This window comes from Canis lupus, chromosome 15 (genome assembly GCF_003254725.2).
Source record: "Canis lupus dingo isolate Sandy chromosome 15, ASM325472v2, whole genome shotgun sequence".
NCBI lineage: Eukaryota > Metazoa > Chordata > Mammalia > Carnivora > Canidae > Canis > Canis lupus.
Genome location: NC_064257.1, coordinates 59,619,898 through 59,691,986, shown reverse-complemented (window position 1 = coordinate 59,691,986; position 72,089 = coordinate 59,619,898). Strand labels below are relative to the sequence as shown.

Below are 72,089 nucleotides of genomic sequence, written 5' to 3'. Positions count from 1 at the left end.
GACTAAAACATATTTACACGCTAAATGAGAACATTATGAACAAGCACAGAGAAAATAGAGCTATCACAACAATGTAAATGGAAACCAATCCTTATCTAATTTGACACTCATAGAATCCTTCACCCTTCACTATCCAGGGAAATGGAACTAAATTACAAATAGAGGTGTTCCATTTATCACTTAACATCTGTCAAGTGCCTTACATATATTATCTCCGCTAATTCTCACAAAATTTTATAAAATAACTAGTATCAAGCTCCCCATTCTACAGGCGAAAACACTGTGGTTTAGGGAAATGGGAGTATTTTGCACACAGCAAACCAGGGCTCATAAAAGAGTCAGAAGTCAATCCCAGGGGGACACTTGGGTGGCTCAGTGGTTGAGCTTCTGCCTTGGGCTCAGAGGGTGATCCTGGGGTCCCGGGTTCGAGTCCCGCATTGGGCTCCCTGCATGGAGCCTGCTTCTGCCTCTGCCTGAGTCTCTGCCTCTCTCTGTGTCTCTCATGAATAAATAAGTAAAATCTTAAAAAAAAAAAAGTCAATCCCAGGAGCCTAATTCCAGAGGCCACCCTCAAGCCATTGCATAACATAAAATCACATATTCTCCCCCAACAGTAAAGGACACCAAGAGACCCCATAGAACTTTCTGACACTTCTGGAAAGGCCTGGAATGTGCTTGCTTAACGGGAATCACTAGAATGGTGCCTGTATGGCATCCTTAACAGCCTAAAGAAATGCTGGCAGATTTTACAAGGGCATCATTTGCTCCCCGAAATCCTCCCCGGGGACACTCTGGCCTAACTGGGCAAGGCTCAAGCACCGCCTCTAGAAGTCCATGTCAGTGCGAAGCCATTCAGGGATAAAGCCATCTAAAAGCTGATGTCCTACCGGTGATACTGGCCTGGACCCCCCTCGCCTGTGCTCCTACTTCTCTGCGTCAGGGGGCTGTTCACGCGATCCTGCCCTTTGCTTTTATTTCTCTCCTCTCTACTAGATTTTGAGAACCAATAAAGGACAGAACTTCAAGTTCTTATATCCTCAGTACGATACACAGGACCTGGAATGCAGGAAATGCAATAACAATTTCTAGAATCCAGGTTTAAGCAATAATGCGGTAATGCTCATGAGTTAGGTGCTTTTTAAAAGATTTTTACAATTTATTTGAGAGACAGGGAGGGAGAGAGAGAGCGAGCGAGCGCCTGAGTGGGGAGGGCAGAGGGAGACAGAGCCCCATCCCAGGACTCCAGGATTATGACCTGAGCTGAAGGCAGAGGCTTAACCAACTGAGCCACCCAAGGTGCCCCCATGAGTTGGGTGCTATAGGAGGTGATTTTTTGAGTTTTATCTTACTATTCATCACAAGGATTTAATGAGGTGAAATATTCGTGTTAGCGTGATCTCTAAGCAGATAATTATTGGTTTAGATTTAACTACAAGTAACTTGCTCAGGATCATACTGGTAGGGACGGCGGGAGCTGGAATCCGAATTCGCAACTGCCTGATTCTGGAGCCTTTCCTCTCAACGCTGCTCTGTTCTCATGCCTCAAAATGAGCAAAGTTTTATTAGAAAGTCATATTTAACTAGTGGAATCTCTTTTTTTAAAAATCACTTTATGGTCCTCTTCACTGTTTAAGTTAATACGTATAAATATTCCTCTTAAAATATCTTTATATCCTAGATGAATGGTTCCTTAAGAGTTAGGCCTTTCAACTTCATTGTAACCCCCTCCTACGCCTGCATATGGGGAGAAATTAATAATGTTTGCTTTTTCTGGAGTGCAAAGTCTGAAGAGCTGAGTAGGAAAGCAAGTTTTAAAATATAATGGCAGTGTGCTTACAGAAAACACAAATTATTTTTCTGAAACAAAGTCCCATCATTTTTAATAGTTCTAGTTGGGCTCATATATAATCCCCATCTATTTAAGGAAACATAGAAGGATACAAAGAACACTCCAGTTTGAGGAAAGAAGAAAATTATTCCTGTTAACCATTTGGGAGGCTTTAATATGCAACAGCCATGGTGGCTCTGGTTCCATCTAAGATTGGACAGTTTTGTTAAGCTTGGTTTTTTTTTTTTTTTTAATGCAGTATGCTTTTGTACTTTGTTTTTAATGAGAAATTTAAGGTGCATTACCAGAGCTATGGGAACAATTTTGCACTTCAAGCAAGAGCTTGGGGAAAACATCAAACCATGTAGCTGAAATAGATATAAAAAAAGAAACCATCCTGGAATTTTTCCAAAACTTGGTCACAATAATGTAAAATTTTGAGACATATAAACTAGTTCTCTCAAAAGTGATAAAACTCAAAATCAGCCTAAAGGCAATGCTCACCAAAAATTGCTTATCCGTAGCAATTCACGGATTCTGAGGTTAAATTATTCCTGTGAATAAAACCAATGAATTTGCGATACTGTCAAAGGATTAAACCAGGGTTCAGCAAGAGCTGCTGTGGTTTTTCTTCTTCCATATTCCTTTTTACTTCCTGCTCCATACATTGTGTAAGAAAAATATATAAAAAAAAATTAAGGACAGTTCTTAATTAGGAAGGGCTGAATTAAGAAGGCAGAAAATTAAACTGTTTACTAACCCGGGAGAAGGTGAATTACTCACAGTTGGGGATATTGAAGCAGATGGTCAACTACCCCTGGGCCGGGTATAGTAGGTATCGAGGACTGGGTCATTAGTATTTTTTTTTTCCAAATCTGAAGGTCTATAATCCTAATCTTCGTTTGTGCTCATGGCTTATACTTACCTTTTGTGAGGTCATCCTACCTTCTCTTAAGTCTACTTTTTAAGAGCAGGATTTACTCACAGTCCTTTGACTTCTGCTTGGCTAGAAATCACACTTCTGGGCCCAGGAACATCTTTGCCAGAAGGCAGTTTGAAATGAAGTAGGGGATAAAACTATCTCTGTGCTTGTTCTTAGAATTCCGTCCAGATTTCACCCACCCTGGTCCTCCTTCAGTCCCGATCCACATATATAGCTATAAATATAGCTAGCAAGAGGTGGGTTGGGATTCAAACCAAGGACTGGCTCCAGATCTCCTGTTCTTATTGTATCACACATCATCTATTCTCCAAGATTTTTGGCAACCAAGCAGTAGAATTTCAATTTGTCGCTGCTCATGTCCTGGCACAGTTCACAGCCTGGCAAACGCTCCCTAGTTTAGGGTGCGCAGTGGTCAAGGCTGCGGCCAAGCCAGACTGTCATGGTGGAGAAGATTCATTGGCCCATCATCCAAGCTCTCATCGATGTCTCAAACATACCCGCCGTATCCTTTCAAAGAAATAAAACTACATTCCTGCTGATAACATTCTGCACTAGGGACTGCTGCCTACAGAATTGGATTTGCATGGCCTAGCTGAATTGGAGAAATCACAGAATTATTGAATTAAACATAAAGTGGTTATTAAGGGCACCTGGGTGGGCTCAGTCAATTAAGCCTCCAATTCTCGGTTTCAGTTCAGGTCAGGATCTCAGGGCTGTGGGATCAAAGCCAACGATCAGCTCCCCCCCTCCCCCCGTGGGTTTCTCCTTGCAACCACCTCTCCTGCTCCCGCACGCATGCTTGCTCTCTAAAACAAATCATCTTAAAAAGAAAAATAAGGTATCTCAGAAGTCCTTGAATTTATAACTTATATTGCAGAGATGGGAAACGGAGGCTCGGCAAAGTCTAAGTAAGCATAAGCTAGCTGATGCTACTTCTGGGGGTAGAGCTCAAATCTGCCCCTCCGGCAACAGGCCCTTCCACCTCACACAGTGGAGGAGGCCGAGGGTCAGCGACCCTCCCTGTGTGTTGGAGGGAACCCGGGCACTGCCGTTTCCACCAGACTCAAAGACCAGCAGTCATGAAAAATTGAGCGTATAATATACTTGTCAGAAGATCAGGGTATACAGAGAAAATGACTCCAAACAATCCTAAAACAGGTAAGACCCCAGGGCAGCTAGAGGACTGGAGGAAAAGAACATCGTAAATTTAGGATACATAGAACTCAAAACACCAACTCGGAGTTCAGGCAGAAACACTCGCAAGGACCAATTCCACCATTAAAAAAAAATGTTTTAACAGACTTTTCAAATACTGATTTTCTTTGCAGCAACTTTACCTATAAAGATAAGATAAAATCTGGCTTCTGGACAAATGAGGCTACCGTTTAGCTGATGCTTAGAGTATTTTAGGCCCCAGGTGAAAATTTCAGGCACAAGTATACTTGGAAAGGTATCTTAATTATGAGGAAATTAAGTATTTTTCCCCAAGGTTTAAAACAAACTCATGACATAGAACTGTGAGCACACTTTGCACCGATGTCAAATTTCTAATTTTGATGTAGTGTCATAATTATGCAGGATAGAACCATTGGAGAAAACTTGGTGAAAGGCAACTTGCAATGAGTCTATAATTATTTCCAACTAAAATGTTTTTAAAAACACTGACTCTTGAGGAAGTTAACTAATAAAAAATGCACACTCGTTGCTCATCATTTCCTGACCTAGTAATATCATAATCCATTGTCTTTTGCTTCTGCTGTTATAAGCTTATTTTTTATTTAGCCCGCCAGGCACTATCAAAAATTCAAGGTAGACTCATTTCCAATATCAGCACCACAAGCAATTCACTAAACTCCAAATGCATTTTTCCATTAATTCAGGCCATTATTTGTAAATTTAGATACCTAAACCTTCACATTGGCTCATCTTTTACTTTGCCTGATATTTTTTATTGAAAAAAAAAAAAACTACGTTTTAATCTCAAATTGCAGAAAAAAATCTCTGTATTGGTTCATTTAAAGACCGTCAGTGCTGACAGTATGCTTTTCACTGCTATATATTGTGACTAAATTTTGTTTCCATCGAGAAGGCAAAACGCCTGAGTTAAGAGATTTTTAATTTTCTTAAATCTAGGTCCAAATGGATCAGTTCTGGTGTCAAAGCCATCCTCCATTCTCATGGAATCTTGGAGTTAGAAAAAATCGTGAGACTCATCTGACCCACACACCACACTTTATAGATGATGAACTGCAGGCTCAATAAGAAAAAAAGATTTGCTTTCTAAGGCCACCAGTTATGACTTAAAAACCTGGGGCATTTTTATCACTGTAAACCATTTGTAGCCAGATTTTGTTTGCCCAAATTAAAAATCACCTCCACCACTTTGTGGCTATGTGACTTGGGGCAAGTGATTTACTCTCTGTGTGCCTTAGTTTCTCTACCTGTGACGCGAGGATAGTGACGGTGCAGCTCCTGAGGTCTTTCTGAAGGGGCTTAATATTTCTAGATATGCTGGTCTTGGCTGAGGGATCTTATGCTTGTCATTCTAGATATTCTTTTTAAAAAACCATTGGGGTGCCCAGGTGGCTCAGTCCATTAAGCATCTGTCTTTGGCTCGGGTCATGGTCCCGGGGTGCTGGGATTGAGCCCCGCCTCAGGCTCCCTGCTCCGCGGAGGGCCTGCTTCTCCTTCTCCCTCTGTCTGCCGCTCTCTCTACTTGTGCTCTCTCTCTGTCAAATGAGTAAATGAGATCCTCAGACAACAACAACAACAAAACCCACTATTTGGCGTATGGCACCTTATTAATCCAACCTGGAATATGTGTGTTGCAAGACTCATGGCTATAGCAGACATCGCTGTTTCTGTGCCCAACATCTGCTCCTCTCCGTCCAGAATCAAAGGTAAGGAGGCCTCTGGCCAACACTACTTCTCTCTGTTGAAGTCAGGTAGACCCGTGGATCTTCTCAGAAACACTCTTCCCCTTGTTTTGGAGTCAGTTATGGCTTTTCCAGAGCATTTTGATCTTCTCCAAGAACTTCTAATCTCAAGGTTCTTCCCCAACCCAGAAGGGACAGGCTCCACTGCCAGGAACTAGGATGTCCTGGACCTGGCTCTCACTCTGACCTGTAGTCGGGTCCCAGCTGCTTCCTTCAGGTTTCATGTTAGTATTTACACCAGAGTTGAGAAGGGGTCAGCAGAGTCGCCTTCAAGCCATCATCCTCCTAGAATCTTCTAGTGATTGTTGACCAAAGTCAGAAACTAAATTATTAATTGCTCAAATCTTTGCATTTCTCCTCAAGAAGACTGGAATTAATTGTTAACCATCCAGTTGCTTGGAGATCATCCTTAGTTCTCTTTCTCTCATCTCCATTTCAAATGCATTACTAAGGTCCGTTAATTTTACTTAATAAATCATCCCAGCATTATGCACCTTCTACATTGCTGGCACCATCTCTCTTTACTACTTCCTTGGGGAGTTAGCCTTCTAACTAGTTTTCCTGATTCTGTTATTCCTACACTTTCAGTTCATTCTCCACACAAGAGCCAACAGAGGCTTTTATATAGAAATTGAATTATGCCTCCCCTCTGCTCCCTACATGTAGCATAAAATTTAAGATTTTTATCATGGACTATATAGCCGTAAATAATCTGGTCCCGCTCTTCTCTAAAATCACATCTGGTGCATCTGGTTCCTCCTCTCACTCACTATGCTTCAGTCACATAGACCTTAATTCAGTTTCTAGAACATTCTAAAGGTTTTTCTTTTGCTCATCTTAGGGTCTTTGCTCATGCTTTTCCTTTGATCTGGAATATTCTTCCCTAGGATCTTCTCATAGCACCTTCCCTCTCAATCTGTAGCTCTCAGTTCAATGTCTTCTACTTGGGGAGGTCTTTCCTGATCATTGTCAGTGAGTTTCCTTTCTATTACTTTTTTAAAAAGATTTTATTTATTTATTCATAAGAGACACAGAAGGAGAGGCAGAGGCATAGGCAGAGGGAGAAGCAGGCTCCATGCAGGGAGCCGGATGCGGGACTCAATCCCCGGACCCCAGGATCATGATCTGAGCCAAACACAGACGCTCAACTGCTGAGCCACCCAGGTGTCCACCTTTCTGTTTCTTTTTGACTAAACTCTCTGTTTATTTCTTTCATACAATTTTACGTTTTATAACTGTTTATTTCTTTCATAGAATTTTACGTTTTATAATTATTTATTTCTTTGCCAATTTATTGTCTGTGTTTTGTCCACCTATCTATACATTCCATGATAGCAAGGACCATGTGTGCTTTGCTAATGATTTTATATCGGGTATCAAGCACAAGACTGATATCAATAAAAATTATCAATAAACTTATTAAATAAATTAAACTTATTAAATAGTAACTTACTAAATAAAAAACTTATTAAATATACCTTATTAAAAAGGTATATGAGACATGTCCCAGACCCAAAGCATTGACTATCTTAAAAGGAGATAAATTATGTATATAAATGATTGCAGTATAAACAAATATATACCAAACACCATATGAAAGACAAACTAAATGCCATGGGAAGACATAGGACCACATTAAAGACTATTTGATGTTTGAATTGAACCTTATGTTTAATAGGTAGAGACAAGAAAGAAGGCCTTAAAAGCAAAATAACTTGGGCGGGGATGGAAAAATTCTATTAGGTATATGCAAGAAATAAAGCAGGAAAGACAGTAGAATTTAAGGCAGAAAAGGTAAACTGTGATGAAATCATAGAGAGATCCGAATAGTGGTTTGGGAGGTTTGCACTTTGTTCAGTAGTAGAGGAAAAACTATTTCAAGTTTTAAACTGGCCAGTGACATTTAACGGGAAGTGTTAACTCAACAGGAGAGGTTGGGAGGGGATCACATAGAGCAGGAATGTTGCCTGCAATAGGATGGCGATACCAGGAATGGAAACCAATGGAAGACCAGAGTTTCCAATCTGGCCTTCTTGAAATGGTAGAGTCCATGGAAATATCTCCAGGGGTGCAGAAGCCCTCAGCACATTATAGGTAAATACTCTAGTGCAGGCGTATTTTTCAAGAGAGAGTCCTCAGAGAGAGAGAGAGAGAGAGTCCTTAGCTTTTATTAGAAATCTCAATGGAGTCTCTAATCTCAAAATTTTAAGGAAGCTGGCTTACTTGACCCTAGTTTTTTTTCCTGGGGCTACTTGGAAATGCTTATCCATGGCTTTAGTCTTTTCTGTGTTGTCTGAATCATTTGATAGAGTGAAACACTCAACTAAAATTCGTTAGAGTTAAAAAAAAAAAAAACCCTCATTGAAAGCACTTCTAGTGTATTTCAATTATATTCATTGTTTTCCCTTCAGAAGAGAGTATTTCTCTCCTCTCACTGAACTTAGCTTTTGAATCTAAGGCTAAGCATTCACATTTAATGGATTAAATATATCCACTCACCCTTTAACTAACCTCCTTCTGACCTTATTGGGATTTATAAATTTTGTTTCATAGCTCAAACACAAATTACCCCTTGTAGGGCATATACAAAAACTCCAGCCATACACCAAGGTGTTTTTTTTTTTTTAATTACCTAGATCAATGGATCCAAGTAGACTTATAAACAAAGAAGTGAAACACTTGGAGTGTCTATTCTGAAACTCTTAGCTCTTCTGTTAAAAAGGATCTTATTTATTTATTTGAGATACAGCGGGCACAAGTGGGTGCAAACTCCCTGCTGAGCAGGGAGCCTGACATGGGACTCAGTCCTAGGACCCCGGGATCATAACCTGAGCCAAAGGTAGATGCCTAACAAACTGAGCCAAACCAGGCACCTCTGAAATTCTTACCTCTTGCAGATTTTCAGGAATTATTTATTTTCCACAAGGGGGTTGAATTAGTAATGCTATCTTGCCGTGTTTTGCCTACGGGTGGATATTAGCCAGGAAACCTCTTTTCTCAGTGACTGAAGAGAGAGTTCAGAAGTGTCGGTTTTGATCTGATCTTGTAGTACATGCTCTGGAACGCCGGTCAGAGGATTTCTCCTGTAAGACCCAAGCACTCACTCCATTCAGCTGCTGGTAGCTGGTTGTTGACAGGTTTTGCCCCCACTAGTGAGAGCTCTTTCAGCCATGCCCTACCCATAGTGCAAGGAGTCCATGGGCCCAAGAACATGCCCACATGGAGTCCATGCTCCTCTTTCTATCCCATTCTCTGGGTACTCAGGACCCTGGAAATCCCTGCCCAAAAAGACTCAAGTTTGCTTCATCGGTAGAAAGTAGTATAATTACATAATTATTCCATCAGTTTCTGTACTTTTGATAGAAGAGGTAGGAAAGTCTCTAGCAGTAGAAGTATTTGGATTGTGATTAAGAATGCATACGATAAAAGCCATCAGTTTTTTGGAGAAACTCATTTATTATACCGAGACCAGTGAGAAATCTCTCTTAAGGTCCTCTTAAAAAGGACATTTCATATTACAAGACACCACAATTGCAACAGCATCCTTACAATAAGTTTACCAATGAGCTTCATAAGATTGCTGCTCACGGGGTTCCTCACTGGACAACACTGGTGTGATGCAAAAGCACGTGTAAATAAGGCTGGTTTCACAAATACTATTAATATTGTGATGCAGGCACATCTCTTTATTAGTCTGGTGCAAGGGCAACGATTACCTAGAGTAACAAATAAAATGTACATGCTTCAAGAATATTTCGCAAATGCTACTTTTAGGAATGATCTTCTAAAGGGCTGCCTATTTTAAACGTCCTTAAAATTAAGCCAAACGTCCCACGTAAGTACAATTTTATAAAAAGCAGGAGCAAACTGAGTCTGCAAACATCTTGAAAGAAGTGAAATGAAAGCTTTATTTCTATTTGAGTCTTAACCACAAAGAATGGATTTACAAATAGAATTGTTAAATTTCATTACCTCTAAATGTCTGTAAATTCCTAAAAACTTAAAAACAGAAACCCAGCTCCCATTATTTCTGTCTCCATTCTTCCCGTAGGACTACTGCAGAAGGATTTCTTTCATTCATCATCTAAGCTTCAGGCAGAGTGATCTATTCAAAATCCGTATCTAACAGTGTCAAAGCCCTGCCCAAAGCCTTCCAGCAGAATCACACCTGCTCTGGTGTAAATTCGTGCTTTCCGTATCCTCGCCCTTTGCCACCTCACTCCTGTCACTGTCATTCACACGGTTTCCTCAGTTTCTAATGCAGAATAATGAAATGAATGAATCTCTAGCTTGAAACTTGAAATCTCCATTTTCTTTTTCTTGATTCACCTTTGAACCAAGAAACTGGAAGATTTTAAAACAAGATCTCTCCCCCACCAGTCTAGAACAAAATACTTTTAATTAAGAAGTTTTTTTTCGGGACGTCTGGTGGCTCGGTGGTTGAGCTTCTGCCTTTGGCTCAGGGCATGATCCCGGTCTGGGGATCGGGTCCCACATCGGGCTCCCTTTGGGGGGCCTGCTTCTCCCGCTGTCTATGTCTCTGCTTCTCTCTCTGTGTCTCTCCTGAATAAATAAATTAAAAAATCATTTAAAAACAAGAAGAAGTTTTGGGAGATGCACCAACTTGGGAGATTTATAGTGAAATGTTTCAGGATTTAGAAGAACAAAAATCACAAACCCAGTTAGAACCCAGGCATGTGAAGTAGGCTCATTCATAAAGAAATAATTCTTTTTCTTTAAGGTTGTATTTGTTTATTTGAGAGAGAGAGAGAGAGAGAGAGAGAGAAGAACAGAGGGAGAGGGACATGCAGACTACACAGAGCATGGGACCCAACGAGGGGCTCTATCCCATGACCCTGAGATCATGACCTGAACTGAAATCAAGAGCAGTTGCTTAACCAACTGAGCCACCCAGGTGCCCCACGGAGAAATAATCCTATTGCCAACTCCCTTACCGAGTGTGAGGTTATGAAACTCTTACCCAGTGTCTGTCGGTCTGCAAAATATCTGACCGTTTATTGTGGAGAGAACAAGTTGGTAATGATGAGTGGTGGAAACATAGAATTCAGTGTTTGGTCAGGAAGATTACTGAATGAAAATAATACTTAAGTATCTCCAAAGATACAATTATCTTTTACTTTGGGTACCAGACCCCCAGTTTACAAATTTATAATTGAGTTTTGTGTAAATGTGTCTTTAGCCACATACATGCAAATTAGGCATTTCTGCGTTCTTCTGCTAGAACACTGCTATAGATGTCCCCCCTAAGGGAACAGGTTTTGTCTTTCATTTTTACATCTTTTGAGATAATTCAGATTTACATGCAACTATAAAAAAATAATACAGAGATGCCCCACATAACTTCTATTCAATATCCCCCATCATAATCTGTCCTAATTATTACATAGTATCATAACCAGAAAATTGGGACTGCCAGAATCAGATTTCAGCACTTTTACATGCATTTGTCTGTACGTGTGCATGTTTAGCTCTATATTTCATCTCATCACATGTATAGATTGGTGTGACCACCACCACAGTCAAGATTCAGATTTGTTCCCCTGGCAGCCACAATCTGTTTTCCGTTTCTATTTTTTTTTCCCATTTTCTAATTTCAAGAATATTACATAAATGGGAGCCTACCGTATGTAACCATTTGGGATTAGGTTTTTTTTTTTCACACAGTATAATTTCCTGGAGATTCATCCAGAGAGTTTTGTGTACTAATAGTTCATTCTTTTTTATTAATACGATAGTATTTGCTAGTATCATGTATCACAGTTTCTTTAACCATTCACCTGCTTTAGGATGAGTTACTTCCTATTTTTGGTTAGTATAAATAAAGCTCTTGAACATTTATGCAAAGGTTTCCCATGTAAATATAAAGTTCTGTATCTTGGGAGTAAGTGCCCAAGGGTGCAATCGGTAGGCTGCATGATAAATACACGTTTAGTCTCATAAGAAACTGCCACAGTGTTTTCCAGATGGGCTATGCTGCATAACCTATAACCTTCACACCAGCATTGTATGAATGATCTAGTCTCTCTGCATCCTTGCCAGCATTTGGTGTTACCATTATTTTTAATTTTAGCCATCCTGACAGGAACGTAGGTTTTAATTTTCACTTCCCTAATGGCTAAAGAGGTTGAACACCTTGTCACATGCTTATTTGACACTCGTGTATCCTTAACCATGAAATATCTTTTCATGTCTTTGCTCATTTTCTAATTGGAACATTTGCTTTTTATTGTTGATTTTTGAGAGTTCTTTATTTATTTTGGATATTAGCCCTTTGTCAGATAGGTTGTCTGCAAATATTTTTTTCCAGTCTGTAGTTTGTCTTTTCATCCTTTGACTTAAAAGTCAAAAGTTTGTCTTTTGCAGAGTAAATTTTTTAATTTTGCTGAGGTCCAAGTTTTCCTTTTATGGATTGTGCTTTTAATATAAAGTTTAAGAATGTTTCCCTAACATTGGAAGATATTCCCCTTTTATTGTCTAAAAAAATTGTAATTTTATGTTTTAAATTTCTGTCGGAGGTCTATTTTGAGTTAGTTTTTGTATAAAGTGTGAGGTTTCAGTCAATATCATTTTTTCTTTTGCTCTATAGGTATAATTGTTCCAGCACTATTTTTAAAAAGACTATTCTTCCTCCATCGAATTGCTTTGCACCTTTTACAAAAACAAGTTGGGCATAATAGTGTGGACCCATTTATGGATTCTGTATCCTATCCTGTTGATGTAGATGTCTATCTCTTCACCAGTACCACATAGTCTTGATTACTACTGCTTTATAGTAAGCCTTAACATAAGATATCAAGATTCCTCCTAATTTATTTCTCTTTTTCAAGATTGAATTGGCTATGCTAGGCACGTACCATTTAATATAAATTTGAGAATAAGCTTATTTATATTACTATAGATTTTCACTTGCGGAGAATATTTATTTGAAAGTAATGATTAGGGGCGCCTGGATGGCTCAGTTGGTTAAGTGTCTGCCTTTGGCTCAGGTCATGATCCTGGAGTCCTGGGATCCAGCCCCAGGACATCGGGCTCCCTGTTCCATAGAGAGTCTGCATCTCCCTCTCCTTCTGCCCCTCCCCCCACTCATGTGCACTCTCTCTCTCAAATAAATAAATAAATAAAATCTTAAAAAAATAAAAGTAATGGTTATTCATAAAATATTCCCTTTCTTCTTTTTTATAGTTTTTATTAAATAGAAGATTATTGCAACTAAGTGTACTAATCACCCTTAATAACAAAATTTGTGCTATTATTACAATAAATCTGCCATTAAGAATAAAACATTCAGGGACGTATAATATTTTGGTAGCACCATATACACACAGTGCCACTCATCTGACAAAAACTGGATACAGAGGAGACTTATCATGGAATCTCGGTTTGGCCACATGTGCGTACAACATTCTTAGATAAGCACAGAGAAATTTGGTAGAAGAACATGATTACCTGCAGCTGTCATTTTCTGTTTGAGTGGCCTTTGTGACAGGAATGGTGTCATCCGAGCTATCCTGCCTCTCTTTGACCTTGGATAAAGAGCAAGCCCTTCAGCCTGTAGCTGAGATAAGATACCTTTGGGTTTCCTGCGTTGTCATTGCCACAATGCTAGAGACACTGCTGATTCCTCCACCCTGGAGAACAACTTGACAACTATATTTTCTTCTTTTAAAGTCACACCCCAAGTATATCTCTTCCAAACAATTTCTTTCCCTGATTGCTTTTAATCCTGTTGACGAATAAAGCCTAGTTCGAGCCTGTGGGAGATAATTTTGTAGTAGATAATTTCCTGTCAGTCCACGGCCATGCTTCCCTGGAAGCTGCTTTGTTTCTATGTGACCCTAGTCTTCTCAAGACTGGCCCTAAGTGGATGGACCAGAGATGCATGTGTGACCTTAGCTCTTCCTAATCTTTCTTCCCCAGGAGTTTGGAGTCTGATTCAGAGCATGTTAGTCACCCCAAGGGCCTAACAACCTGGCAGCCAAGCCCGTCACTGTGTGGAAGTCCTCTTTAGCCAACACTCTTAGAATTCATTTAGACCAATTTTCTGTGAGGCTAAAGCTAATGCATACTAAGTTTCTATTTTACTGATGGAAAAATGCATTAGAACATAGGCTAAGCCGGGGGTCTATCTCTTAAGTATAAATTTGCCTCTAAAGTAGAGGGGAAAATAGAAAAAGATATCTGAACGTGTGAACATGGAAAAAGAATAAGTTATTTCTGGCAAAAATACCCTAAATATATATTTCTAAATCAGTAAGTTTGGGTGGTTTCCTGGAAGCAAAGTGAACTACACGGTTGGTTTTATCTTTGTTTTTATGCTGTTTCTCCTAAAAGATGCATCTAATCACTGTGCAATGTATAGGAAGCGATGTTAGATAGATTGAAACAGGCTTTAGTGTCCTCATGTTCTTAGCCTTCCACATCCTCCAAATTGTACCTTGTCATGTTTACCTTTCATATTTTTTTTTTTTAGTAAAACTTCAACCAGGGAGGACTCTATCAAACGCATACTAGAAAAGCAGGCAGAAAATAAACTGGTGTGAGGCTGCTGTGCTGCATTTGAATATACATAATTTTCAACACAGTGCTTATTTTGAGAAAACTGTAAGACATAAACAAAGCTTTAAAAAAGAACCGTTGACTATTCAGAGGAAGACATATAAATATCTAGAAAGTTAAGAGAAAGAATGAGGTCATTTTCATAATCCAGAAGCTGAATTGAGCGCCCCGTAGCAGAAGGTGATGCTGCTCCTACATTACCTCATCCGCAGCTCTTCTTACCCCCGGAAGGGGCCAGGGTTCTCTTGTTTTTTGACTTGACACTTTTGATTTGGCATCCTTTTTTTTTAAACCTCTCGTTTCCTGAAATTTCCCTTCCCTCTTTGATGCTGCAGGATTCCGACCACATCCTCTCGTCTACATGGGCAATTCACTCTCCAAGCTAATTTGCTCTACTTCCGAATGCATCACAGGAAAGCCCAAGAACAAATATTGCCCCCAGTTTTTAGCAATTAAGACTTATTCATTGCATTTGTTTCCATTTCCAGCTTTTACAAGCTCTCCCTTTTGTCCTTCACACAGTTGGTTTACTGAGACTTGGATTGCATCTTCATTATTAGGAAAACTGAAACTGTTAGCTGGTTGGTTACTGGAAGCAATGCCAAACAGCAAAATTTCTCCCAAACTAAATATACTTTTTTAAATATTGAATGTGCTTTTATTTTTCTTAGTGCTGGAAAAGATCTCCATTTCCCTCGAATTAAAATGCACGTATTCACCTTGTGTCAAACCCCTTCTGAAATGAGCACAGTTCCTATGCACGTCATGTACTGATAATGGGTTCACTTGATACAGATTTAAAGGAAATTTGAGACCACTCTTCCCCATTCGGGGTATACTTAAGTCAGAAGAAGAACAAAAACTACTGTTCATTGGAGATAGTAATAGATAATGGGTGTTGAACACTTTCTGTATGCCGGGCTCTCTTTAAATGCTTAACCTGTAATATCTCATTTAATTCTTCTGAGCATCCTGTGTAGTATGCTGTCCCTACGTTAGCCTCATGTCCCGGGAGATCACTGAAGTACAAACAGCTTAAGTGAGTTATTCAAGATCACACAACTCAGGGGAGGCATAACTGGGAGCAAAAACATGAAGCCAATCCAGAAAATATGCCCTTAAACTTTAGCATCCCAGCCTTTTGACAATATAAGAAATGCATAGAATAATTGCAAGTGTGTCTTTTAATGAAGGATTATGTTTAAATATGGCTTGTAGAGGATTCATTCTCAGCCACTGCCCTTGCATTTTTGACTTCTGAAGCTGACTCTTATTGTGATCCCATTTACTTGGGCCTTACTCATAAGAGGATAAGGTATTTCCTACTTACTGTTATTCAATGGGTAATAGGGAAATGTTACATTTTGGTAACAGATGATTAAAGATAGTGTGGAAGATGACCTGTGTGAGATGCGACAAGGTCAACTACAGTTGATCTTTAAACAACACAGGTTTGAACTGTGTGGGTTCATTTATACATGAATTTTTTTATAGTACGATTGTATAAATGTATTTTCTCTTCCTTATGATTTTCTTAATAAAATTTCCTTTTTTCTAGTTTATTTTAGTATAAGAATATAGTATATAATACATGTAACATACAAAATATGTGTTAATCCACTATATGTTATCAGCAAGGTTTCCCCTAGTAGTAGACTATTACCAGTTAAATTTTTGGAGAATTGGAAGTTACACTCAGATTTTCAACCTCACCACGGGGGATGGTTTAGCCCCCCTAACCCCTATGTTGTTCAAGGTTCAATTGTGTAAAGTCTGTCTCCATCCTAAACTTCGTTTCTTTAAATCTCCGTTTCCAAATGCCTCTTTGACATCTCCACGTGGATCTCTCACAAGCGCTGCAACTCTACCTTCTACAACTGCTAGCATGAGCCTCCACCTTGCTTAAAATCCAAATCTGCTCTTTTTCTTTTCGTTTTCCTTGTTTCAATTTCTTAAACAGCCACTTACAGGAAAAAAAAAATGAGAATCATCTTAATTTTCTTGCTCCTTTTCCCCAACATTACTTCTGAAATACTCTTTTTCTACCTCAGTGAGAAAGCCTTACTTGGAATCCTGTCGTCCCCCAATCAGTCTTCTCAAACAGTGCCTTAGTTATCCTTTCCTTTCTACTTTCCAAACAGCTGGCAGATGAATTTCCTACCATGCAAATCCTGTCGTGCTACTCATTTGCTTCATTTCTTAGCAGCTCCTCGTACCTTCAGGATTAAGTGGGTTTTTCTCACCCTTTCTGGCTTACTTCTCCAAATGTCCATACACACTTTTTAATTCAGTTACATTAAAGCATACTCAGTCTCTCACTAGGCCAGACGTTCCATGACTTTGTTAAATGTTGGATGACTTTGCATATATGGGTGGTTCCCAATCCCTACCTCATCGCCTGGCCAACCTCTATTCTTTCCCCAGGAAAGATCAGTCAGCCACTACCTCTTTTTAGAAATATTTTCTCATTGAGCCCCACATCCACCAACTAAATTAAGTGTTCTTCCCATGTGCTGCTACTTTACTGATACATTTCTATTTACTAGGTTTATATATTATGGAATTTAATCTTACTAATCTTTGTGTGTGTGTGTGTATTTTTTCAATGTGAAGCTTTTGAAGACAAAGACTATGTGTTCATCATCCTCTATATTTGAGCACCCTGAATTGTGCCTGATAGGTGGTGAGTGTCAAGACCTGTTTGTTGAATTGAAATGTTGATGCTCACCCTAAAATTGAGATTAACAAAAACCAGAAATATTGTTGGCTGCCCTGAATAATAACAAAAGTGAAATGACAGATCATTGAATATAACAGAAAATAACTTTGAAGGCATGTTATGGCACTCTGCACATGAAATCCAATCGCCTCCGTATTTTTTAGCTATCTGTGCTATTTTCTAATACAAGCGAGGCTCAAAGATTTCCGATAATGATACCTCAAGACTTTGAATCACCGAGATTCAGTTATTTGTAATATACTTGATCTTTTATCATGAAAAATAGCCAGACTGCATCAACCTAAAAGTAAAAAATAGAATCATAGTTATTATTATAAGCCATTTTCCTCTAGTCTCGAAACTGCTCTGTGGAAACTCTAGACTCCTCACATATTCCTTCTGAAGAGTTCTTGGAAGCCTAAGCAGGGCCCCAACCATGCTGGATAAATGAGTACCCATGAGAGCATGTGGGGCACCCACCATGCTTCTCTCCTGATCCATCTTGTTCTGGCTTTGCCTTCTGTCTCTCCTAACGCCTCTTGTGATGGGTGTCTTTGGGTTAAGTAAGATGGGATCTTTGCCCAGGGTACTAGGGGCTAGCCCTCTCCTCTGCAGGGCGATTGCTTTTAAGGCCAACCTATATTACTCAATAGACAAGTTGAATACACGCCTAGGGCACTAACAAAATATAGTACTAACACTGACACGAATGTCCCCTGCTGGCCGGACAGCAACTGCAGGTGCCCAGCGTGAAGGGTGCTTACGTCTGCGTTGCCAGCCCCATCTTGGATTTGAAACTCAAACATGTGCTTGACATTTCCCAGATTTTTTTTTTTTTTCCTTTTTGGCCTCTTTTTATTGCAATTCCCTTGCTCTAGGATTCGGTGGTGGGTTCATGGACACTAAACTAAAGGAAGCTCTCAGAACCGTATTCAGAAACAGTCTTCCTTTGAGACTCTGCCCTAAGCTGTTAATGATCTTTTCCTCTGGGAATATATTGCTTATGGTGAGGAGTCTTGGTGCTTTCTGTAAGCAGACTCTGGGGAGAGCCCTGCCCCCTGCCCCCTGCCCACCGCCAACACCCTGAGTAGGTTTAAAGCAAGGGTCACAGGAACTAGGTTCTGCACAGGAACCCTGATTCACTAAGATTTTAAGATAATTTATCTTATCAATTGAAAATAATGTGTTTTATTTCCTCAAACTGTAGTTGACGAGACTATCCTTTATCTACTCTGTCTGATTAATTGAGGTGTTACTATAACATTTTGAACTCAGAATTGTGCAATAAACATTGGAGGACTTTGAAAAGAATCAAGGAACACAGACCCCTCCAAAAAATAAACACAACTTGTATTAAAAATGTTTAAAGAAGTCAGTTCAGGTGATTCAAACGAACTTTATTTAATACTTCATGAAGCAGGCAGCCTCCATTCCCAAGGGTCCCAAGAATTGCAAAATGGAGCAGAGAGCAGAGAACCTTTCTTAGGATAAAGAAAAAAGAAAAGGGAAGAGAAAAGTAGGAAATGAATAAAGAACAAGGAATAAGCATAGAGCCCATAGTTGGCTTGGCATTTGGCTTGGGATTTGGGGATTGGCATTTGGGGCAGTTAGTGCTCATAACAGTGTGTTTGGGTCAGTGGAGCATCTACAGGGATGTGAAAGTTATCTAAGTTATTATTATTATTATTAAATGTTTTATTTATCTATTCATGAGAGACACAGAGAGAGGCAGAGACACAGGCAGAGGGAGAAGCAGGCTCCCCATGGGGACCCCGATGTGGGACTCAATCCCAGGACCCTGGGGTCAGGCCCTGAGCTGAAGGCAGACGCTCAACCACTGAGCCCCCCAGGCATCTGGAAAGTTATCTAAGTTTCTATTTGCTCACATGGCAGCCTGGGCAGGAGTGGCTCCATCTTGGGTCTAGAAGCTTAGCTCAACACTTGCTACATGTTGCCCCTGTCTGGATCACCCCTAAAGAGCTAAGGGTTGAGTAGGAGCTCAGGAAGTAGACTGGCGATTACCTAGTCCTCACCTAATCATTCTACGTGCAATATTCAGGCGGCCTCCCATCAGTTGCCTGGACCGGGAGTGGGCAAGGGGGAGAGGATCTCCTCCCAGTCCTGATCGCAGAACATCCCCAGATTTCACGGAGTCTGTCGGAAAGTTTCCCAAAATGAACTATAATGATTTTTTTTTTTTCATTTAAAAGCAAAAGCAGTGGCAATGACAGTAACGACGAGTGCCAAATTTGCTTTGATCCTCTTGCAGGCCATCTGCTCTTCTCTTCGTGATCTGTGTTGTAGCGTCTGTTGAGAGCATGGAGCAAGATAACTGGAAATAAGCAAAATAGACTCCACTCCCCTGACTCCTAAATTGCTAAAATGCATAGTTTTGTTGTTTGAGACGTCATCTTTAAATATAAAACTGAATTAAATACCAGAAATTCAAGTGGTTTTGTGGTATATGCTGTCTTAGTTTGACAGAAACAAACAAAAACTCCAGTGGATTAAAAAAAAAAAAAAAAAAGGGTATTTATTCCGTATCCTGTAACAGCCAGAGGTTGTTTGGCCAGAGCCGGGTGGGCCCTGCCTGGGCAAATGTTGGTTCCTGTCTGCCGTCCGCCAGGCCGGGAGCCGCCGGGGCCCGATCTGGGGGAGAAGATGGAGCACCGCCCAGACATCCTAACTTTGTGCTGCATGGAAAAACAGACGGGATTTTGAGTTGTCTTTTTTGGGGGAAGAGGAAGGGTTGTATTAATAGAAAAAAGGGAGCGTGTGGGATCTGGAGAAGGAGGGCAGCAGGAGGGGCCGACTGAGGCCCTGTGTCTCCCGTACCCCTTCTTCCCTTCTCCCAGTAGCAATTCCGTGACCTTTACCTGAGGACGTGCACCCCCTCACATCTGCAAGCTGCACACCATCCCCCCGAGCTCTCTGGCCAGTATCAGGCCACTGACTAAGTTCAGGCCCATGAGGTAGGAAAGGCGCCACTCCCAGGTCACCTCCTCATGGGTGCTTACTGTGCCCTCTTCCCTTTCCGTTGCCTAGAAAATGGTGACAGCTGGAGAAACCATGGAAACTGTAGGTTGAAAACAAGAGCCACCTCCAGCCCTGGAATGCTCACCTTTGAGGGGTCATTTATTTAAGCACCTGGTGAGATGCCTCCTCCCTTTGAAGGACTTGTGACTTCTGCAACCAATGGAATATGGCAAAAGTGACACCACGGGACTCCTCAGGCTGCCAGAGGAGGCCATGTGACTTCCCTGGGATTTCCTCAGAATCTCAGTTTCAGGGTGCCTGTTGGAACCCAGCTGCCTTACTGTGTCAGGCCCAAGCCCCATGGAGAGGTCATGTATGGGGGCCTGGTTGACAGCCACAGCTGAGCCCAGCCTTCAAGTCCCCCAGCCAAGGGACAGACAAGTCAGTAAAGAGGCCTCCAGACAAATCCTACCCCTGGTCATCTGGATCACCCCAAGATGTCCACACCTTCCCGGCTGGAGCCTCAGATGTGCTGAAACAAAGCAAGTCATCCCTGCTCTGTCCTATTCCAGTCCCTAACTCACAGTATCTGTGAGTGTAACAAAGTGCTCTAAGCGTCTATTTTTTTTTTCCCCTGGACCAAATATTTTTATTTATTTATTATTATTATTATTTTAAATAAATTTATTTTTTATTGGTGTTCAATTTGCCAACATACAGAATAACACCCAGTGCTCATCCCGTCAAGTGCCCACCTCAGTGCCCATCACCCAGTCACCCACACCCCCCGCCCACCTCCCCTTCCACCACCCCTAGTTCGTTTCCCAGAGTTAGGAGTCTTTATGTTCTGTCTCCCTTTCTGATATTTCCCACTCATTTTTTCTCCTTTCCCCTTTATTCCCTTTCACTATTTTTTATATTCCCCAAATGAATGAGACCATATAATATTTGTCCTTCTCCAATTGACTTACTTCACTCAGCATCATACCCTCCAGTTCCATCCACATCAAAGCAAATGGTGGGTATTTGTCATTAAGCGTCTATTAAAGCGTCTTAGCCTATACCCAAAATAATAAATGCCAGATCAAAAATTATTTAAATAGTGTGTTAAATCAAAACAAGACTATTTTAAGCACCCAATAAAATCTTGACTGCTAATTAGCTATGTCGGACAGAACCACTTACCTATATTTAAGCAACCATCAGATTAGGTCAATTCGGACAAAAGCTATTCAGATCTCTGAAGGAAAATAGAGGCCGCCCTGAAATTTGGTCCTCTCGTATTATATCCTGGGCATTTATGTGATTTGCTGAATTGATGTCATTTATACCTGTATCTTCTTTCCTTTTCCCTATGACTTGCTGCTCAGTGGTCTGAGGGTACATTAGGTTTGAGGTAAGTCTAGTTTACGATGTATTCCTACCTAATAAACTTCTTATTGAAAGCTTTCCTGTTAACCTTTATATCTGGGCTGGGCTGTATTTCTACTGTCATTAAATAATTAACCACTTGCCTCTGAATTTGTCTTTGAGTCTGAGGATACACACACACACACACACACACACACACACTCACTCACACATTTAGCCCTTGTTGTGACAAGGTCCGCCACAACTATGTGTTCCAATTTTATAATCTTAATAGTCTATTTTTATTTTTATTTTTATTTTTTTAAGATTTTATTTATTTATTCATGAGAGACACAGAGAGAGAGAGAGAGAGAGAGGCAGAGACACAGGCAGAGGGAGAAGCAGGCTCCATGCAGGGAGCCTGACATGGGAATCGATCCCAGGACTCCAGGATCACGCCCTGGGCCAAAGGCAGGCCCTAAACTGCTGAGCCACCCAGGGATCCCCAATAGTCTATTTTCAGAGGGAGTGACTCTCATCTCTATTTTTCTTCTACCTGTATCATTAATAGGATGAAAGCATACACTAGGGAAGTGATATACAGAGCCAGATAGAGACCTAAATTACAGCTCCTTCTTGGGCCACAGGCCACCACACTTGGGAGAAAGAAAAAGAGATTGACGAAACTAACCCCTAAGAGACCGTGAGCATCAAAAGGCCAAGGCTGGGACTTGGCACGTGTATCACTTACCTTTTCTGAGCCTCACTCTCCTCTTTGACAACAGGAGACAATTGAGTCTTGACTGCATTTCTCCCAGGATGGTTGGAGAAAGAAGTGGCCCAACGTGAATGGTACTGAGCGGCCAGTACGGGGCCCTAGCGTTACCACACCTCCCGTAGGAGCCCGGTTATAACTTAGGGAAAGTGAGCACATATGCCCCAAACTCACCTAGACAAAAAGAGTTTAAAAATGTGAAGGTTTCTGTACCCTTTGTTTGGTCGTCTTACATAGTTAAAATCCTTGTAAGTGATGGGTCAGGGATGAAAAATCCGACAGCCATACCTTCTCATATTTGGAGATACAGCAATGAATCAAAATCAGCTTTAATTCTGTTCATGTCCCTTTTCTCTAGTCCCTTCTGCTTTTTCAGCCCCCCCGCCCCCCTTTTCTTTTTCTGATGCTGCCGATGAAATGAAATTCCTGCAGGACAGGTTGGATGTATTTTAGCAGCTTACATAAACTATCTAAACCATATAAAAGACTTTTCTCAAAAATAAATATTCCTGGGTTTGCTTTCTTGAAAATATTCAGATAGCCCAAGGCAGAGTGGGTGCCAGGACAGGAGACCCGGCTCCCCCTGAATCCGACACTTGGCGACCCCAACCAAGTCTCTGCTCCGGAAGCCCAGGTTCCTCAAATGTAAATGATGGCTCGTATCAAACTCTTTGTAAAGTGTCTTCCATTTCCAAGATTTTGCAAACATATTGATTTAAAGAATAGTAGTTAAGAGTGTGGGTTCTCAAGCTCTTAGCCTGGGCTGGATTCCCAATTCTCCCACGTACCATCTGTGTCACCTTGAGCAACTGCCTTAACTTTTATGTATCTCAGCTCTGTCATCTGAAACATGTGCAAAGGATGGTCCTACCTCTGACGGTTACGTGAGGATTAAATGAGGCAACGTGTGTATAGTGAATAAGGTAGTGCCTGACACATGGAGGGCTCCACAGGTGTTTACTTCTCCTGCACATGAAAACCACCCGTTATTTCTTGTTTGTGAAGTGCTAGGAGAGCTCAGACACCCAAGGCCACCAGACTAGTATGCTGTGGATGGAGGAACACCTCAACCACGGCTATGGCTGACTGCAAATACCAAGAAAGCGTGGCTTACTGAAAGTTCTAGGAAATGGCTATGGATATCATCTCCAGATCATTAGAATCCTAGAATTATTTGGAGAGAGTAAGTAAGTTTGAACTCCTGGGTTTGCTATTACTAAGTTTGTCTACTTTTTCAGTGTCCCTTTTTGGCAAGCTTTATATTTTTCATTTTTCTTTGGCAGCCAAAGCCACTTGTTTTGTTTTTGGTTCCATTTCTGTGAAACAGTCTGAATGTCCTAGCCCAACACTTTCTTCCAGGATTTTCCCAGGGGCACACTCGAGAGAAATACATGAGCTGGGTCTTTGGATTAGCCAAGCAGCCAGACATTAGCAATTTCCGAGTTAACCTTTTCCTTACCAGCAGGGTAATTTCTTTACTCTTTCATTCATTCATCTTTACAACCTGGACAAAGGAGATACACACAGGAAGACAAGAAGGTAAGTGACCCTGAGTCAGCTGAAAGGGAGAGGAGGGAAAGCAGACTGAGGCAAAACCCGGGTAGCAAAGGTAAGTAAAACCTCATGGGCTCAAACAAGACTCATCACCTCCCATCGCTGGGCGCCAATTCCTGCGAGCAGGGTCTATGCTCCTTATTACTCAGAGCAGCACACACAAAAACAACCAAATCATGGTGGAAATTTTCAGCGCTCTTTTCCCGTCTCAGAAACAGAGAGAAATACTAAGAATGTTCATTGCCTTTGGTTATTATTTCAAATAATGGTGAAAGGATCCTCTGCTCTTAGCACTTTCATTTATTTAAGAAATAACGAATAGTGAATCCTGTGCCAAGGACGAAGCCTGACCCTGCTGGAGGGGGTGGCAAGAGTACTAGGACATAGAGAGTCCAGGTCGTGACAACTGACTCCTGGTCTGAGGAAGACGCTGGGCATGTAATAATAGTAATCACGGCAATAGGAATAGAAGGCAGTGACCCCCGGAGCGGAAGGAAAGACCTGAGTAAGAAAGTTCCTGACTGGTAGGCAGCTGTGGGGGGGTTGACACGAGGTGAGTGGGGGAGACAGCATTTGCTCAGTGTGGCCCTTCGGAATCAGCCAATGTCACAAAGGCCAGCAAGGCCTCAGAGCAGGCGCGGGGCTTTAAAGCCACCCTCAGAGGTTCATCAGAGGCTAAAGGGCTTTTGATTAATAAACATAAAACCAAGTTGCGCTTCTTGAACATCCACAGGCTGGGAGACGGGACAAGTCTGCTCAGACTAGGAATGAAGCCTGATAATTTGAACGTGACTTATAAGAACTTTGCCAAGAATCATGAGAGTAAATGAAGCAGGCTAGCGGGACAGGCCTCATTCCCAAAGCCAAATGGAAGCTGGAGCAGCCAGCTCGACCCTTGCTGAAATGGCGCAAGTAGGCACCATCTGCCTTTGAAACCCTATGGTTTGCTTCCAGCTCTTTCTCTTCCTAGCCTGGCAACCAAGGTACCCTCTAGACCCCTTGTCTCTCACCGACCAGCCTTTTATCCTGTCAAGGCCAGTTGCACAGAAACCCCCCTGCAAGACATGAGCCGGCAAGAGCTTGTGCCTCCCTCCTTGGTGACCCCGAAGGGCCCAGAAGGGTGGGAGTCACTGGGGCTTTAAGACACGGATACCTCCAGGGGATTTCAGCCAGTGGTGGAGGTGCCCTGCCGAGACCTCGGGATGCTCGCCCGTTAGTGCCCGGCACGCAGGAGCCGCTGGGGGGACGGGGCCTGCCAGCTGGAATCTCTGCGGCCTTCAACGGCGGTTCCTCAGATAAGCACTTCCCAGATCTTCCTAAAACGATGACAACCAAATCCTCTCCTGTTTTAGATGAAAAGACTGAGAAATAAATGGCAGGCACGAAATACCCGCACTGGGCCACATCGCAGCGAGAGCAGTGTCTTTTCACACCGGCCAAGCCGCCGAGCAACAACATAGCTCATGGTTGCTGTTGACCTTAGCCTCACCCTCTCTCCACTCAGTTTCATCTTAGAAAGCCAAAGTAATCTGAAGATGCTCTTCAAAGTGGACCTTTTAAATATTTATTGAAAGCATTGTCTCAGTCCTCTCAGAAGATAGGTGAAATTAGTAGCTTTCCATGGTTCTTTTCTCCCCTCCCTCCACCAGGATGTATATTTAAAGTAACTTTTATTTACAAAACCGTCTCTTAGCAACAGGGGCACAGCACAAGAGTGTGTTATCTAAAGCAAACCAATTCTGGCCATAAACTATATAAGCGAAGCAGCTAAATGTGATTGGTATAGCCCTCCCGAGATACCAGGAGCCAGAGGTGTTAGCGTGAGATTAAAGACATATTTTTCAGAGACCTGGGATGGTCTATTATTCATGTATAACTTGAGGGATGGGCAACACTTTTATTCCTAATTATAGAGTCGCAAAATTTGGGAGCTGAAAGGGATATTGGAGGCTTCTTAGTCCAGTCCTGTGATGTTACAATGGGGTGGGGGTCGTGGGGTGAACAAGGCAAAGAAAGAGAATTTGCTTTCTTCGGAGCACACAGGTGGTTAGTGGCAGCGCTGGCCTAAGAAATCAGGTTTCTTGACTTCTAGTCCTGTAGTTCCAGTAACTTGGGTGGGAACGGTGGTCTTGTCTTTATTCCACATGGATCCATTTAAATATCCACTTTTAAAATGAACTTCTGAATGAATCGTTCCAACATGTATGAATATAGATTTGAAGAAGCTTCTGCTTTTTGTACAGAAAATAAAGAGATGGTATTTTCATTCTACATAATTCACAGCCCACTGTTATTACCTTGGCAGAGATCACGGAAACTGAGAACATCACGTGTTGGCAAAAATTTAAGTGATTGCTTGTGACCGATGACAAAATCTGTTTGTTTGCGTGTGTCCAAATCGAGAGAGACTCATCCAGCCTAATGAGATGTTGTTACAGGGGCTGGTTCTGGAGTCAGACTCCTTCGGTATGAATCCCAGCTCCACTGTCTAGCCACTGGTGTTACCTTGGGAAAGATGCCCGACATCTCTGTGCATCAGTGCCCCCAATCTAAAAATTGGAGGCATATTCATATTTGTAGAGGTTTTGAGATAATTAAATGAGATCATTTATTCAAAATGCTTATAACAACTCCTGGCAATTATTGCATAAAGTATCTTTTAGCTATTTGAAGTTCTAATGGTAAGGAAATTATTAGGAGGATACCAATGGGGAGTTCTGACCATGTCTTTCTTCTTTTGTTCTGAGAACCCATATTTATTTATTTATTTATTTATTATTTATTTATTTATTTATTTATTTATTTATTTATAGATTTTATTTATTAATCAGAAACACAGAGAAAGAGAGAGGCAGAAACACAGGCAGAGGGAGAAGCAGGCTCCATTCTGGGAGCCTGACATGGGACTTGATCCTGGCGACCCCAGGATCAGGCCCTGGGCCTAAGGCAGCGCTAAACCGCTGAGCCACCTGGGCTGCCCCATATTTAAATTCTAAGCAATTAGCCTTATGATTAAGGATACTCTCAGTGGCTGTTCCAAAACAAAGAGCAAAGTGTTTTCATTCATTTCCCAGTGTTTTGGTTTACTATTTTTTGAGTCTTCTGGTAAATAATAGATGTATTTGCAAGATGGCTAACCGCTTGTGATCTGTAGCCTTGAAACAAAGAGGAAAAAAAAAATGCCTGTCATGTGATTTAAGAACTTGTGACTTCAATCCCACTGACGTGATGTTCAAATAAATACGTTGGCAGGTTTAAAAAATGTCCAGACGTTTACTTATTTGAAAATAAGTGTAGAAGAAACTGAGGCCCCGAGAGGTTAAATCACTTATTCTAAATTAAACAAACTCAGTCATTGATTTTGCTCTACCAGTGTATTAAGAGGAATGCTAACTGAAAAGTCTGAATTTTTAGCTTCTTACTCAGGCGTGAAAGAAGCAGTCCTTGAAATTTTCATAGGTATTCACAAAGCCAGAAATCAAACTTTGTTCTACAAACTACTAGGCAACCTATAAAATGAAACAAAGGTTCAGAAAAGCTAAGCCATATAGATAATGGCATGAAGACATTCTTAGCATATCAGTGCATTACAGATAAATCATTAAAAGCTGTTGCACTAAAACTATTGGAGCATTTAAAAAATATCATAAATAATTAAAATGGATATCTTTTCCAGTTCTAAATGTGGCAGATAATAAAATTAATGAGGAGAAAAGCTTACCTTGATTTTTAACTAGAACAAGTAACTGTATGCACTCCTTGACGTCTACGCTATTTAAAAGTAAAAGGAAAGACAGTGTTTTCAAAAACGTGAACTTCAGTGTTGGCTGGTATCCATTAATACTACTAATTTGGGTCGCATCCTGGATCTAATCAGCCTGTAACATTTGCATAGTTTAAAACCATAAAACTGCCATTAGAGGGGCATAAAGCATAAGCATTTTTAAAGCATTTTTAGCTTTACTTTTTATCTTACTTACAAGGAAGCTTCGCCATATTACTCTTTAGCGAAAGATGCAAATGAGAGTCCGATAAATTAGATGAACTACTCTGAAGAAGCACAGCTAGTTAGTAAGGAAACTGAACTTGGTCTCTTTAATCCCAGACCAAGGGTTTTACTGAACAGATCAAATCAAGGGCATCCAGTTTCCTTCCTCCCACCCCAAGTTATCCTGAGGAATGCTGTGCTCCTGGTTAGAATGCCTAAACATCTTCAAATTACTGTAGCTCTTTCCTCAAGGTATGAACAAAAACTACCTCAAAAATGTCGCTGAGGATTTTTGCTAAAAACATTTTCTGGATGTCACCCTAGACTTACTGAAAATCAGGGGTGGGACAGCTTAACAAGCTCCCCAGGTGATTCTTATGCACAGGAAAGAGAGCCACTAGCCAGTAGGATAAAGTCCAATGTCAAAACAAGGCCCTCCTGCCTACATCTTCAAACTTCTAATTGCAATTCTGTCCACTGAACTTTGTGCTTCAGCAAAATCTTTCTACTTAGATCTCTCCGGCCCTACCTATCCGTTCACACCTCTGGGCCTTTGTACTCATTCCCTCTGTCTGCAAAACCTCTCCTTCCCCACCCGTCTCCACCTATGTAGCAAGCTAATCATTCCTGAAACTAGGTCAGGCTCCTCCTTTTCCCGGTCTTTTCCTTTCCAGATAGAATCAAAAGTAATGGCTTCCATTATTCCTAGAAGCATGTGTATTTATCTGTTTGTTTGCATCTCGTGCAAATGGGTGACCTTAGTTCCCAGATACAAAGGAAATGAAAATGTTCAGAACAAGTCTCCCTAGAATGTGCTCTCTTGGCATGTGGACAACTTAGAGCAGGATACAAGTGGGACTCTGCAGGCTCAAGAGAAACTTTTGTTTCCTCCTTAACTACCTAGAAGAATCTAAACTGGGTGTCTTTCCCAGAATAAGAGCTATTATCAGAGATGAATTTTATCTGACCGACCCATCTGTACCGCAAGGCAAACATCGACTGACCAAACATGTGCTCTTTTTCTAATTGCCCTGTGAAATGCACTCCTCCTCTTTGAAGCCCTAAGACTCCCATCCCATCGCTTAGCTCAGGAAGGCACATACACCTCACTTTACCTTTTTGTCTTTACATGTCTCAATATATGTGGGGTTCCTAAATGTACAAAACTAAATTTGATTTTCCCCTGTCAATCTGTTTTATGTCAATTCCGTCATTAGATCAGCCAAAAGAACCTTGAAAAACAGAGAAAAACTCAGCCCCCGCAACAGAAACCATAAATGTTTGATAAAAGAATGACAGAGTGCATGGTGGTGTGTTAGTGTCACCGTAACACTTCTGCAAATCGTTGGAGTTGCAATCACATACGGACTATTCAACCACGGAGTGCCAACATTTCCAGATGATACCATTGGTGTCCGGATATAAGCCATTATCTATGATGTTCGTGGTGATAGGTACAATAAAAATATTTTTCAAAATTCCCTTGTGGCAACATTTACGCCAATTGGAATAATGCTCTAGATCTTTTTTCTTTCTTCTTCTTTTTTTTTTTTTTCATCTTTTTGGGTCAATGTGCCTCCCTAGGGTAGAGACTGTTGCTTATAATACCAAAAAGCAGCTTCTGTAGTTTCACATTATACACAGATGAAAATATGTGGAAGTGCCGATATCCTTCAAAGCCTTCACTTTTCTTTCTGCCTTTTGCTCTTACAGACCAGATACCTGTTTGCTGACCCAGTATTATTTGTTTTCGATTCTGTTTCTATAGAATCTGATGTTGATTTCATAGTTGCTGCACTTTTAGGAGACTCTATGAAAGTCCAGCAGACATCCAGTATTTTATTTTGTATACTCCTCTTTTAGGCCGGGACAATTTTACACCTTCAGACTCCTAATTTTGAATTTTGAATATGATGTATATACATAGATTATGGTCCCCAGAATCATTTATTACAAACACTCATTTGTTGACTACTATAACCAGGTCAATTAGATGGAGATAAAAGAAAATTGCAATAAAAAATATAGAGCAAAATGACAAATTGGATCAAGTTCTGAGAAAATATCCTTGAGTTAGATAAGCTTGAAGGTGGCCTTGGGAAGCGTCACAGATGAGTGAAGCCTTACTTTTGTAAGAGTATATTTTTTATAATATGGTGGAGTTAAGACAATTAAATAAATATAACAGATAAGTAAATCAAGTGTCATAGGAACACAGGAGAGAAGAAGAATGCTGACTTGGGAAATTAAGGAAGACTGCAAGGAGCAAGAACCATTTTAGTTGATTATTTAAGTAGGAATATAAAAGTATGGAAGAACAGAGGAGAGGAGGAGCAAAGTTTAAGTATTTTAGAGTGGGGGGCCACGTTTTGCCAGTATTGTTCTATTCTGTTAAATGCTAGAGTTTAGTTTGTAAGATAAATGGCCCTGGAGTGGCCTGCAGTACTTGCAAAGCCAATTGTCTGCTCTATTTATGACTTTACGCAGAGTAGCAGAGGTCAGGATGAGGTTAAGTTGATGACTATCATGAAATGTGAGCCTACAGGTGATCAGGGTAGAAGAACACGGTTCCATTCAACAATCCACCTAATGACACATTGCTCACTTTCTCCACTTTCTTTAAAAATGAACGAAAAATAAACAAAAACCTCAACTTTCGTTGTCTCAGGAAAAAACTATCATTGGCTAGGCAGCAAATACAGATAAATGTACATGCAATTTATGCCTCTCAGGGCCTTTTTGTTTTTAAACTAGAAATAACTCTGATGATCGAAATTTCTGGCATGTGGGAACAAGGACCTCTTGGATGGCCAACGGCTTTCCTCCCCACCGCACAGCCTCTGATGCCATCTTTCTAGGGTGATACAGCTCTTTTGCAGCTGTGCCCCTTCTCCCTGCACACTGTGTTTGCTGTTTTCCACACCGCTCAATCCGCATGTCCCAGACCCCTGCCTGTGCTGACTAGCTCTCCCTACTAGTCATCAGCTACTATTGCTTCAGGTTGTCTTTTTGCTCCACTGGTGTAATTAAACTCCATCAATCACCCAAGTATTTCTGGTCATTGTGACTCAGCTCTGTTAGTTTTAGAACTGAGAACCTTTGTAAGGACACAAGAACTGTAGGGGAGGAAAACTTTTCCCTTCTTCTTTTTAGGTCTCTTTGGCTGGTCTAATAATTAAATTGACATAAGACAGATTAACTAGAGAAAAAAACAGTAATTGGTGTCTACAGGAACCCCAAAGACAGGAGGCTCCCCACCAGGCAACGGGTTTATATGCCACTCTGAACTAAGGAGGAAGGGGTAAGAAATTTCTCTTATTCTTATAAGGCCACTGATCCTATTGGATTGGGAATCTACCCTTATGAACTTCATTTAGTCTTAATTATATCCTAAAAACCCTATTTCCAAATACAATGAAACCGAGGGCTAGAGCTTCAACATATGGATTTTGTGGGGACACAATTCAGTCCATAGCAACAAGGAAACAATTTTTGAACGTATTACTTTGAAAAGAATGCAACTTACCCAACCAATATTTATGGAACATCTCTCACGTGCTAAGCAAAGTAAAAATCCCTGGCAGGGAGTGTATTTTTTTCTTTTTTCTTTTTCAAATTAAATATAATGAACATATAGTATGTTATTAGTTTCAGATGTATAGTATAGTGATTCAGCACTTCTCTCCATAATGCAGTGATCATCAGGGTAAGTGTGCTTTTGATCCCCTTTACCTATTTCACTTCTCTGGCACCTTGGCAGGTAATATTTTAAGATGGATTTTAGTAAACTGAATTATTTAATGCCAGGTGACATTTTTCATGTCTCTTACTAAGACTTGCTTTATAATACATATGTTTTTAAATGAGAAAAATGGAAAAATTAGACAATTTGCAAAAAGTTGGGTATTACAAAAGTATTTTACAAGATATGATGACAAGGAATAAAGACAATTTGCTAAATACCAAAAATCATATCACAGGATTTCAATGAAATAAACTAGGTTTATGGAGCCATGAGTTAAGAAAAGAAAAAGTTTGGGACCTGGGTGGCTTAGCAGTTGAGTGTCTGCCTTTGGCTCAGGGCATGATCCACATGTGGGGATCCAGTCCCACATCGGGCACCCTGCAGGGAGCCTACTTCTCCCTCTGCCTACATCTCTGCCTCTCTCTCTGTCTCTCATGAATAAATAAATAAATTTTTTTTAAAAAGAAAAGAAAAAGTTGTCCCTAGTACAGAACTAAACAGAATTTTAGAGCTTTTTTTTGAGGTGGGGGGGAGGTACAAATAGTATTAGAAAGTCTTGGAAGGGATGAAAAGTCAATAACAAAGAAATATTACATTTGAAAATCAGTGAACCGGCTCAAGAATAACAGTGAAATAGCAAGGAAACCTTTAAAGTATTGTTTATTACAGATTAAACACATTCAAAATGCTCGTTTTATTATGTCACAAATACTCTAAAAAGACAATTAATCTGAGAGAAGTAAAATCAGAAAGAATACATTTTTTTCTTAGAAATAACACATTTTTATTTATTTTTTATTTTTTTAAATTTTAATTTAATTTTATTTATTTATGATAGGCACACAGTGAGAGAGAGAGAGAGAGAGAGGCAGAGACACAGGCAGAGGGAGAAGCATGCTCCATGCTGGGAGCCCAATGTGGGATTCGATCCCAGGTCTCCAGGATCACGCCCTGGGCGAAAGGCAGGCGCCAAACCGCTGCGCCACCCAGAGATCCCAGAAATAACACATTTTTAAAAGAAGTTTTATTTAAAATCGAACTGCATCTCTAATAATTACATAACACTTAAACAATAATCGACAACATACATTTAAATGTCATAACTATTGTACCAAATCCATTTCTAGACACATTGGTTAAACAAGAGGAAAATGACTAGTTTGATCAAAGGTGTTCTTAGGTAGTAATGTCATTTAAGTTTGGAGAGTTCCACTGACAGACACATGTCTTTATTGGAAGAGCTCCTTCTTAGGCACAAGATTTGTCCCTGAGTGTCTGGAGACTTAACTTTACTGTGAAGACCCATAGCACTAGGTAAAACCTACTGGGAAAAAAAAAAGAAGGAAGGAAGGAAGGAAGGAAGGAAGGAAGGAAGGAAGGAAGGAAGGAAAGAAGGAAGCAAGGGAGGAAGGGAGGAAGGGAGGAAGGGAGGGAGGAAGGGAGGGGGACAGGGAGAAAGTGGTCCGATTTGTCTGTTTGGGACTGTGAGCTTCAAAAGCTTGCATTGGAACACCATCCCAGGATCAGGAATCCACCTAACATGCACCAGGTGCACCCTATAAAACCGTCTCTATTATTAGGGGGCAACATTTAAAATTAAAATTCTTAGATGACAAATTCTATGGCATTTATGTATGTATGTAGTATCTAGTAAAAAAAAAAAAACTTGATTGCAAGCCTGTAAAATAAAAACAACTGTGAATTTCAAGATACTCAGTTTAGTGGCTAAAAACATGAAATGGAGATAACAATAGCTTCCTCAACTACAGTGGCTCTTGGCTACTTTGCCTGTGATATGAGAACCAATCCAATATTCCCTATCTCTAGGTTTTGACTTATTTTTTCCCTTGGCTCTTATCACCATCTACCATTTTAATTCTTTGTTTTGTTCATTTCTGTTATTAAGTTGGAGACTTCTTGCCACTAGAATATAAATCCAATGAATTTTTCTTTCTCTTCTGTGTCCCTAGTACCTACAATAGTCTGGCATGTAAAAGTACTCAATATCTTTTGATTGACTGAATAGATAATTGCAGAATTGGAAGTTAAGGGGCATGTAGTCTTTTGGAGGCCTGCTGAGAATGATTAAAATCACATATTCATTTGTTCAACAAATATTTACTAAGTACATATTATGTCCCAGACACTGCACTCAGTTTGGATATGCAATATTGAACGAGCAGAGCCCCTGCCCTCAATGGACAGGTTTTCAAATGACTCTAAAAATGAGAATGACTTCAGTCCTGCAAAATCACTGTCTGACCCTCGAGGACTTTGGGCTACAAGTGACTGGTCGGTAGCCTGCCTATGCCTCAGACACGGGTGTTTCAATTCATGCAGTTAGTAAGACAATATTTTCTACCATGAACTGCATGACAGCTAAACATATCCATGCACAGGGTGGGTTCCTTTCCCTGGAAGATGAATTAAAATATAAGTAAAATCTTTGCTACTTTAAAAACAAAGGTTATCAGAAAATAGAGGGAAGATTTGGATTTGAACCGGCCTTGAACGACTACACCACTACATCAAGTTCTGAGATATTTCTGAAAATTCAAGAACAGCTGATGTTGGTGATCTCATCAGGTCCTTTGACTTCTTTTAGAAGGTCCAAGTTTATGGAATCAAGTGAAGAAAACACACATAATGGAAATCACAGTGGACTGAAATAAATAGCTCTTGTCTTGGAGTCAGAGGACTTAAGTTCAGATGTGTGTTAGATCTACTACGTGGCCTTCACATCTGTTTCTTGGTTACCATATCAGTAAAACAGCCCTTGTGCTTTACCATACATGTATTGTTGGGGTCTTTTGAGGATCGAGTAAGATAATATTTAGAAGAACACTTGTTAAACTTCAATATCCTTGCAAGACATAAGGATATAAGTAAGTGGCTTGGGTAATGATGATCCATTTTACGCTTAAAGGAACCTAGGAAGCAAACATTTTTCCCCTCATCTTGCATAAATTCATAAAATTCTAGAATCAGACTCTTTATACAAGTAAAACAACTTCTGTTTTCCTCTATGCAATTAACACCTCAAATTGATCACTGGGATTTTTTTTTCTATTTTAGGATTGCAGTACATAAATTCCCTAAGCCCTCTATTAATTTTTTTTAATTAATTTCTTTTTAAAAAAATTCATATTAATAATCCATGCAATTAACCAAATTAGATTGTAGAAGTAGAGAAATAGAAATGTTGCCAGGCACAATACTCCTAAAAATCTTTTTCATTTTTTTGAAACACGATGCTCTAAGTAAACAATTGGAAAAAAACAAAGATTCTCAGCATTCTTGTGCAAAGAAATATAGTCCTTAGCATTACAATTTTAAATAATTGCACTTCAAATGTATCTTTCTTTGATGTCTTCACATGGATAGATGCCTTTACAAATTTAGATTTGCTTCCAACCACCTGGGTAAAATGATATCCACAAATATTATTTTTTAAATTAGTTTTGCTATAATCCTGGTCCTGCATAATAAGAAGAGGGTATACATCTGAAGGAAAGGGAAAAAAATTGTTTTTTAAATAAGAATAAGATGAGTATTAACTCAGAGACTTAAAACTATCTTTAGAGTTCATGGAAACCTTAATATATTGTCAGTAGAATGTCTTTACTTTGTTTGATAAGTAAGTTAATGTTACAAAGTAGTAAAAGATAATTGAATCAATATTAGCTCACTGCTTAATTACTTCTTGGAAAGAAGGAGAATCAAGCCTAGAATATTTTGTTGCAATGACAGTTTGGGGAGGCAATATTTACTTGATATTCCTGGTTTATAGCAAAGTGATTTGTTTAGTATGGACCCCTTTCTTCTTCTTCTTCTTCTTCTTCTTCTTCTTCTTCTTCTTCTTCTTCTTCTTCTTCTTCTTCTTCTTCTTTTCTTCTTCTTCTTCTTCTTTTTTTTTTAGAAAATATTCAGGATGTACTTTTTAAAACAGTCCTCTATATCTCCTTAGAAATAAAGTTTTGGCTTCTCAGAGGTTTTGATTACTCTCCTGTGTGTGACCCCACCCACTCTTTTATCCCTTAAGGAAAAACAAAAAACAAAAGACTCTCATCCCAATTCTTCAGCGCAGAGAATGGCATAATTGCCTACAGCTACATAAATCAGAAAAGCCAGAACCATGGAGACACACTGTATCTTTGTATTTATTTGACTTATTTAAGATTTATATAGTATTTATCATGTGCTGGGCACTCCTCAAATTAACTCACTTCATAGTCATAACAGCAGGTTAACCAAAAACCCAAGCATGGAGACATTAAATATAAACCATTCAAGGTTGCCAAACTAGTAAATGACAAGGTTGGAATTTGAACCCGTGTCCTCTGCCTCCAGAGTCTGTGTATATAAACATGACATCATGTTGTCTCTCTCTGTGATTAGGTTTTATTACTTCCTCCTCCCAGGTACTTCTTAAATACTTTCTCCTTCACCCTGTCATCATGCTGATTGAAGCCACTGTTGGGGAGGAAGAATTTTCTCTGCCCTTCAAGGTCCTTCCAGCTGGATTTAGAGAATCAAAGTGACATGAGACAGATTAACAGGAGAAAATCCAATTTAATAGCCTACGTATGGAGAATCCACACAGGCATGGAAATTCCAGACAGCCAGGCAGCATGAAGCTTGTATGAGCTAAGGAGAGGGGTAGGTGTCTGAAGATATAAAGGGGAGAAAGACTAATTAGCACAAAGGTGAAGGGAGATGTTTAGAAAACAGAGCTTGTCTTATTATGCTGGTGAGTTTCTTAGATAAAAGGGAGTCTCTGTGAATGGCTCTCTTCCTGGTAGAGTGGGCAGTTGAGGTGGTTTTTCTGAATCTGCTGGGTGTGGATTGCTTTTAACTCAAAATAACCTTCATGCCAAAATGGCCCCCCTTGGGGTGGCCTTCTCTTAGCCCCCACACAACATTCATGCTCCACATGATCTTTAGATAACTTCTCTTTTTCCCCCAGTTCATTACATATGAACTAGATTGCATGATTTCCTAAAAACATAAACCTGATCATTTTAGTCCTTAGCATAGAAATGTTCAATGGCTTTCCACTAATATTTAAAAAAAAAAAAAATCAACTTTCTTTGCACTGTCTACTTTGCAACTTCCCTCCTCTTGCCTCCCTGTCACTCTCTGTATTCCAGATACATTAGGCTTCTAATTCTTCAAATGTCTCATACTCTCTCCCATTTCAGAGCCTGTCCGTTGACCACTGCCGTAGGCCAGGGTTTCTCAACTATGACACCACCAACATCTTGGACTGGATCGTTCTCTATTGTGGAAGGCTTTTCTGCGTGATGTAAGATGTGCAGCAGCATTTCTGGCCTCTACTCAATAGATGCCAGTAGCAACCTCCAGTTTTAATAACCAGAAATGTCTTCAGACACTGCCAAATGCCTCGTGAAGCAAGAGGTGGTATGAAAATCACTCCTATTGAGGATCGTTGCCTTTGACTTACATGTCCCAGCCCCCTCTTTTGATTTATTCTTATTTACTCTGCAGAACTTAAGATCACTTCCTCAGAAAAGCCTTCTCTGATTTCAGCCCGGATGTTGCAGCCTGGGTTCCCTGGGAAAAAGACACTGGGACTGCAATTAGTTTGCAAGCAGTTTATTATAACGCACTCTTGAGATAAACATGTGTGGAAAGAAACAGGATTGGGCAGAAGGAGACATTGGGCTGCAATGTTATTTCAGGGAAGGCCCCACTTGACCCTGCTGAAGCTGGGATGGTCCCTCTGAGTTGTCCTATGGAGTGAGGGAACAGGGCCTTTTTACCTCCAGGATACGAGGCATGGCCTGCAGGCTGTGCTGGAAAGGGGCATGACCTTGGGTTTGGCAATTGTCTTTAGCAGAGGCAATTTGCTGGGAAGGTGGAGAGCTGGGGACGATGTCACAGCAGCAATTGCAACAACCCAGGGAAATAAGCCCTTGATATCTGAAGAGGGATTTGGGCAGCATACCAAAGCACTCACTGCAGTCCACCCCTTGCACCACTCATATCCACTTATTTATGGAAATTCTAGTGGCCTTTTTCCCAAAGTAAATTCCTAAGAGGAAGGTCACTGAATAAGCCATAGTCCCTACCGCTCCAGAACAATATTTATGGTCTCCCTTCCTTTCAATTTAGTAAAGATCCCCTCACCCTAAGCTCTCACCTGTTTATCTCAGTAGCAAATCTCCTGTTGTGACAGAGATTCTCATCCCCGAGGGGTTTTTACCCCTCCTGGGCAGTGGCTGCTGCTTTCTCCATCAAAACTGAGCAAAAGACTAACAAGAGGGGTGTGAGTCAGTGACCTTAATGCCAACCATATTCCTCCCTGTCTCGTTGTGGAGTCAGATCAAGAAGCCTATGGGCAACTCAGAGGAGGCCACGTTCCCAGCACTGGGTGGAGTCTTTGTAGACTTGCCATACAAGTGTTTTCCCATTCAGGGAATGTGAATTCCGTGAATGCTAGTGCGATTAAGATCCTTTCAGCAGCAACTAACAGAATACTTATTTAAAAGAGGCTAAAGCAATGAATGTATGCATTATCCTAATAGACAAGGAGTGTAGGGGTTAGAAAACCATCGAGTTGGTTACTTTGGTGGCTTCATGATGTCATAAAGAACTGAGGCTTTCCATATTTCTCTTGGTTTTCATCCTTAGATTTGAACCCTCATGGCTGCAAGATGGCTGCCAAGGCTCCAGGCGTTATCTCCCACACATCACAACTGGGCAGGAGGGTTGGTTCTCCTCGTATACCTCTTTATGTCTTCACCATCTAGACAAGATTGGGTTACATACCGATGCCACAGCTGTCAGGGTACTTGGTGATCTTAGTCTCTGATATGGGGGGGGGGGGGCTGTGACGGCAGGGGGAGTGAGGGCAGGCCGAGTGGGAAACCAACAGATGCTGCCACAGTATGCAGTGCACCTGCTACATGGTAGGAGTTTCATAAATTTGTATGAAACGCCTTACATATGTTTTCTTCTCTCTCAATCGGTTTCTAATTCTCTTTGTTTTTCTTTCTTTTTTGCTTCCTTCACTCTTCCTCATTTTATTCCTGTTTATTTTTCTGCCCATAAAACTATCTTTTTAGCATAATCAAAGTTCTAGTCATTTGTATTTTTAAAAAATTGAAGGTTATATATTTCTCCATAAGAAAAAGAAGACAAACTAAATTTTATTAAGTGACATTGATTATTTTCCGTTTCATAGCTTTCAGATCCATGAAGCTCCTGTCTCTCGGTAGATGCATAAACAGCGTGACTATGAGGAGAAAATGAAAGAACAGAGGCACATACACTTGGTATTCGCAAGGATGGATTCCAGGGTTCAGAATGAATGGGCTGTGATCCCAGCCATTCCACTGTGTGACTTTAGGCAAGTTCCTCAAACTGCCTATCCCTCAACTCACTCATCTATAAAATGGGAAAAAGAAAAGTACATACCTCATAGAATCTTTGTGAAAATTAAATGAGAAAACATACGTAACCTTCAAAAAACTGTCAGCAGGGCAGCCCGGGGGGCTCAGTGGTTGAGCATCTGCCTTCAGCCCAGGAGGTGATCCTGGAGACCCGGAATCGAGTCCCACGTCGGGCTCCCTGCATGGAGCCTGCTTCTCCCTCTGTCCGTGTCTCTGCCTCTGTCTCTCATGAATAAATAAATAAAATCTAAAAAACAAAAAAACAAAAAAAACCAAAACTGTCAGCAAGGAGTCCTTTGTCTCAAAGATTCCAGGTAGGAATCTACAAGAAGAACAAAGCATCTGGGTTCAAATTCAGACTCTCCAAACTGAGACTCAGGGCTTCTGTGCCAAAGTAGTTTCCAATTGATTTAAATCATGCCTTCTTACTTACCTGGTGTGGCCACATTTCATCGAAGAATTTATCTTTTATCCTTATCCTTTATTCTTGCCTACCTTCCCTCCCCCCGTGAATGTTCTTTTAAATTCTATGAGGAGGAGTCCCAAATCTGTAAGTTTAAGTCTCAACTCCAGTGTGATGTCTGTATTCACATTGCCAGCCTCCTGCTGGAAGTCTCCATGGAGCATCCCATCAAAACCTCAAAACACCACTGATTTACTGTATGGATTTGGACATATAATAACAAGTAGGTGATCTCTGGGATTTTCAGTGTCTTAAGTTAAAAAAAAAAAAAAAAAGGAGAAAAAGGAGGAGTGCCAGGGTGGCTCGGTCAGTTAACCAATGGACTCTTGGTGTTGGCTCACGTCATGATCTCAGGGTCCATGCTTAGTGTAGAGTCTGCTTGAGATTTTCCCTCCTTCTCCCTCTGCCCCTTATTCCACTTGCATGCATGTAAGTCTATCTCAGATAAATAAACGAAAGAAAGAAAAAGAAAGAAGAAAGAAAGAAAGAAAGAAAGAAAGAAAGAAAGAAAGAAAGAAAGAAAGAAGAAAAGAAAGAAATCAGGTTGGGCAAGGTAGGGGTGTGGGTGAAGGAAATCACTGCTAAGACTCCATACGAACAGTTTCTTATTCCATGTCCAAAACAAAAATTATCATCTTCTCCTATAAACTGCTTCTATTCCTGTCTTTCCTATTTCAGATTTATAACATTGGTCTTGTGAGAATGGATTTAAAAATTGAACATAATTCTGTCGCTGTCATGTTCAAAGGGCTGTGGTTGTTTATTACCTGATGAATCCCGTCCCACTTTAATCTGGCCTTGACCTGAAGAAAACAATTCTGCTTTAGTCCAATTTTGACCTGTCCTTTCAGTCCAGGCCCTTGTGTTCTACTTACTGCACTTCACTTTCTGGCAGTTCATTAACATTATTTTATTACCCCCCAAATTTACTTCCTCTAATTAGACTTGGGAAATCCTACGCATGCTTCAAATTCTGGTTTCATTGACCTTTCCAGTGCCCATCACAGACGATTATGTCTCCTTCTGTTTCTTCTAGGGGCCTCCTGTGATATTATATTATCACATAATATCTGGTTAACGTTAGAGCCATTCACAAGTTTTTTTTTTTCTCCACTAGTTTGTAAATTCCTTAAGGCAGCAGCTGTATTTTGTTCACGTAATCTAGAATTCACACTGTCTAAAAAATGTTTACTACTAGCTTATATAGTAAAAATGTAAATGCCGTGGAATAGAATAATGTTTAAAATGCTTACAATGTTCAAATTTGCATGCAATTTTAACATGCATCGAATGCACTTGGGTCAGTGAGATGTTTCAAACTCCTATAAGGTTTACATTAGGTGTTTTCCCTTTCAAAGATTTTATTTTTGCATATATTTCTGTTCAATTAAAATGTTGTCGCTTTTGAAATTTACAACAGGAAAATAATACCACCAGCTTTCACTTAACAGATAATAGACTTGTAAGACATTTTGAGTTCTTTGAATTAAAATCTGTAGAAATGCTAAATATTGTTATCTCAAATCATTAGCATTTTGTCTGGAAATCTCTCCCTCTAGGCACATATGGGATTTTTATTTTTATGCATAAATTTGCATAACTGCACTATCTTTTACAGACTATAGTCTGTAGACATTAACTTGACAAATATGATCAAATCATCAGTTTCAGTCTGATTCAGTGAATTTAAAACTTCTTAATGGAGGTATTTCCATCTGTACTCAGCCTTCAATAGTCTCTCTCCCTTTCTTGTCCAAAGAGACCCTTAATCAGTAGTAACTGTAGATTAACGTAACAAACACATTCATTTTCAAAACTAATTTATTTCCATGGTTTTATTCAGTATTTTCAGATAACTCCATGACAGCATAAAATATTCAGGAACAAGTTTCTTCAAAAAAGTGATCACCAACTGTACACAGGAGAGATTGGGCACGGACAAGTGAGTAAGTGTGCTGTGGCATTTCATAGCTTATTTGTTTTCTTTAATCTTTGTATATCCTAAATGTCCCAGTTTTATCAGCCTACATGGAAAATGTCTTTACACCTACGTTACACTCCAATCCCGAAACTCTGTTAAATAACAAAAATTAAACTGAACAAGTTTTAAGGATTTAATTGGCTTTGTTAAATGAATCAAGAAATATTGTATCTAGCAAATAGGGCGCTACAGAGAGGGAAAGGTTTTCAAAGGCAGGACAAGGAAGTCATAAACAGAAAAAGAAAAAAAAGGATTGTTTTGGGTGAAGTCACCCTCCTTTGGGGACAAAAGGGCCTTATTAGGTGAACTAAGTCTTCTTCCTTTGGGGGATGGAGAAGGCCATGTGACACATTACCTTATTGGTTCTGACCAAAAAATTCCTGATGGACTGGTTAAGACTGCATTTCTAGGGGAGATTGGAATTAGATTAGATATGAAGCCCGTTTGGTGGTTTCACCTAGCATAAGTGACTCCACTTAGTGCCTATGGTTTGTGTGTTGTTGATTTTTAACAATTATCATCTCTTGACCACAAAGTCTCCCATCCCCACCTTCACCCAAGTATTTATGGGTACTGCTTGCTGGTTCTTGTCATAACTTAGTGGACTGGGCTTCTTGCCCCAGGCACAGACATATCCACAGACACTTTACGAGTAATGTCTCCTCTCTGAGGAGCTGGAATTCTCTTGTTACATTTGTCAAGAGAGAAAAATTCTATCTACTATCTTATATTTTGTGGGGTCCCTTAGCACGTTTGAATAAAGCCCAGGGTCTTGCCATCAAGGGAAATAGCTCTTTCAAGTACCACACAGTCCCCTCCTATGCAAAGCATGCAGATGCCTTTAGAACTGGTATTTGTCTCCAAGCCATACTCTGAACTATCACTTTAGTTCAACTCTGGAGCCATGTTTAAAGTGTGGATGATTACGCTAGATAATATTCTCTCTTAGAGCAAATCCAGTATCAGAAACTCCATAATCTCCCATATACAACGACTGCTACAAGGGCCTATATTAAAATTGTGTTTGTCTAAATGCCAGTAGCAGGCAAAGTCCACGTCTTTGCTCTACCCAGGCCAATCTTAAAAATATCTATTTATCAATGATGCAAATAGATATCTAATAACTCCCCTAAATAGAAGTACTTCACTCCCAGATCTAACCCATTACTTTTGGCTTTTTATGATGAGAAATTTTATAGTTGTAACTCGTATTAGAAGAGTGATTGTTGATGTAAAAAAAGAAAACATTCTCGTGTAAAATGCTTCTTAAATTGAACCTTCCAGCATAAATTTCCCAAATGAGAGCCAAACTGCCCAGTTTCATATCCTTTCTCATGAGCTTACTGCTGAATGGCCCTGGGCAAGTGTGTTATTTAGTTATCTCTTGCTGTGTAACAAATAACCACAAGATTAGCAGCTTGAACCAACACATAGATATACTCTCACAATTTCCATGGCTAAGAACTCTGGGCATGCTTTAACGGGTTCTCTGCTTCAGGGTGTTTCACAAGGCTGAAACTCAAGGCATCAGCCAGGGCTGCCTCACTTGACACTAGATGAGGAAACGATGTACTTCAAAGCTCACTTCATTGTTAGTAGGATTCTCTTCCTCATAGGTTATTAGACTGAAGACATCAGCTTCTTGCTGGCTATTAGCTGCAAGCCACTCTCAGTGCCTTGGCACATGGTCCTCTCCATATGGCAGCTTACTTCATCAAAGCTAGTGCAAGAATCAATAGAGGGAGACTGATAGCAAAATAACAGTTATAATCTTATGTAACCAAATACAGAAGTTATATCTCAACACTTTTTCCATATTCTGTTGGTAAGAAGCAAGTCACATTTCCTACCCACTTGTAGCAGGAGGTGGGGATGACAGGAAGCCATCTAAGAGTCTGTCTACCAAAATAAGTCACTTAACTTATTTGCGTAGTTCCCCCCCAATATATAAAGTGGGGGGACTAATGAAGATAATAATAGGATCTACCACATAGATTTGTGAAGATTAAATCAGCTGATCAACTAATATATGTTTAAATAATATAACTGTGTCTGTTACATAGTATATACTCAATAAAAATTAATTATTTATATTCTTACTCATGTATCATAAACTTAAATCACCCCAAATTTTGGCCATACTCACAGGCTCTTTTCTTTGATCATGCAATTACCTTCATCATGTTTGCCTCTTTCCTCAAATCTAATTTAGAAACATCTTATTATCCATCAAGGCCTGCTCAAATAACACTTTTTCCAAGATTTATTTCTAAGTTCCCATAGCTGTAAATCTGTTTCTTCTCCACTATACTTCATTTGCAGAAATGGTTGTTTTCTGCCTCATATTTATAACCACGCATGTCTCTACCCACAAAACAGTAAATTATTTGATGTTAGGGATTCTGTTGTTGATGATTGTATCCCTATGATGGGCAGACATTCAATAAAGATTCATTGTGTTGAACCAAGAATTAGACTTTGGTTTAAAATTTTGTCATTGATCAGATCAAACAAAGAAAGTGTTAGAAGGAATCAGTATAAATTGAATAAGATATAAGGAATTAGCCTGTTGTCATAGGAAAAGATAAAATTTACTAACCCGTAAAAGATAAAATAAAACTAACCTGTCAGGATTGACACTTTATTCCAAATCATATCTACTTGCTAAATTATTGTACTTGCAAAGTCCTTATGGGATATTGAGTAACTCAAACTCCTTTTCAAATAAGAAGACTTGAACTCTCATTCTTCTCATGAAAGAAACTGTTATGTTCCATCAAAAGCTTATAAAGCTTATAACAAGGGAAATTTGGACCAAAATTTCAAACTATGAGACACACAGAGTTAGCCCTTCCTGGTCATATCTCTGTGTACTTACCCCAACTGTCTAGAAGCATCATTTAACCTCTTTCATTACTTCCTACATATCTAACCACTCCTAAAGTAGTCACATGTTATCTTCCATGACTTTGCCATAATACCTCCAGATTCAGTGTCAAGCAGAAGCATTCAATTGACAAACCTCAGGTCTGTGGTCTCCTTACACTTCAGTAAGATTGTAACTTCCATGTTGAGGATTTTTCTTAAATAGGAAAGAGGTTGGCTGCCAGGTGGACAAAAATGACCAAATATTCATTTTACTCTATTAGTTTTGAATATAATATTTTTCTACAAGGTCACATATTCTTTATCACCATGATAATACTCCTCTTGAAGTTTAAAGATTAAAATCTTAATCTAGTCCATTAAGTAGATGTATAATAAAAGAATAAATTAGTAATAAAAATTTTCCACAAAGAAAAGCCCAGGAACAGATGGCTTCACATTTGAATTCTACCAAACATTTATTTAAAAAAAAAAAAAAAGATTGTATCTATTTATTTGAGATAGTGAGCAAGAGAGAGAGAGAGAGAGAGAGCATGAGTAGGGGGAGAGGGAGGGACAAGCAAACTCCCCACTGACCAGGGAGCCCAATGTGGGCTCGACACCAGGACCTTAGGATCATGACCTGAGCTGAAGGCAGATGCTTAACTAACTGAGCCATCCAGGCACCCCTCTACCAAATATTCAAAGAGGAATCAACACCAACTCTTTCAAAACTTAAAAAAAAAAGAAAGGAAGAAAGAGGAGGGATAACTTTAAATCTCATTCTGTGAATCCAGAATTATCTTGCTATCAAAGCTAGAAAAATACATTGTAAGAAAAGGAACATATACACCAATATCCCTTATGAACATAGATGTAAACACACTTAACAAAATATGGTAAATCAAGTCCAGAAACATATAAAAAGAAGTAACACCATGATTAAGTGGAATTTATGCCAGAAATGCAAGTTTTGTTAATATGCAAAAATCAGTCAATGTAATACATCATAGTAATAAAATACAGAACAAACACCATATGATTACCTCAAGAGATACAAAAAAAGGCACTTTACAAAATCCAACAACCTTTCATAATAAACAAGGAGTAGAAAGGAATGCCCTCAACATTATAAAGAGCATCTATGAAAAACTCAAAGCTAAAATCATACTCTATAGTGAAAGACTGAATTCATCCATCTTAAGTTTGAAAAAAAAGACAAGGATCTCTGCTCTCACTTCTATTCAAGATTGTACTGGAGGTCAGTTAGGCAAGAAAAAGTAATAAAACCCAACTGGATTGGAAAGTAAAAAGTTAAAGTGTATTTGAAGATGATATTACCTTTCATAGAAAGATTTGAAGATGATATTACCTTTCATAGAAAATCCTAAGGTATCCACCAAAAAGTGATTATATCTGATAAATGAGTTCAGCAAGTTTGGATATGAAATCAATGTAGAAAAATCAAATGGATTTCTATATACTGGCAATGGGCAACCCAAAAATGAAATTAAGAAAATAATTCCATTTATAATAGAAATAAAATATTTCAAAAAAATTAACAAAAGATATACAAACTGTGAACACTGTAAACTATAAAACATTATTGAAATAGATTAAAAGTAGGAAAGATACACAAATGGAAAGATATCTCATGATCATGGAACTTAGTACTGTGAAGATGGCAATACTTCCTAAGCTGATAAACAGATTTAACACAATGTCTATCAAAATCCTTGCTATACTTTTGCAGAATTGAAAAACTGATCCTAAAATACACATGGAAACCAATCAAGGGACTCAGAATAACCAACAAATTTTTTGAAAAGGAAACAAAGGTGGAAGACTCATGATTCCAGGTTTCAATGCTTAATACAAAACAACAGTAAACATGACAGTGTGTTACTGGCATCAGGCTAGACTCAGATTAATAAAACAGAAGTGAGCATCTTGAAATAAACCCTTAAGGTTATTGTCAATTTTTTACAAAACTGTCAAGATAATTCAATGGAGAAAGAAGAGTCTTTTCAATAAATTATGCTGGGATAACTGGATACACATGCAAAATAAAGAAGTTAGACCCTTACCTTGTAGCATATATAAAAATCAACTCAAAATGGATTATAAATCTGAATATAAGAGCTCAGGCAATGAAACTCTTAGAAGAAAACAAAGAAGTAAATTTTTGTAAGCTTGGATGAGACAATGGCTTCTGAGATATAATACCAAAATAACAAAAGAAAACATAGACAAATTGGACTTTAGCAAGTTCAAAAACTTTTTTAAAGGGTACCAGCAAGAAAGTGAAAAGACATTCATGGTATTGGAAAAAATATTTGCAAATTATGTATCTGATAAGGAATTCATGTCTGAAATATATAAAGTACACTTACAACTCAAAAATAAAAAGACAAATAATTGAAAAGTTATGTCTGCACAAAAACTTGCACATAGATGTTTATAGAAGCTTTATTCATAATTGTCAGAATTTGGAAACAACTGAGATATCCTTCAGTAGGTGTATGGATAAACTGTGGTACATGCAGATAATGGAATATAACCCAATGCTCAAGAGAAAGAAACAATCAAGCCATGAAAAGATATGGGAAAACATGAAGTGCGTATTGCTCAGTGAAGGAAGCCAATCTGAAAGGCTGTATACTGTATGATCCCAACGATATGACACTCTGGAAAAGGCGAAACTATGGTGACAGGGAAAAGATAAGTGGTTTTCAGGGGCTTGGGGGAGGATAGCTGAATAGGTAGGTAGAACACAGAGGGATTTTAAGGCGGTGAAAATAATGGACAGATGTCATTACACATTTATCCAAATGCAAAGAAAGTACAACACCAAGAGTGAACCCTGTTGTACACTATGGACTTGGGATGATTAGGACGTGTCAATGTAGGTTCATCAACTTTAACAAAGGTACTGTCTGGTGGGAGATGTTGAGAATGTGGGAAGCGATGTACCTGTGGGAGGCAGAGGGTATGTGAAAGATCCCTGTACTTTCCCTTCAATTTTGCTGTGAACCTAAAACTGCTCTTGTCAAAAAAAAGCCAATTTAAAAAAAGACCAATCAATGAAAAATAGAAAAGGAATTGAACAGGCATTTTTACGAAAGCGAGATATCCAAATGTTTAATAAGCACACAAAAATATGCTTACCGCTATTAGCCATTAGGGAAAAGAAATCAAAACCACTATGAGATACCATTCCAATCCCTAGCTTGGTTGAAAAAAAAAAAATAACAAGTGTTGTCAAGGATGTGGAAAATGGAAATATAAAAGGGGCACCTCGTGGCACAGTTGGGTAAGTGTCTGACTCTTGGTTTTGCCTAAAGTTGTGATCTCAGATCGTGAGATCAAGCCCCTCATCAGGCTCTGTACTCAGTGTGGAGTCTACCTAAGTGTCTTGCTCCTTCTCCCTCTGCCTCTTTCCCCCTGTGCATTCTCTTTCTCTAAAACAATAAATAAATATTTTTTAAAAAGAAATGTAAAAGGAGGGCCACTTTGAAAAAAAAAAAAAGTTCCTCAAAATCTTAAGCATAGAGTTACCATAAGATCTGAGAAGATCCCTTCTAGGTATATGCCAAAAAAATGGAAACATTTGCCCACATAAAAACCTATACAAAATGTTCATATTGTTATTCACAATCCACATGGTAGAAACAATGCCAATGTTTGTCAGCTGAAGAAAGGATAAACAAAATATGGTATATTCAAAATATGGCCTATTATGTGTGAATAAGGGATCATTTAGCGATAAGAAGAAATTGAGTATGATATAATATATGGTACAATAAAGCTGTTATTTAAGACAATTCAATTGTAGGATGTAGGATAGACCTAGAGAGAAAGGGAAATTATATATCTATGCTAAAATTTCTTTTTTTGCTCAATACTGTATGCTTTTTAACTGTTAAGTTGCCATGTTTATCCACTGAAGATTATTCCAACTCCTGTTTGACCAAGTAATTTAAAAATAATTAGTTTAATTCATTCTTTTAATTCTGTGGTTTCAAAACTAGTCATGCCTGTCAAGCTTGTCAAACCATCACCAAATACATGTGTAAGCAGATTGAAATATATTTATTGACTTTAGCAAAAAGTGCAACAGATTCCTATTAATTACTGGAACCACATTTCTGTTAAGCTTAGAAATATATTAACCAAATTATGTAAAGTAGAATACAATCATTCTAAATTTCAGAATAAACCATTTGCTTTGCCAAGAGCAAGAGAAAAATGACAGCCGTAGCAAAACAATAGAAATCGTTTTACCCCCACCTCAAGTTCAGCTACATTCTTCCTTTAAAAATAACTAGTCTTTTTTTAAAAATGCAAAGAATGAGCTCCTAGATGTTTCTAAACTAGAAAAATAGTCACAGACAATTTGTTTCAAATATCATGAGGCTCTGCTAGCCTATCCAGTAATGATCCATTTATTTGTTAGCCACCTGGGAACTGTGGGTGGTGTGGGTTGTCCAACTATCTTTTGATTATGTCCTTGGAAAGGAGTAGCAGGTGCCATGCCAATGTTCCTTTGGTATTCTCTTAATGCCAAATAGATCATGTTTTAAATCCCTGTCGGTCTCATCCCTTCATACAGATGAATTCAACCCATAGTCATTAAATAAAACTGTGACACATAGAGTTACTGCCGTGTTCACAAAACCATGACCAGAACAGAAAAATGTGCATCAGAAGGCAGTGAGCTCTAGTCTTCCTTGTTCTCTTCTAAACTGCACATCATATCTATGTAACTGAACCACGAGCAGCAAAGTGGTCGTACTCCTCCTCTCCCAGGGTTCTAGTAAGAATTCCCCAAATGAATCAGATTGATGAACTATTTCAGCTGTAAAAACATAACGTAGGACGCACAGCATAGTCTCATTTATTTTTTAAGGAAACTTGCCTGGTTAGTCACAAGTCTCCATATCTCACATTGATTAACTTAATTTGCTGCTTTTTAAATGTCATATATCTACCCAGAGAACTTTGAATTGAGTTTAGCCTTAAGAAGCGAAACTAGATGGAGTAACGAAATCAGTTACCCTATCAGGATCTTACAAAATGTCTTTGATATCCTTTAAACTTTATTCATGCAATCATAGAATAAAAATGACAGTGTTTATATCGAACTATATACATCATTTAATTCTGGGTGAGAAGAAAGCAAATGAATAAGGGAAAACATCTTATTTTTCTACTTGTTCTAGGTATATCAAAAAATGAAACGCAAATTTATTTTCAGATTTTGTAGTAGACTAACTTCTAAGCAAAGCTTAGGAGAACCTGATACTTTAAAGATAATAGTTCGATCTCTCACTGATTAAATCAAGAATCATTTGTCAAGTTGCCTGTACGTCAGATACTATTATTCATAGATAACTTTGGATATTAACTGTACGGCCCATTTAATAGTATTGAGAAAATTAACATTAGAGTGTTCCTTTGTGGCAGGCACTGCCTACCACTATTCTTATTTTATGGATAATGAAACTGAAACCTAGAGAGGCTGAGATAGTTGCCCAAGGCCACGCAGCTAGAAATGCAGCCTGGCTCTGAAGATCTCCTGCCTCACCACTAGGTCATTCTGGCCATTGTGTCTCTCACCTAAACCTGCTGCTGCCTTCTCTCCACTTGCCCCTCCCTCTTCAGCGAGGGCAATGTGCAGCACTTTGGCTTTACAATTGTCTCCCATTTCTTCATAGTTTTGGACTTGTCCTTTCTATTTTTCTTCTCAACCGTGTTGTTGGCTGAAGCATCCCTATTTTTACATCATGTTGATATCAGATACATCCCAGAACCCTAATCCTGGATGATGCCTTCATTATCTGATCTTGATTTTTTTTTTCATTTTTTCATGAGACTTGTGAGGCTCCAAAATGCTAATAAGCTTATGCATTTGGCAGATGTGTCTGAGTCATCAGTGATTGGACTAGTTGGAACAACTAGCTAAAGATACTCATCTTGGTATTTGTTCATCCCGACAGTTTGTGGCCTTGGCGTAGAGAGCGACTCATATGTCAGGCAGGAGTAATTTCAGTCAGTATTCTTTAGTGATGTCTCCAGAAAACCATCGAATTTCCCAAGGGCTGTGATCATATTAGTCACACTTGTCAGATTAAGTCGTATTTCTTTTCTAAAACAAAAAGCAAGAGATACTGTAAACCCCAAGGCATATATCCTTCAACAGCAACAAAAGATGTTCATATACTCGGTGGAAACTCAATTCTATCGAAAGTAACCAATGCTTTATACTGTGAAACTTTATACTGTGAAACTTAATCAAAGGAAGCAAATGTGCTCTTCATTGAAATGTGGAAAAGTAACATGTAATAGCTATTAAAGAATCTATTAAGAATCATCATAATTTAAAATCATTTTTTAAATCATAAGATTACTTAAAAATACTACTGTGAATTTACAAATAGTTAATATTTTTATATCCTTCCTTGTTTTTTATCCTTTTTTTCAGAAATGAATTGTATATGTTTTAAAAATATTCTTTAACCTATGCTGAGATATTATTAATTAACAGTATTAATGTTCTACATTTTTGTAGCAAGAGATAAAGAGCCTGCACATCTGTTTGTTATCTTAACCCCACAATAACTCAGGGGAGCAAGAGAACTCTGGGGGACTCGTGGATGTGCATGACCCATACAAGGTCAGTCTGCTAGGAGGCAGCAGAGCCAGGTGCAGAACATACTTCCCCAGCCCCTTAAATTGGGCACTTTCTATCCATTGGTTTGTCCCTAAATGCATGAGGGAAGAAAGAAGGTAACCCTTGTAATTTCTTTGCTGTTGATTCAGTGGCTCAAAGACTCGAGTATATGAGAATTACCACAATTCTCAATACTTTGTTTAAAAGTCAGTTTTAGGGCCAAAGACTCTGAATTTGTATCTGTGATTCAATTGCTAGTTCAAAAGCCAAAAGTTAAAAAAAATGACTGTGTTCTAATTCGGCCATAACTTTTTATTTTCAGTAGGCAAATTTTTTTTTAAGTTTATTTATTTAGTTAGTTGGTTGGGGGGAGGGGCAGAGGGAAAGGGAGATAGAGAATCCCAAGCAGACTCCCTGATGAGTGCAGAGCCCCACCTAGGGGCTCCATCTCCTCACCCTGAGATCATGACATGAGCAGAAATGGAGTCAGACGTTTAATCCACTGAGCCACCCAGGCACTCCTTCTGTAGGCAAATCATAGGGGTCATTAGATCAGGAATCTGATGGGCAAACGTTGGAGTCTGAGCAGTAAATTCAAGGGCAGCTGCGGAACTCGAGTGGGGAGAGTCATTTCATCGCGAAGACTGCCTTTTGGATGTAAGGGTCTCTCTATCAACAATGTTTTCTGTTCTTACCACAACTGGTTTTTCTTTTTCTTTTTTTTTAACTTAAGAAAATTTGGGCTGCAGATTTGGAAGCCAGTTTCCTCATAACATTTTTAATCCCTACAAAAGCCCCAACATTTGGAAGAAATGTCGGTTACGTGTCATTTTTGACACTTCTAATCTTTGTCCCTGAAGGAAATTGGCAATGAAAAGAATGAAACAAATTTCCAAAATCCAATAATCGAACTAAGTTTAACTTCTGTCCTAGAAACAGGCAAGCCGTTTTCAGAATTCTTTTCGAGCCATTCATTTTCTTAATATTTGTTTCAAATTTTCCTCTATTAGAAGATATTTTTTCTAGCTATATAATTAATGATTTTGAGATATTTTCTGGGTTCACCTCTAAAAGTGGTCATCTTTGAAATTTAGGTATTAAGTTTATACCTTACTGTGATTGCATCAGAAGCAGATTTAGAGTTTTATTAGATGTTGTTATTACTCCTTTTAAGGTTTGCTATTTAGTTAAATTATAAAACTTGAAATTGAGAATGTGATTTTAAACTGTCATTTCTGTGCACACAAAACACTTTTGTTACTGACCTGTCACTTTACTGAAATCTGCTATAATTGACTGACTTACCATTTTTCAGAAATTATCAGGCTGCTTTTAACACAACTATAAGCTCCTCAAGTTAAGAGTCTCTGATGTATGGATGAGATCTCCCTCCTCAGCATGTTGAATACATAGAGATTGTTAGTAAATATCCATGTCATTATTTTCTGTTCTAAGATTTTTGAAGACACACAGAGCAGCAATCAGATTCTGAATCTTCCACTTACTCATTTTCTCACTTTAGACAAATTAGTCAACCTCTCGTTTTCTTCATCTGTCAAGCAGGAATAAAAAAAGCACTGCCTTCCTAGAGCTAGCTTGAGAATTAAATGTAAAGCATTTTACATGGGGCCCAAACCATACTAAGTGCTCAGTTGAAGTTCGCTATTTTGGGTGACCACATGCACATTATAATGGCAAACTATTGGGCAAAACCCAAATGTGCACGTAGAGGAGATTGAGTGAAAATAAATTATATGTATGTGGAGTATTACATATAATGCAACATTATACCATCACGAAAAAGGATTAAGAAAGTACGTTCGGTACTGATAGGGAACTCATTACAAGAAATGCTTTGCCACTACAGAAAACAGTATGGAGGATGCTCAAAAAACTAAAAATAGAACTACCATGTGATCCATGAATTCCACTTCTGGGTGTATATCCAAAGGTAACAAAAACACTAACTTGGAAAGATAACTGCGCCCCTATGTTCATAGCAGCTCTATTTACAATAGCCGAGACACGGACACCACTAAGGACCCATCGACGGATGAACAGAGAAAGAAGTTGTGCGAGATACATGATGGAATATTTGGCCACACGGAATGAGAAAATCCTACTATTTGCAACAACATGGATAGAACTTGAAGGCATTCTATTAGTGAAACAAATCAGACAGTAAAAGACAAATACCATATGATTTCATTTATACAGGGATTCTAAAAAAAAAAAAACAAAAAACCCTAAGAACTAAAGTCATAGAAAAAAAGGGATTAAACTTGTGGTTATCAGAGGTGGGAGGGGGAAGTAGAGAAAAGTGGTCAGAAAGTTGAAACTTCCAATTATAAGATAGGTCAATATTAGGAATGTGATGAAGCGCAGGAGGGCTATAGCTAACACTACTATAGGACACATGGTAAGAGAGTATATTTGAAAAGTTCTCATCACAGGAGAAAATTTTTTTCCTTTCTTCTTTTCTTCTTTTTTTTCTTTTTATTGTATCTACAGGAGGAGATGGACGCTAGCTAGTTGAGCCTATTGTAGTGATCATTTCACAATTTACAGAAATCAAGTTTAAGGGGCCCATCAAGCTGTAGGGCCCCTTAAACTTACACAGTGACATCTGTCAACTATTTCTCAGTAAAGGTGGAAAAACATATTGTTATTTAAAAACGAAACAAAATGTAGTGCAGAATGGGTATATATGCCACCATGTGAAAAAAAGAAAGGTGGTGGTGGGGGTATTATATATATCTCAGTGTGCTGGAGAGATCACAGAGATGAAGCAGCTGCAAACTCTCATCTTAAGGGGTTTATTGTCTGTAAGTGTTAAAAACAGCTTGATCGTTTCTGAGTAACAGAGGAAAAGTATACACACGTATATAATTTGTACATATTTGCTTTGCCTATACATAAAATATTTCTGCAAAGGTACAAAAGGAAATGATGCCGTATATTGCTCAGGGGAAGGAAAACTGGGGTCTCGGAGACAAAACTAGGAGGGTGATTTTTCCCTGTCTTCACTTCTGTATTGTTTGAATTTTGAATCAACAGCATATAGTATTTATTCAAAATGCTAATGCGTGTAATTAAAATTGTTTGGAATGCCAAACTGAGGAGAGCATTTGAACCAAGACTGTAATGAAAAGTAATAATGATCCCTAAAGAAATTATTCTATCATTCATTTAAAAAAAAAAAAAGCCATTCAGTGATTGCAGACAATGGTCTCTTAGGAAACGGTTAAAACTTTTAACATATTTCTATGGCAAATGTAATAGGCAAAGCCAAAAAGTCTTCCTTTTATTTTTATTGGTTTTATTTTTTCCTCTTGGTCCCACAGTAGAAATAGTCTGCATATTTTCATGTAATGAGTACCTCTGGTAATGGCATATATCTCACCTTTATTGTACAATCCTTAAATAATTTATTATATTTAAATGAACACTTCAATCTTTAGTGAAAGCTGACAAAGGCTGTCCATGCATAAGAATTTTTTTCCTGGAGCATCTACATTCCATCCACACCATACAATTATAAATGACCTGATTTTTATAGTATCTATGAAAAAGGAATACGTTATTATAGAGTCCAGTGTCAGAGTCCACTCAGAAATCACCATTTTATGTTCTCTCTGAAACGGACTGTGCACCTACAAGTGGTTGTTTGAAGATCATCTCAGGCCTATATTAATGATTTTTGAAAGATAAGTCAGCTTTTGTTCTTATTTAAGAATAGTAAACATTTAAAAAAAAAGAATAGTAAACATTATTAGCCACATGGCAAGAACAATTGGTATAAGCGACCATGACTTTCTACATGAGGCTTGTTCGAGAACCGCAAATGACATCTTTCTGTTTGATCTAGAAGAAAAATCCCGGTGAAACAATACTGCATCTTTCTTGTGACCAAGATTCATCTCATAATAGAATCCTTAAATGCTGGGCCTGAGAAGTGATGTTGCTTGTCAAAGCAAAGAGAAAAAATAGGCTCAATATAATTAATGAAATTAATTAATTTCATTAATTACAGTTGTCTCTGTGGGGAGAGGTAAACCACCTTCCATACACACTAAAGACTTCATACTTCTCTTTATAACGGAACATGCTAAATTAATTATATGGCAAAAACACTTGTTCCTAGAAGCAGTTTAATCAATTCCGTTTTGATTTAATTCTAAAAGCATTACAGGATAGGGAAAGATTTTTAAACAAGATTCAAGTACACTCCAAAGGGCAAGTACTTTATATTTGACTCTATCAAATTAACAAATTTCTGTATTAAACAGGATGCCCAAACCAAAATTGAGATATAAAAACATGTTAATTCATATAAAGCTCTTAGAACTTGTGTAGCACATTATAAGGGCTCAATTTATATTCATAGGATCAGTATTTTTTTGCAGTGGAATCAGAAATACAAACTCAGAGGAAGGCTAAATCATGTTTTTCTTCAGTAATATTTAACCAAGCTATACCTGCAGAAAAGTGCACAAATCCCAAGTGTACAGCTTAATGAATTTCCACAAGGTGAGCACACCTGCCCAGATCAAGAAATAGAGGGATGTCGGATTCCAGAAGGCCCTTCCTACCCCCACCCAACTGTTGCTGCTCCTCACTCCCCAGAGGTCACCCCTATCTTTATGTGTAATACCATGGTTCAGTTTTGCCTCATTTTGAACTCTATATGAATTGAACCATACAGTATATATTTACCTTAGTTTTGTATTCCATGTGAAAATTTACCACACACTTAGTGGCTTAAAATAGCACAAATTTAGTATCTCACAGTTTTCATGGGTTAAGAGTCCCATGTCCTGCGGCTGGATTCCCTGTTCAGGGTCTCACCTGACTGAAATCTGTCTGGATTCATAGGTTCTGAAGCTGACCTACATCAAGAATAAAGAAGTGCTCTGAGAGCCCATAGAGCCTTTCCAAAAATAACAGCATTGATTTTAGGTCAAATCTATTATAGAGTACGGTGCTATGTTTAAGACCGATATTAGACCTGCCTTTTTACGGGCCATTAAATGTATATTTATATATGTATAGGAAAAATTCTGAAAGACTTAGAAGTTGACCAAAAATGTGTTCCTCTAGCTTACCCTTTCAGGCTTTCTCACTCTTTCATTGTCTTTGCACTATTTTTGCAATCCTACAAGTGGTAAGTGAGACCAACGCAAAGATTCTTCCCCACGGAAGTACACATTTGTTGTGTTCGGTGTGCAACTGATTATTACTTGTGGACAGACCCATTGCACATCTATTTGGAAACCTATTTCTGCATTCCTTACTTGCCTGTGTATGTGTGGTTCTGTAATTTTTTAAAAGTTTTTATTTAAATTCCAGTTAGCATACGGTATAATATTAATTTCAGGTGTACAAGATAGTGATTCGACATTTCCTTACATCACCTAATGCTCATCACACCATATACCCTCCTTAATCCCCATCACCTGTTCCCCCCATCCCCCACTCCCCTCCCCTCTGGTAACCCTAAATTTGTTCTCTATGGTTAAGAGTCTCTTTCTTGGCTTGCCTTCCTCTCTCTTTTTTTCCCCTTTGCTTATGTGTTTTTTTTTCTTAAATTCCACATATATGTATGGCTCTTTAAATTTTCTTTTGAAATTGGTTTTAAGATCTTAATGATTTCATCATCAGTTTAGTTAAATATCTCTGACATACATTCAATTTACATTTATATGAGTCGTTATTTTACCTCTAAAAAATCTATCCTTAAACATGACTTAATAATACTTTGATTACTGTGTATTATATATATATGATTTGTAAAATATGTATTTAATACATATTTAATTATAAGATATTTATAAAATACTGATCCAGCTTCTATTAATAGAAGCCAGAACAAATTTACACTGTGTGGATTCAAAGATTTATAACTATTCCAATTTCAAGATACATTTAAAAAATTTATTTTGAGGGCAGCCCGGGTGGCTCAGCAGTTGAGCCCCTGCCTTCAGCCCAGGGCGTGATCCTGGAGTCCCGGGATTGAGTCCCACATCGGGCTCCCTGCATGGAGCCTGCTTCTCCCTCTGCCTGGGTCTCTCTCTGCCTCTCTCTGTGTCTCTCATGAATAAATGAATAAAATCTTTAAAAAAAATTATTTTGAGTTCTTCATCAGGAATGAAACAGACCTTTATGCTACTATTCCAATGGACCACAGAGTGCATTTTACAGGCTCCATCTATAATTTGGTAACAATGTACATTTAATAACATTATTAAATCATTTTAGTAGTTTTCCATGGCTCTTTTGATAAAACTCCATATCCCTAACTGGCCCCATGTTTCCTCTTCTGGATGTTTTCCACATTCCAGAAATACTGGCCTTTTCTTCAGTCCCTCAAACTATGCATATATCCTGAACTCCAAATCTTCACCCATGCTATTAGTTTTTCCCAGAAAGTGTTTCTCCACAACCTACAATACTCCCTTTTATTTATTCCAGTCTTCCTTCCTTTCCCTTTCCTTTCCTCTCTTTCAGTTCCTCCCATCCTTCCCAACACCCCCAGAGTTTACTCATTCCTCTTCAACCTTTAAAAATCAACTCAAGTTTCTCTCCCTCAAGTTTTCTTAATTCCACACCCAAAACAAATCAGTTCAATTTGTTGCATACTCTCAGCACCAGATTTTCCTCCTTCTTAGCACTTCACCCACTTTTTAATTATGTATTCAACTTTTTGGATAATCTAATTAACTTTTAAATGAAGGTCCAGGTCTGTTTGGCTCAGCTGTGTATCTGCAATTTCTAGTAAAAAAACTGACGTGTTATATATACTCAATAAATACTTAACCTACATTGACATCTCACTACTTTTCTTTGCCATGAGTTTGAACATGTGAAATTGTCACTTTACAACTATTTCTACATATTAATAACGATAATTTCTAAAGTTTCCATCAAATGACAAGATCTATCTAGACACAGTTATTTCAGATAAGGTGCGAATGAATTTTGGAAGTGATTTCTCCTTGTGAGCATTGTTCAGCACTGATTAAAAATTATCCGGATCCTGGATTCAAATTCTGTACCTTACTATATAGTATTGTATGACTTAAGAAAAAGTTCAAAAATCTTTCTGTGCCTTATCTTTGTCATTTATAAAGTGGGAAATATGTAAGTGTTTTCTTATAAGGTAGTTGTGAGGATTAAATAAATTAATATATTGAAAGTAGTGAATATATTTAACTGGTATTAGTCCAGAGTAATGCTAGCTATTTTCTGAAAAATACTTTTTTGGTCTGATCACATAAGAAATTCAAGTTTTTAAAAAAGAGAAAAATCCCTATCATCTAAAAGCTAGTAAATATTCAGATTCATTAGGGTTGTCAGTGATAGCTGTAAGGGGCTGGTCAGTCAATGCGGATCCTTTCTTTTGGAGGAAACAAACATCAATATTGCAATAAGCACTGATAACTGGTTATTTCAGTAACAACATTTTCCCACATGACAGAAGGAGAAGGGAAATAAGTGATCATTCTGTCATAATTTAACAATCTGATTAGTAAAGTATAAACACAGGACCCCTCTTACAACCATACTCTATGGAATCTAGATGGTCTTGGATTAGTTTGGTTTCCTTATGATATGCTCTAAACACATTTGTTTTTTGTTGTTGTTATTTGTTTTTTAAAAGATTTTATTTATTTATTCATGAGAGACACAGAGAGAGGCAGAAGGAGAGGCAGGCTCCTTGCAAGGAGCCAATGTGGGACTGGATCCCGGCACCTTGAGATCCCAGGATCCCTCCCTGAGCCTGAAGGCAGACACTCAACCTCTGAGCCGCTTACGCATCCCCTCTAAACACATTTGAATGGTGGTCATGAGGAACCCAAGAAAAAGCCCCTCAAGCTGAAAGTGTTAACCTAAAATGTTCTCCAGATCACTAACAATGCTAGTGTCAGTTATGTCATCACAAATAAAGCATCTACAATTAAGTTTGGAAAATGCTGTTTCTCCTCTTGATGTTTCCCAATAAACATTAATACATTAAAGCTCTAAGAAGTTTTTTAGCAGAGAAACATACTTGACTGGAAGCCATGGATGTCCAAATTTACTACTACAATAACTTTCTTGTTAAACATTTTAACACTTTTAAAAAACTAGTGTCCTTTAAACACATTTAGGAAGCCCTGATTTTAGGTAGTCTCAAACTACATATATTAGAAAGTAAATTCCACTGAGGAAATTTGAAGATTTGATTGGCTTTACTAATGATTCATGAATCAAGATCAAGTGATCTTAGCAGATAGACAGGAGCTCTGAGGAGCTGAACAAAATGGAAGGGTTTTATAGGCAAAAGAGGATAGATAAAGGAGGTTTCTAAAAATGAATGGATTATTTCAGGCGAAGTCACTTTCCTTTGGAGTGGTTGGGGTCAATCAAGCTGATTACCTTATTAATGTTGACAAGGTAATTCCAGCTTCAGTGATTAAAGGTCACATTCTTGAGAGAGGCTGAAATGCAATTAAGTTAGGTATGAAGTCTTGGTTTGTTGATGTGGGGTTTGGTACAACTGACTCCATTTGGCCCCATAGTTTCTTTATTAACATACATAGTTAGAAAAATTCATAACATAGTTATCTAAGGAGAATTTATGGAATGGATTGTAAAATATGATATTTTTTGCTAGCTACACAAACATACAACTGTACTCCTTTATATTCCAGGTTATGGCAAATAACTTCAAAGTAAAATTCCAAACTTCAAATTCAAAAAATAGCAAAAATTACATAAAATTTTATTTAAACTCAACATTTTGGGTTAGGGCTAACATTTAGAGCAACTTTAAACTAGTGAAAATAGTATATCCCGTGACAAGTGTATGCAAATAGGAAAACAGAAGTAACTTCTATACTGAAAAAAAAAAAAATCAGGGTAAGAAAACTCTCCTTACATAATTCTCAATTCTAGTTCTGAATAATGATATGCATTCACTCACTTTCATAGTTTGGAAGATTTATCTAAAAACAAAGCTTCAAAGATTGTGTGTATTTCACCATTGGCTATATTGTCATGGGTTACTCTATACATTTATTAAGAATTTGATGTACCTTTTTCTAATTTCTTTACACTGAAACATAATAGAAAAATTTTAAAACTTTGACAGTGATTGAAGCTGGATAACGTTACTTTTTTTTTTTTAATAAAAAAAGTAAAAAAAAGAAATGAGGAGACCCTTTAAGAGAAAAATACTTGCCAACCTTGAAACAACATTTGTTTTCATGCAGATATCATGGACTATTTAAGTGTGAGAGGTCTACTAATGACATGTGGCAAAGACCACTATTATCTATTAAATATTTCTGTTCAAGACATTAATTGTCCATGAAACATTCTTGCTCTCATTCTATAATGTGAATTGCTTTGGTAAATAGCTACCCAGTCAAGGATTTTTTTCCTAGCTTCTGTTCATCTAGGTGAGGCCATGTCATTAATTCTGAACAGAAGAATGTGAGATAGGATGCCATACGTCACTTCCAGGCCAAGGAGCCAGTGTCTTTCTTTCTGTGGACTGCCATGTGACCATCAGGCAACTCTTCATCTTGTAAATTGTATGTAATTATTTGTGACACAGACATTCATGTTGCTTTCTAGGGTTTCCTATCTAAAAGTCTTTGTTGATCATTATGTCTGTTAAAAGATAGCTTTCAGGAAAAGGTAAAACCATGATGCTCATAAAAATGAGAATTTGCTAAAGATTTTATTCTACTCATTGAATGAGAGAACCAGTCTCTCAGATATTATAACCAGATCAAAGGAAAAGTAAAAAAAAAAAAAAAAAAACACACAGGTGTATATGAAGTAAAATAAATGCTGAAGTACATTGTAGAGGCAGGACTATTTTTACAGGGAGAAGAGAGATGCTGAAATAGACAATTAAATCTCTACAGACAAGACAGAAGAGGCATGTTTATTATTTACTACAATTTAAGAATTATCAAATAGCTTAAAGACAATGAAAATCTAGAATCAGATAATCTGGGAGGATATTTTATATATAGGCAGCATGTAGTCTCCAGTGAAACACAAATTGTTGCCTACATGTGGAAAGAGATGAATCTGAAGCCAACCTAATGTTTAATGCTTTTATGTAACCCATGTAAGGACAGCTTACACTGATACTTTTTTAAAAATTAAACTTTGTCTTTATTTTAAATGTATTGTCTTATTAGATGTGTCATTAAAGTGACACGTATATTACTATAATTTTTTTCAGTATTTTGATAACTGTGTTTGTATATTGTTTATTTTCTTTTTGATATTCAGTATTTTCCTTTATGTATTTAAAAACATCTTTCTGAGAAGCTAATAGGATTCCATAGATTGCCAAAGGCAACCATGGCAAGAAAAAGGCTAAGAATCTCTGCTCTAGTAGAAATAATTAGGATGGCATGTTAGTAATGTGAGTTGTTATTTGCTGTGTTAGGTATGGCATTAAAAGAAAGGTATTAGCTCAGATGAGAATGGTCCAATTAACAAGGAAAGTTGAAAGTGAACAATCTAGAGATTAGGACCCTTTAGGGTTGGGAAAAAATGACTGCAACAGACACTGGTCTTGTGATTTTAAAAAGCTTGAGCAATGGGGGTCCATTAAAAATATAAATTTGCCATACAAAAAAATTCAGATTGCCTCAATGTAATCACTATCGAGTTAAAAGAGAGAAGCTTTGGGGAGAAAAAATAAAGCTGGCCTAAGAACCAATGTCTAAGAAAGAACATTTTTTTTTTATTGTGATGGCGCACGGAACTTGAGACAAATAGATCAGAAGCTTACAAATTTTTGAAAATGTATTGCTAAAGAAACCATCAGTCTACCCTTGACTCATTGAGCTTTCAAACAACTACCAGGCTCCCAAGCTTGCATTAATATGGAGGGGCTTGCAAAAGTAGTATACCACCACGAAGGGCACATATTCCCAAATCCACTTCAGATGAGGCCGTCAAGATAATGGACAAGATAGAAAAATCTCAGAAGATAATTCTGGACGGTGGTTGCAGGGACCATGGAGAACAATGAACAAATGAGTTCCTTCCAGAAACAGAATCAAAGTCTAAATAAGAAACTTCTCCTCTTACCTGGGTAAAGGAACTCACAGTGCTGGGCTTCGGGTTTTCTCAGTTCTAAGGACAAGTGACTGTTATGTCTGCAATGCTTACTGTGATACCGTGATATAATAAGAAATTTATATTTTGGTCTTCATCCCCAGGTCCTGGCCGGAGCTCCTAAAACCTTTGTAATTTCCTGAGTGGTGAGGGATAACAGGAACATCTTACACAGAGCTCCTCAATCCTATTAAATTTCATGAGTGATAGGATCGTCTTTTGTTCTAATGAGATGACTCAATAGTCTTCTGGATGAGGGGCTGATTAGCAGAAAGATCAGATTTGATTAGAAGCTTATGGGCAGCCTGGGTGGCTCAGCAGTTTAGCGCTTGCCTTTGGCCCAGGGCATGATCCTGGAGTCCCGGGATGGAGTCCCACGTCGGGCTCCCTGCATGGAACCTGCTTCTCCCTCTGCCTGTGTCTCTGCCTCTTTCTCTCTGGATCTCTCATGAATAAATAAATAAAATATTAAAAAAAAAAAAGCTTATAACTTTCAGCTCCATCTCCCATACTCCAGGAGGGGTGGAGGAGCTAGGGATTAAGTTAATAATCGATCATGCCTATGTGGTGAAGCCTCCTCCATAACAATTTCTAAAGTACAGGGTTTGCTGGGATTCTAGGTTGGTGAACACATTGCTGAGCTAGGCGATGGGTGTAACCTCAACTCCAAGGATAGCAGATCCTGAACTTCTGGGCCTCACCCTCTCTGTGTCTTCATCTGTATCATTTACCATATCCTTTATTACATAATAAACTGGTAAATATAAGTAAGTACTTGCCTGAATTCTGTGAGCCATCCTAGTGAATTATTGAACTGGAGAAGATGGTCGTGGGAACCTTAATTTATAGCTGGTCAGAAGCAGGTAACAACCTAAAACTTGCAACTGGCATCGAAAGTGGGAGCAGTCTTGTGAAACTGGGTCCTCAGTCTTTGGGATCTAACACTATCTCCAGATAGATAATGTCAAAATTGAGTTGAATTGTAGGACCCTGAGCTGGTGTCAGAAAATTGCTCAGTAATAAGGGAAAAAAAAACCTTACATATTTGGTGGCCAGAAGTAAAGCGGTGTGCAAGGTAGAGGAAAACACAGTTCTCCTTTAGTTGGTTTAGAGAATGTTTCCCAGACACTTCTGTTTTCAGAATGTGAGGTTTTATTGCCTTCCTTTTTTTTTTTTTTTTTTTTTTTGTCCTTGCTCTTTCACTATATATTGGGTGTTGTCAAGGTGGAGGATTGAATAGAGAGCTTTCCTTTTAGTTCATGTGTTGCCAGAGTGCAAAGGACCATACCCACCCCTGCTGGATAGAATCATTCACCACCCAGAGATTTTGAACTCAGCTGGATGAAGTAGCTGGTGCACAATTTTGGTTTCATCCCTTAAAGAAGGGTTGACTCTTCAGCAACACAGTTGACCCTTGGGCAACACAGGGGTTAGGGACACTGATAGCTGCAGTTGAAAATCCACGTGTAACTTTTAACTCACCAAAAACTTAGCCACTAAGAAGAGCCTACTGTTAACTGAAAGCCTTGCTGCTAACATTAACGTCAATTAACACATATTTTGTATGTGACATGTATTATATATGTATTTTACAATAAGGAAGCTAGAGAAAAGAGATGTTAAGAAAATCATTAGGAAGAGAAAATACATTTATACCGCTGTCCTGTATTTATCCAAAAAATCCACATATAAGTCAACCCACGCAGTTCAAACCTCTGTTGTTCAAGGGTTCATTGTATTTTTTGTAGGAGAAAAAAATATTTGGATGCTGATTTGCTGTCAAGAAAGGCAGAATGTGGCAGAGATGACTAACCGTATATCAAAGATTCATTCTCCCTTTAGCTCCGGGTTATTGTTGCTGGTGAGCAGCTTTTCAGCTGGAGATAATATTTCCAGCTTGTATTGCATCTGCACGGGGCCATGTGATTAGTTATCAGTAGAACAAAAGAGAAAGGTTTGTGTGTCATTCTGGGCAGAAAATGTCATCTCGGTTCATCTGCATATGCTTTCAACTGCATGCAGAATGTCTTCAGACCTTCTGAATCTAAGGATGAGGGTAGAAACATAATAAAGAACGAGTCTGAGACCTACCTCATTACCAGGAGGAAGGACGCTTTTGGGACCCTCCAAATTACACTGCTTATGTAAATGGGAAATAATTTTTCTATTACTATATTAAGCCATAAAAATTTGAAAATTTGTTTGTGAAAGTAGCTAGTGTTATAACAACTAACACATTACATAGTGGAGATTCCAGGTGGACAGTCTGATATGAGTCTAGAGTTCAGAGGAGAAGTTGGGAGGAGAGATCTAAACGACGAAGTTGATATTATGTGTTAATGTGTTTGTAAAGATATGCAACTAGAAACTACTGAAGGAGAGAGAGTATTTAGATATGACAACAAAGATCGAGGTTCAGCTTTGAGAATTACAATATTAGAGGTTAGTTAGAGAAGGTAAAATCTGCAAAGGAGCTCTGGGCTGCCTGTGAAGTAGAAAACAAGATAGTTGTATCCTAGACGCAGAGAATAAATTATTTTGAGGAGCAAAGAGTGGTCAGTGATTTCCAACACTGCTGAGAGCCCAATCAAGGTAAGACTAATGAGTAGGCTATTGAATTTAGTAATAGGAAAACTGTTTGAGACCACTGCAAAAACAGTATCAGTAAATTTGATGGAATTAGAAGCTTGATTTGAGTAGCTTCATGAATAAACAGGAAGGATGGAAATAAAAATATAAAGTTAAGGGGACCAATACAGGATGGAAGACAATAAAGGGTAAGGGGTCAGGGAAGGTAATGCTGAGGTAGCATAAAGGCGCTACAGAGAACACGAAGGATTCAATAATCAGGAAGAAATTGCTCTAGGAGAAAGAGGCGAAGGGAAGAGGAGACAGAACACAGAGGATCATGGTCGAGTTGACATTTTTTGGGAAGCAGAAACACTTACTCTTTTGTGGCAAGAAGGAAAACAGAGATAATACGAAAATGGGTGGATGCAAATTTATTGATGTATAGTTTGTGTTTGGTTTTGAGTATTTTTATAAGAAAGTAAAAACATAAGGGCATCGCTCAAGAGGGGTATCAGAAATGTGAAGAGAGAAGGTATAAAATAGTCATGGCAGAAAGGGTGAAATTGAACCGTTGTGGCCAAACAGACTAGGGTGGCTGGGCACGTGTGAACGCTGGTCTGAGGGCTTCCTTCACTATTTTTACAGCATAGTCCATCACAAGTTATGAGAGTAAATATTTTCTTCTGTAGTGAGGGAAGATAGATAGCTGGATTCAACAAGGGACAGGACTTTTTTCTAGAATATATAACAGAGGGCGCACACGTGATTTTGAGGTGTTTGCATGAGAGTGGTATGATGGCCACTGACAATAGGTAAAGAAGAAATTGAAGAAAAGAGAGAGTAGTGATATTGGAAAAGTACATTGGCCGAGATCAAAGAATTAGGACAGATTAGATTTTTGAAGTAAGCAAATTGGTAGGAGCTACCAGAGCTAGATGAACTGGTCAGAGCATGGGATACTCAAACAGAAATTTCTGTGATGGTGCAGCTACCTGTCATGATAGTCGCAGGGTAGGGTGGAATGATGGGAATGTCTCACCAAGATGAGGACGGAGGAAGAAAATCAAGGATGAGAGTGAAGAACTGAGAGGCCAATACATTTACTCTGAGAATCATGTACATGAAAGATTAAGATTTCAAGTCTTCTGTAACTGGAGAATGACCCAGAATATGGTTTATGACAGAAATAAAGAAAGTTGGTAGGTGGTATATCAAAATGTATAATCTTCAAAGTAGTATGGTTTTTGAAGAAAGATGGGAGCAGGAAGAAGAAAGCCCACTGACCCCTATATCCTGATGTTAAGGCACCAGTGAGAATGACCTATGCTTTGCACCTTTAGTGTTTGTCCTTCATAAATTTGGGATTCAAAAGTAAATAGGAAGGATAAAATTTGAATATTCACCAAATAATTTTCCTCCCTAAATCTCTTGTAATATTCCCTGTGGATCATCCCCACAGTCCAGATTGCTTATGGATTGCATTTTACTCATTCAAAAAGTGGATGCTGCTATAGAAACAGCGGACGGGAAAGAGACTTCTAGAATTTTTGTGATACATTATATTTTACAAATTTATGTATGTAAATTATCCCGAAAGAAAAAGACTTTGATTTACAGAAACTGAGCATCTTAGAATAGCAGCCACAGAAAGATTTAGGAAACTGTATGGTAATGTAAGAGCCTCGTTTCTGCCTAAGATTTGGTAAAGATTTTCATAAGAATAGACTTTTATTTCTGGCAATAAAGAGTTTAAATGTTCAGAGAAAACTTCCCAGTCTGCACGTAAAAATTTTAGACATATTTTGGGGGCATATTTTTTTACAGCAAAAAAGAAAAAAAGTTCTTATAGAATAAAAGCAGTAACAAAGCAAACACCTATAGGAGCACTTGAAAGTTAAAACTGGCAATTGCCCTGAATGATTTTTTTCTTCCTCCCTCCTTTTTTCCTCCCTCTCTCCATTCCTTCCTCCCTTCCTTCCTCTCTCCCTCCATCCCTTCCTTCCTTCTTTCCTTTCTTTTTTACCACTCCCTCCTTTTTCTTTCTCTCCTTTCTTTTTCCAAGTCTCTCAGTTTCTTTTTTTACTTTATCTTCTGTCCAGGTGGTTCAGTTGTGCTCTATCTTTGTTTCTGGTGACTTCCCAGCATCAGTGATGCTTTGCCATTCTGCATCAACCAAACCCATTAAAATTCTCATTGAGACCGTTTTGTCTTCACACAGTTTCTAAAAATACATGCCACTGGGTGTTATTCTGTATGTTGGTAAATTGAACACCAATAAAAAATAAATTTATTATTAAAAAATAAAAAAATAAAAAAATAAAAATAAAAATACATGCCATTTCAGCATTGTCAGAAATCCCTTCATGCAGTTCTTTTATTTCTCTTTGAAGTGCCTACTATGAATTTATCTGAATATCTGAATATCCTTTGAATATGTGAATATTAGGTAATGACAAAACTCCAACCATCGAAAAGAGCCGCTCCCATATTCTGCTATCATCTCCTATACTGTTGGTTTTGTTACATGTATTCAATAGGTTGCAGGTATTTGTTTTATTTATGCTTTTTTGATTATGCATCTTGCTCTTATTCCTCCTTAATTTGGGTATTTCTTGTACGTGAAGAATTTACATTTATGCGATTTTTATTTGGCAAGCAGACAATGCAATGCATTTTACTTATGTGAGTGCATTCTTAGAAGTGCCTTCATCTTATTCTCTATATAATATTTCTAATACATTGGTAGTGTTATTTTTGTCTGATGTTAAAAATAAAATGATTAAAGTCTTATATCTATGTTATGAATTTCTACTATTCTAATGCCTACTATATGAACTAATTTCAAAATAGTATAATTTCAGGCTGTATTACATCTGATGGAACTTAGCTGAAATTACCTACAGAAATAGATGTTTATTGTGTCTGAAGAGCACTATAGAAGTCCCTGTTGTGGGAGGAAGAGAGGAGTTGAATATCTTATATGAATTTTTTTTCAAGTTCTAAAATATATGGTAGGCTATTGCAAGCTGATTTTATTTTTAAAAAAGGTGGGGGGGACCCCGCTGCTTTCCTGATTTCATTTAAAGACTCATGAAGACCAAAATAAGAGGGATAGAAGCTTAAGGATGACATTTTTTCTACATGAGCAAAAAGTACAGAAAAGAATGAGGGGTGCTTTCAAAGTGTTTTCTAGCTAGGCACTGAGATTTATTAAACTTTTGCTCAGCCAATATTATTTCCCTAACCTCATACCTCCTTAGAAGGAGGATATGTCCCTCTACTTTTTAATTTTCTTCCTGTGACTTGTTTTGGTCAATGGAAGTGAGAAAGTACAAGTTCAAATTTGGGTCTTAAGTAGCATTGTCTATTGACACACATTCAGAGAATGATTCTGATCTCTCCCAAAGAAGCACTATTCCTACTTTCTGGGCTCCAAAATGAATATCCTTTGAGTGGAAAACCTCTGAAACTGAGGCCATAGAGGGTGAGCCACATGGTCTCAAATGTGAGAATAAGTACGCATTAGTATATGATATAGCAACAGTGAGGTGGTTTTATGTGCAGATAAGAGTGACTAATACAGATACCTGATGACTGTGGGAATTAATCAGGAACAACTCACTGTACTCTTGACCCTTGGCCCCTTTTCTAGCTATAACTTAGGTCCCTCCAATACTGGGATTGAATAGACCTACTGTGTCTCCATAAAAGCTGCCCACCCATTGTTTGTTCAATTCTGACTTCCTTAGATCTCTGACTATTCATTTTATATCCTGCTTCATTCAAGATATGATTTTATATTTGTTAAAAGTTCTCTATTTCTGAGGATATTTGTGTCTCACTGAAGGGATCTTGCTGAAATAACTTAAATCATATCTATTTTGAGCAACTGAGTGACCTAAATGAGAGAAAGGGAATGGAAAATACTTAATAGCAAAGTGATAGATCCAAACATATCAATTATTAATGTAAATAAACATGAACTAATTTCTCCAATTTAAAGATGAAGATTATTATATAGGACAGTAACAAAGCTAACTATATGCTACTTAAAAGAGATTTAAATAAAACATAAGGATATAAAAATAAAGGAAAGGACAATTGAAAAAGATATATCATGTAAACATTACCTAAAAGAAACATTTTGTAGCCATTATAAAATCAAACTAGTAGACTTTCAAACAAAAAAAAAATAGCACAAATAAATAGTACACACACACACATATAATTCTTATAAAGCTAGAGTAATTAACACAATGCTGTATCGGTATTACAATACACATATAAACAATGGAACAAAATAGAGATCTATACCATATAAGAATACTGCTTTATAATATAGATAGCATTCTTGGGGAAAAATATAATAGTAGACATTTTATCCAATCATGTACAAAAAAATTAACTATACAATAAAATCAAGTGCTTAATTTTCTAATAACATGAGTAAATAATTTAAAAAGAAAAATACATGATTTGAATTATTAATATATACTTTCTAAGTCTAATTGAAAAAACCAAATACATTCCTCCAAAATGAAACTAATAATTAAAACCACTCTGTACCCCTCAAATCCTAACCCGTCTTAGCAGGTAAAAGTTACTCAGTGGAGTTTCAAGAAGAAGATGATGGGTAAAGATCCAGGCAAGTGGTCAATCCTGTGTTAGAGGCTTGGTAGCAAGATGAAGGTCATGAGGCTGAGGTTCAGTGATACAACACAGGGTTCAGACAGGACCCACATGTACAGCTGTGCAATTTGTGAACTGCACAAAGGTGTCCCACAAGGGAGTCAATAAGACTAACTCCCAATCCTGTAAGTCTTAAGCTGTAGCTGCGTTATCCTAGAGAAGTTTTTATAATTCACAAGAGAAATATTATACAGACTGGTGGTAGCTCTGCAATCAAGGCAATTAGTAACAATAAGACCTGGCCCCAGTCCTGGTAGACATATGGGAGAGCTTTGATCTTGATTTGAAAAACAAGGCAACAGCCAGATTACTAAATTTAAGGTGAAAAATCAGAATGAGAGGAGCAACAGGGCTGACCTGGATTTTAGTCCCTTGGGCTCTCAGATCTCCCTTCTTAATTACCTCTGACTTTAGACGGATTTAATCTCAAGTCTCAGGGCAAGGGCAAGACTGTAGGTGGGAGTCAAATGGCTCTAATATAAGTATAAAAGGAAGAGGGGGAGTAGGTAATAAGGGGGGGTCACTATGTCAGCCTTCTCACCTGTCTCCACTTCAAAACTCCAGATTAACAGACAATCAAACATTTCACTACCTCTCTGTCAAGGCACCAAATGACTGATTTCCTTAAACCCGGTGCAATCTACATCAAACCTACGCTCCAAACCAGTGCCGTGCCACATCAGCCTGAACAGACCCATCCTTTGTTGAAAACTGTTTCCTCATCATCTATGGAATAAGTCTTAACGGTGGCTCACGAATGCAACCTTGAAATGACACATGCTTATTTACTAAACTCTCCTTACTTAGGTCTCCACATCTCAAGTTACACTCTAGAACCTCAAGCCAATTGTTCTCAGAATTTTCTGAGCAGCCCTGTTTTCCTGGAATGTCAAACCTACTTCTCACTAGCTCAGGGCCATCTCTAGTAAATCTTACCTGATGTCCCTTCCCCTTGGGTTCTTATACTACCCATATGTATCTTCATCATTGCGCTTATATTTATTAATTCATTCATAAAGTACATGTATCGTGTCCATTATGTCATAGTCACTGTACTCAGAGCTGAAGATCACAAAAAAGAAAGACAAGAAAGAAACATGAAGTAGGCAAGGTTCTTTACCTAGGGCTCCTCTTAGTCCAGCAGGAAAAATAGTCAATGAAATTACAATCGTGTGTGATGACTATTACAAGAGCACAAGGTCTTATCATTATTTAATTTAAGTTTTTCTTCCACTGAATGTGAGTTCTCGGATTGTTTTTTATTATCTTCTATATCTCTAGTACCCAGCATACTGTAAGTCAACCCACTGTAATTGAAAAATGCTTGTTGATTTTCTTTCCCAACCATTCCTTTTTTTTTCTTTTCCCAACTATTCCTAATTTAACTGTTTTGCCTACATTTAAGTGCTTCCATTATATCCTCCCTAAAAAAGTCCTCTTACTTTTATTTGGGCCAGTCTTCTCATTACCTGCTCACTCACTTCCATTGATCTATTTCTTGCTTACAACCCTCTAATGGCTCTCAATCACTTTAAAATATTTTCTTAGATTGGCTTTAAAACCCTTTATTTTCTGGATCATGAGGACTCATACCTCTGAGGTCATTTTAGAATGCCAGTGAGAGACCCCAGTTGCAAGAGAATAGCCTGAGAAGTGGATCACTTCTACTGTCTGGTCTATTATTTCTTTCTTAGGATCGTGAGAGATGGGACCACTAGGGTAGGGCTGACCTGCTTAGTTAATTTGACTTTAACATAGGTCAGACATTGGACTAAGAAACTGTAAATGCACTGATTGGACAATAAACAAACTCTTCATTGATAAATCATCATACTTCACATGGGCTCATGACTTTTGTATCATATTTTTTAGTAAAATGGTTCACATAGAGAATTCATAAGAAATATTTACCTGGGACCCTACATGGCAACTGCCAGTTATCTCTAACTGCATAGCAAATTACCCCAAAACTTGTTGGTATGAAACAACTACTTCTTATCTCAAGGATTTGCCAAGTCAAGAATTTGAATAGGGCGTGGCAGGGATAGCTTGTCTCTGTTCCGCAATATCTGAGGCCTCAGTTGGAAGACTTGAAGACCAAGGGCTGGAATCATCTAAAGGCTTGCTCCTTCAAATACCCGGCAGTTGATGCTGAAACTTACACACGATAAGGCCTCTCTTCATGGCTTGGGCTGCCTCACAAAATAGTAGCTGGGTTCCAAGGACTTGAATCCCGAAAGAGAGAAAGAGCCAAGCAGAAGCCCTTTGTAGCCTAGCCTCACACGCACACTGTGCCAATTTTGCTTCTTTCTATTTATTGAGATAGTTACAAAGGCATGCCCAGTGTAAAGGAGGTGGGAAATTGATTTCGCTTCTTCACTGGAGAGTGACGGGGTTCTGGAAGAGCCTGTGGGACTGGAAATATTGCTGTGTCATTTTGGAAAAAAAAAATACAATCTGCCACAGAGAGTATCACTGAAAACATTACATTTGAACAAAAAATTGACATGACATGACATGACCAAAAAAACCACAAAGGAAAGCCGTTTCCAGACAGAGCAAGGGCAGAGCTCTTTAGGCTGGAACAGGACTGACACATCCAAGAGAGACTGTGCTCACCAATGGGACAGAGGATCAGGTAGCTATTCCCTCAGAAGACCTTGTCACCTCCTTGTCTAAACTACTCCCGGGATCCCTGGGTGGCGCAGCGGTTTGGCGCCTGCCTTTGGCCCAGGGTATGATCCTGGAGACCCAGGATCGAGTCCCACGTCGGGCTCCCGGTGCATGGAGCCTGCTTCTCCCTCTGCCTGTGTCTCTGCCTCTCTCTCTCTCTCTGACTATAATAAGTAAATAAAAATTAAAAAATAAAAAAAAATAAAAATAAACTACTCCCCAAGCACATTCTTTTGTC

General features: G+C 38.5%; 4 long non-coding RNA genes across 7 annotated transcripts; 3 read left to right on the top strand and 1 right to left on the bottom strand.

Annotated features, from left to right (window-relative positions):
• Positions 1-24,135: 24,135 nt before the first annotated feature.
• Positions 24,136-25,268, top strand: LOC112654819 (uncharacterized). 2 transcript variants are annotated; one of them, XR_003133393.3, is made up of 2 exons: positions 24,136-24,182; positions 24,392-25,268. It is a non-coding gene; the product is annotated as an uncharacterized LOC112654819 (long non-coding RNA). The 2 variants fall into 2 exon arrangements; XR_003133392.3 differs by having other exon boundaries at positions 24,141-24,211.
• A 5,952-nt stretch (positions 25,269-31,220) lies between these two features.
• Positions 31,221-39,521, top strand: LOC112654834 (uncharacterized). Its single transcript, XR_003133413.3, has 5 exons — positions 31,221-31,352; positions 35,813-36,050; positions 36,593-36,696; positions 38,046-38,202; positions 38,599-39,521. It is a non-coding gene; the product is annotated as an uncharacterized LOC112654834 (long non-coding RNA).
• LOC112654718 (uncharacterized) lies at positions 36,867-69,992 on the bottom strand. Of its 3 annotated transcripts, XR_007402422.1 has the most exons (5): positions 69,720-69,992; positions 49,735-50,263; positions 44,273-44,353; positions 42,836-42,970; positions 36,867-39,053 (listed from the first exon to the last, which is right to left on the bottom strand). It is a non-coding gene; the product is annotated as an uncharacterized LOC112654718 (long non-coding RNA). The 3 variants fall into 3 exon arrangements; XR_003133287.3 differs by lacking the exon at positions 36,867-39,053 and having other exon boundaries at positions 41,077-42,970; XR_003133288.3 differs by lacking the exons at positions 36,867-39,053; positions 44,273-44,353 and having other exon boundaries at positions 41,077-42,970.
• Positions 41,108-62,818, top strand: LOC112654719 (uncharacterized). The gene is made up of 3 exons (XR_003133289.3): positions 41,108-41,215; positions 60,217-60,366; positions 62,023-62,818. It is a non-coding gene; the product is annotated as an uncharacterized LOC112654719 (long non-coding RNA).
• Positions 69,993-72,089: the final 2,097 nt, after the last annotated feature.